General features: G+C 38.4%; 4 protein-coding genes, 1 long non-coding RNA gene and 1 pseudogene across 6 annotated transcripts; 2 read left to right on the top strand and 4 right to left on the bottom strand.

Annotated features, from left to right (window-relative positions):
- Positions 1-26,789: 26,789 nt before the first annotated feature.
- Positions 26,790-28,613, top strand: PSF1 (partner of SLD five 1). Of its 2 annotated transcripts, none has more exons than XM_078957212.1 (7): positions 26,790-27,007; positions 27,356-27,513; positions 27,596-27,663; positions 27,746-27,859; positions 27,954-28,116; positions 28,211-28,357; positions 28,459-28,613. In XM_078957212.1, exons 2-7 carry the CDS (start codon positions 27,439-27,441, stop codon positions 28,483-28,485), a joined length of 594 nt encoding a protein of 197 aa, XP_078813338.1. In that variant the 5' UTR covers positions 26,790-27,007; positions 27,356-27,438; the 3' UTR covers positions 28,486-28,613. The 2 variants fall into 2 exon arrangements, with proteins under 2 accessions (XP_078813338.1, XP_078813337.1); XM_078957211.1 differs by having other exon boundaries at positions 26,791-27,007; positions 27,404-27,513.
- A 16,509-nt stretch (positions 28,614-45,122) lies between these two features.
- Positions 45,123-46,057, bottom strand: LOC144998069 (uncharacterized). The gene is made up of 2 exons (XR_013660099.1): positions 45,890-46,057; positions 45,123-45,529 (listed from the first exon to the last, which is right to left on the bottom strand). It is a non-coding gene; the product is annotated as an uncharacterized LOC144998069 (long non-coding RNA).
- Positions 46,058-47,689: 1,632 nt separating this feature from the next.
- On the top strand, positions 47,690-49,169 carry LOC145046355 (cell division cycle 5-like protein pseudogene; annotated as a pseudogene).
- Positions 49,170-49,325: 156 nt separating this feature from the next.
- On the bottom strand, positions 49,326-49,790 carry LOC145046354 (uncharacterized). Its single transcript, XM_078994635.1, has 2 exons — positions 49,598-49,790; positions 49,326-49,516 (listed from the first exon to the last, which is right to left on the bottom strand). Exons 1-2 carry the CDS (start codon positions 49,788-49,790, stop codon positions 49,326-49,328), a joined length of 384 nt encoding a protein of 127 aa, XP_078850761.1.
- Positions 49,791-49,795: 5 nt separating this feature from the next.
- LOC145046353 (uncharacterized) lies at positions 49,796-50,611 on the bottom strand. Its single transcript, XM_078994634.1, has one exon. The coding sequence runs from the start codon at positions 50,609-50,611 to the stop codon at positions 49,796-49,798; it is 816 nt and encodes a 271-aa protein (XP_078850760.1).
- Positions 50,612-50,779: 168 nt separating this feature from the next.
- Positions 50,780-52,291, bottom strand: LOC145046352 (uncharacterized). Its single transcript, XM_078994633.1, has 2 exons — positions 52,283-52,291; positions 50,780-51,877 (listed from the first exon to the last, which is right to left on the bottom strand). The coding sequence occupies exons 1-2, from the start codon at positions 52,289-52,291 to the stop codon at positions 50,780-50,782; spliced, it is 1,107 nt and encodes a 368-aa protein (XP_078850759.1).
- Between the last annotated feature and the right edge of the window lie 19,798 nt (positions 52,292-72,089).

Genomic DNA, 72,089 nt, shown 5'->3' with positions numbered 1-72,089 from the left:
ATACCATCGGGGATCTATTCCCTCGACCACAGGTATAAAAAGGTCCCTTCTCCTCCAAGAGATCGAGAGAGAAAAAACCTCATATACACTTACCTAACACTTTTCACCTTCTCTCTGAAAAAACGAATTGAATTGATCGTCGGAGCTTCGTTCTGGGATCGCCTCCCGGACGATGACTGACGATCTTGTTTCCTATGTTATGATTTTTAGGCCCTTCATTTCCATCCCTCAAAGAGACGGAACTAAGTCGGAGACATATCACAACAATTGTTTATGTTATTAAAGAAAGAAATTTGATTGCAAAGTAAGCAAAATAAGAGAAAAGAAAGAAAGTAGATGAAACATGAAAACGTATTAGAATATAACTCACCATACCTATGGTCTAATGTAGTAGATATTTTCATGTTTTGCAGGTTTTGGTAGCAGCCATGATACGTGAGAAAACATGAGCACAAAGACCTAGAATAGAAGAATAATTTTATTTATTTATATTTTCATTTTTGCTAATTTTTATTGATAGATTTTATTGTAAACCCATGACTGACACTGGGATGTAAAGTGTTTTGGTTTTTATAGAATTCCACATTTGTAAGAAAACTCTAATATATTCGTGTAGATGCATGTGTAGAAAATCTAGGTCGTTACAATTGGTATTAGAGTCATAGTTTAAGTGAATTATGTTTGGTATGTCCACACCTAGACTTAAATCGGGGGAGATGAAAGAGAACCAGAAATTAAGAGCTAGTTTGGATAAACCATGCTATGAGATTTAGGTACACAGTTGTAGATATGCATAGATAAAGAAATCAAGAGTATGGATTTAGTATATTGACCAACCAAGACGGTTTTGTGTAACACCCGATCCCTGGTATGCTTTCTTTCAAGTATTTCTTATGTTTTTCTCTGGGACTCGACGAGTTGGTGGCCGAACTCGTCAAGTACAGTCATGATCCACAGGGAGTTTAAATGACCTACTCGACGAATTGGGAGACTGACTCGACGAGTAGGTGTTGTTTGGGTGAAACCTTAATTTTGAGGGTTTGTGCCCTATTTAAACAACTTATCTCATCCTCTATAATCCCTATTACTCCCATAAAGCATTATCTCAAAACCCTAGCCTTGTGTGAGTCTCCTAAGGCTATTTTGGTGCATTTTAGTGGATTGTGAAGCTTGAAAAGATGAAGGAAGCTTGAGAGTTCGAGTTGGGGCTTGGAGATCCAGAGAGTTTATTCCATTTCTAGCTAATTCAAGGTAAAATTCCCCTGTCTTGGTCTTCCATGTGTTTATTCATCCTTAGGGCTTGGATTTTGAGTATCTTTAAGGCTTTCTAATCCATTTTCGGATTTGTGAAGGGTTATATGGAGTTTTGACTTCATATATTGATCATTGGAGGGGTCTCATGGCATAAAGGTGCCAACTCTATGGCCATGAGAGGCCCATGCACTTTGTAGAACATCTTTTATGGCTTTTTGAGCCAAATACCCCTTGCATGTGCACCAAGATTGGAACTTTACATGCAAAATGGACACTAGGAAGACATATCTATGGGTTTAGTGTGTTAAGACCCATTTAAATTGACTGTATAATAATGATCAAGGATGGACTCGGTGAGTCATTCTTGGGACTCGACGATTCAGGGTGTAATGACCACCAAATCCTTTTCTGTCGATAGTCCAGATGATAGTGTGGAAGGTCCCTTGGTTGTTTAGTCTCATAAGGGACCTGAGAATCATGGGACTCGATGATTATTTGAGCAAACTCGGCGAGTCCAAGGAAATCTCCTAATCTTTGAAGATGAACTCGATGATTTGTTCATACAATTCGGCGAGTCATAGACTGGACGCATTCTTATGAGGAATATGAACTTGACGAGTTCAAGGTGGAACTCGACGAGTCGGATGAAGATGGTCCTGATGGTACGATTGAAGGAGAACCAGTCAAGTTCTTGCTAGGCTCGACGAGTTGAGTCGGGGATTGGTTTGGGTTAGAGGAGTATGCACTCGCCGAGTTGGTAGACCAACTCGGTGAGTCAGGTCAACTGGATGTTGACTTTGACCAATGTTGACTTGGACTGAATTGAGTTGACCATGGTTAGGGTTGCATATTCATATTGATAACTTAGATGGGTTGTCGTGTAGGGATTGAAGAGTATAGAAGAGTCGATTTGCACGCCGAGGACAGTTCAGACACTACACGACATCGAGGTGAGTTACCTTCCCGTAGAAGTGGGTCTAAGGCACCAAGGTCGGCCTACTAGTAGTTGAATGCAGTTGAGATGATTGTCTTTGTGATAATTTTCTGGTTTCTATCACTTAATATATTGTATGTGCCAGTATATTATGTTCTATGTGATAGTGGTAGTAGGAGAGAATAGTCCCCCGTTCGGTCGTTAGGACTGAAGGGTAGGTTGGACACCCCAGATATGTCTGACAATATGTTATGATATGTTATTTCGTGATAGAAGTAGGGGGTGAAATAGTCCCCGAGACCGGGTGGGATAGACCGGTAGGTAAGCAGGCACCCCATAATGGTCTGACATGGGTAGCCAACACCCAGAATGGCTTGACATGGGTAGTCAGCACCCCAAGAATGACTTGACATGGGTAGGTCGGGCACCCCAAAATTGCCCAACAGTATGTATGCTATATGATTGTATGGTATGTGGTATAATGGCGGAACTCACTAAGCTTCGTGCTTACAGTTTCAGTTTTGGTTTCAGGTACCTCTTCGTCCAAGGGGAAGGAGTCGGCGGTGTAGCAGCGCATCATACACTCACACCCACATATGGTTTCCGTATGGAGTTTTCTGGGATTGTACTCTGATTTTCATTACTTTTGATGATATGGTTTTCAAACACGTTATGGTTTTTATAAATTGATATGACATTGGCAATGTTTGGTAAACTATGTTATGAATCTCTTAATTAAAAATGAAATTTTTAGCCTCGAAATTTGGGATGTTACAGTTTGGGTCTAGTATGTTGAGAAGAAAGAAAGAAAGGTAAGTTTGTGAAATGACATAAGAATGAGCTCTCTAGTTAAAGAGATGTGACAAGGGACAATTATAAAAATAATAAGAATAGGCATAGACAAATGGGAAGATAGTGGACTCATGAGAAGAGTCTATGATTGGGTGTACAGTCCCAACAGAGAATGAGGTGACTAAGCATCATATAGAAATGAGAAGTTAAAAACATCAAGAATGTGTAACTTCACTATGTAAGAGATGAGTTACATATGAAAATACATCCTTTAGATGTATCAAAAATAAAGTAGGTAAAAAAAAGGAAGTCACATTATATGGTTTGCGAGCAGCCGACGACTAATGAAGATAAATACCTAATTTTTTTTTATTGAAACGTTAGGTTAAGAGAAAGGAGACAAAGTAGTTGAGAATCAAGTGATGAAATGGTTATATTGAATCCGGATAAGTATGATGTGCATGCAGTGTATAGGAGCTGTAGACACATGGTACTTATTATGGTTCAAGGGAGCCATTAAGTTATGTGAGGATCAAGTGGGTTGAGATGAGAAGTGCTGGTATGGTAGATTGAGAAAATTTTCCATGTAAGAAATGATACTTGTGAGTCAGGGAATAAGAAGGTGATATTGAATCTTGATAAGTATGATGTGCATGCAGTGTATGGTCACTGTAGACATATTGCACTTGTTGTGATTCAGTGGAACTATTAGGATACATGAGGATCGAGTCGTGGAACAAGAAAGATTAACATGGTAGCTATAAGAAACTATCACATTTAGATTGAGACTTGGATGTCTCGAAAACAGTAGAGAGATACATGTGAAGGTTAACGAACTAGAACAAGTAGATTGTTGAGAAAAAAGTAGGAGTTAGCTATAATATTTTAGAATGAGAGTGAAGTGGTTAGATGTAATGCTTCACTAAGAGTTAGAAAAGATTTAGAGAAGTGGTAAGAGCGCCTATAGGTTTAGAATGGCACAATGGAAGAGTAGTAGGTTAGTAACTTACGTAAGAGTATATGGTTAAGAAGTGTATCGGTTCACTTGTAAGAGAAAATAATGAAAAATGTAACTTTATAAATGTGACTTCCCCATTTTCAAATAATTCATTTTTATTACTTCAAAAAGAGTTACAATAGTTGACCTAGACTATTGCCTCATCTACTACTGCTTAGCCCCGAAACACGGGCGTTACAATTCTCTCCCCCTTAGGATAATTTCGTCCCGGAATCATGCATCAGCAAACAAATACGGATAGCAACTCATTGTGTCACTCTCTGTTTCCCAAGTGAGATTCGGCCCATTCGTATGTTTCCAGTGGACTAGCACTAAGTCGACCATCTTGCATCGTAACTTCTTAGTCTTACGGTCAACAATTGACTAAGGCTCTTCAATCAACCTCTTATTCTCATCCATTATTAACTATGAGATTGGAATTATGTCGGGAACTTCTCCCGTGAACTTCCTCAAATAACACATGTAAAAAGTGTTATGAATACCATCTAGTTCTTTGGGTAATTCGAGCTTGTAAGCTTGGTTCTCAATCCTCTGAAGAACTTTGAACGGTCCAATAAACCTTGGACTCAACTTCCCTCGTTTCCCAAATCTTATAATTCCCTTCCAAGGTGAGACTTTAATCAATACTAAATCCCTAAGTTCAAAGGTCATCGGTCGTCTTTTCTTGTCAGCATAGCTCTTTTGACGATCCTGAGCTGCTAACATTCTTTCCCTGATCACCTTCAATTTCTCAGCAGTCTCATGGACTATCTCGAGGCCCATGAACTGCTTTTCTCCAGCCTCAAGCCAACAAGACGGGGTACGACATTTCTGTCCGTACAATGCTTGATAGGGTGCCATCTTGACGCTCGAGTGGAAACTATTGTTGTAGGAAAACTCTACTAGAGGTAACTGCTCGTTTCAGTTCCCTTAGAACTCCAGGGTACATGCTCTCAGCATATCTTCAAGTGTTTGAATCGTTCTTTCGCTCTGGCCATCAGTCTGCGGATGGTAAGCTGTACTTAAACACAACTTCGTACCAAATTCCGCTTGTAGACTTCTCCAGAACCTTGACGTGAAACGACTATCACAATCTGATACAATCGTAAGAGGAACACCGTGAAATCTTACTATCTCCTTCACGTAAGCATTTGCGAGCTTATCCATGGACCACCTCTCGTTGGCTGCTATGAATTGTGCACTCTTAGTGAAACGATCCACGACCACCCAAATCATGTCGTGACCGTTCTTCATTATGGGCAGTTTAGTCACAAAATCTATGGTGATGTCTTCCCATTTACCCATGGGTACATGTAAGGGTTCTAAACTCCCATACGTTTTCTGATGTTGTGCCTTAACTCTCACACATATCACACACTCGGCCACATACTTCGCAACAAATAGCTTCATCGTCGGCCACTAGTAGTAGTGTAACACCCCAATTCTGGTATGATATTTATATTTTTATTTATTGTTATTTTTCTTCAAGTTTTAAGGGGAACTCGACGAGTCGGTAGCTGGACTCATCGAGTAGAGTTGCGATTTCGAGCACGTTTAAGTTGGCGACTCGACGAGTCTATATTCCGGACACGGCGAGTCCGCCAGTCCGGATAAAACCCTAATTTCAAGGGTTTGCACCCTATTTAAACAACTTTTGAGGCCACAAGTCATCCCCCATCACCCCTCAGAGCATCTTTCTCAAAACCCTAGAGCCCTCTTTGCATTTTGTGTGATTTTGGTGTGTTCTTTGAAGATCTTGAGAGATGAAGGAAGGTAGATCAAGAGGAGAAGAAGGAGATCCTAGATCCTTGAGGAATTTCAGAAGATAGTAAGGTATATCTTGGCCCTTTTCTGTTTCTATGCTTAAATCTCCTTTTTGAAGCCATTAAAGCTATTCTTGAACCATTTCTTGGCTTAGTAGTATCATAGAGGACTCATGGAGTTGATTAGCCTTCAGATCTAGCTAGGTTTGAATTCCATAAGCTTAGATCTAGCACCTTTATGGATTCATTTTTGCATGAAAGCTCTAGATCTACTATTATAGTGTGCTTTGAACCTTAAAACCTTCATTTGATGTTATTTACACGTAAAGTTGGAAACTTTACGTGTTAATCAAGTCCCAGGAACCCATATCTATTAATGGTATGGACTGGTTTCAAGCAGAATCGAGTATAAAATGCTTGCATGCATACGACTCTGCGAGTTGTTCTTCTGACTCGGCGAGTCAAGTCGCGAGTCCCCTGTTCTTCCTTTTTCGAGTTATGTCGAGTGGAACTAGTGAGTGGAAGATGGACACGGTGAGCTAGAGGGTTAGACTCATTCGTGGAAGAACTCTGCGAGTCAATGCCCTAACTCGGCGAGTCCAAGGCAATCTTCATACTTCAAGAACAGACTCGACGAGTTGTTCATACAACTCGGCGAGTCACAGCTAGAATGATCATCTGATGAAGGAGCACTCGATGAGTTGTTCATTCAACTCGGCGAGTCGGATGCAGAATGTCGGAGTGTTAGTAGCAAAGAGGAACTCGCCGAGTTTGCTCCAAAACTCGACGAGTAGTAGCGAGTAGAATCAAGAAAGTAAGAGTAAGGACTCGATGAGTTGGCGACCCAACTCGACGAGTCAGGTCAACTGAATGTTGACTTTGACAGTTAGGTTGACTTGGACCAGGGGTAGGAGAGTCATTTTACCCTCAGTATTATTATCAGTATTTGATTGATGGTGCTCATGGATTTTTTAGCCGGGGTGAAACCGGAGACGCAACAGACAGATTCCGGAGCAGTCCTTTCAGCAGCTAGGCTACGAGGTGAGTTTCCTTCCAGTAGTAACGGGTCTAAGGCCACAATGTCGGCTCGTTTAGTTAGTAGTAGTTCCGGACTTTGGTCTGATGCAGTTTTTAGTGTGTTTGATGCCTTCGTGGCTCAGACAGGATTTATATGTTATGTGTTATGGTCTACAGCCTGACATAGTATGTAGTATATGAGTTTATGATGATGTGTGTTATGCTAGTTGATATGTGTTTATGTTATGCTATGATCAGTTAGTTTCGGACTTCGGTCCGATGCAGCTAGTTCCGGACATCGGTCCGATGCAGGGGACAAGGTCCCAGTCAGTTCCGGACTACGGTCCGATGTAGTTTCCGGGCTTCGGTCCGATGTAGTGGGCAAGGCTCAGTATGTGCTTATATGTTATTGTATGGTATGTGGTAGTTTGGGGGAGCTCACTAAGCTTTGTGCTTACAGTTTCAGTTTTGGTTTCAGGTACTTCCGCAAGTAAGGGGAAGAGCTCGGGATGATGGCATCGCACACACCACAGCTTCAGTCTTTATCCTGGGAGTTTGTTTTGATTCATAGTTTGCTTTGATACAGTTGTTTCACGACATTTTATTATGAGTTGAGATATTTGACGTATGGTTTTTATGATATGACGATCAATATATGATTTTTATTACTTTTTAAACAAAAAAATTTGGGTCGTATTTTAGGATGTTACAAGTAGGGTTTTAGGTCCCTATACATTTTAGTGCTACCGGAATGAATTGAGTACATGGTCTTGTGCGCTTTTTCCATCAGAAGATCTGTTATTCCTCCCATCTTAGATACATAAATCTGATCTTGGAATACCTTCATTCCTTGATTGTTTGTACCGAAAACTAACGTTTTGCCCAAACATTATTCCTTTCGGTCATTCTTCTCTAAAGATTCTTCTTGCGCTTTCCTGATAATTTCCACAATCGTCGAGACAACTTCTATTCTCAACGCTCTTGGCCTTTTCATTTCAAGATTGACTTTCCGAGTCAGAGCATCAGCGACAACATTTGCTTTACCAGGGTAGTAAAATATCTCACAGTCGTAGTCCATGAGTAATTCAAACTAACGTCGTTGCCTCATTTTAATTCTTTCTGATTAAAGAGATACTAGAGACTCTTATGATTAGTGAAAAGTTTGCACTTCGTGTCGTAGAGGTAATGCTTCCATATCTTTAGAGCGAAAACTACCACTGCCAACTCCAAATCATGAGTGGGGTAGTTCTTATCATGCTGCTTCAACTGTCGAGATGCGTATGCTATCACCTTTTTCTCTTTGGGTCAGAACGCAACCCAACTTGACTCCAGATGCGTCACTACAGACCGCGAAGTCTTCAACCCCATCGGGTAGAGAAAGAATCGGTGCTTCACATAATTTCTTCTTTAGCTTCTCGAATGCTTCTTCGTGTTTCTCACTCCACGTATATGTAGCTCCTTTATGGGTCAAAGTTGTCAATGGAGCAGTTATCGAAGAAAAGCCTTGGATAAACCTTCAGTAATATCCAGATAATCCTAGAAAGCTTCGAATCTTCGTGGGACTTTTTGGTCATTCCTACTTCATCACTGATTTGATCTTTGTGGGGTCAACCATTATCCCTTCTTGGTTAACCACATGACCCAAAAATTGGACTTCTCGGATCCAAAAATTGCATTTGGATAACTTTGCATAAAACTTCTCCTTTTTCAAGACTTCCAACACTTCTCATAGATGTTGGCCATGCTCCTCTTGGCTTTTCGAGTAGATGAGAATGTCATCTATGAACACTATCACGAATTTGTAGAGGAATGGTTTACAAACCCTATTCATCAAATCCATGAACTTTGTTGGAGTATTGGTTAGTCCAAATGACATAACCAAGAACTCGTAGTGTCCATATCTAGTTCTGAATGCAGTCTTCTCAATATCCTGCTCTCTTACCTTTAGCTGATGGTATCCTGACCTAAGATCGATATTTGAGAAATAGTTCGAACCTCACAGCCGATCGAATAGGTCATCAATCCTGGGAAATGGATACTTGTTCTTCATCATTGCCTTGTTGATCAGCTCTCGGTAGTCTATACACATTCTCATGCTTTCGTCCTTCTTTTTCACGAATAACACCGGAGCTCCGCATGGTGATGAACTTGGTCGAATGAAACCGTTGTCCAACAACTCCTGAAGTTGTGTCAGGAGCTCCTCCATCTCCGTCGGTGCTAATCGATATGGTGCTTTTGCTATTGGTGTCGTTCCTGATAACAAGTCTATTCGGAACTCTACTTGTCTATCAGGTGGTAATTCGGGAAGATCTTCGGGAAAGACTTTTGGATAATCACACACGACTGGTATGTTCTGCACCTCTTTCTTTTACTTCTTAGCATCGATAACAAATGCCAAATATGATGCACATCCCTTGGACAAACATTTTCTGGCTTTCATCAGGGAGATGATTCCAGAATTTACTCTTCATTTGTCCCCGTACACCATGAATGACTCTTTTTCGGGTGGGTTTACTCTTACTATCTTCTTTCGACATAATACCTCAGCATCATTGGCACTGAGCCAATCCATTCCCATAATGATGTCGAAACCGTTCAATTCTATGGGTAACAGCTCTTCGTGGAATTTGTTTCCATTTAAGTCGATGACGATGTTCTTAATACGATCACGAACAGGTACGAACTTGCCACTGACAACTTACACAATTAGGGCATTATCAAGTTTTTCTACATGCAATGCTAATTTCCCACCAAATTTATGCGATTCAAAGGAGTAGTTTTCTCCATAATCAAACAATATATTGGAAGGCAAACCATTTACAAGAAAGGTACTTGAGGCGACGTCTACAGCCTCATTCGCAGCCTCGAGCATTATCTGGAAGGCTCTCGCCTTCGGCTTTGGTGGAATGTTGGGCCTTGCCACCTCTTTCTTCTTTGGGAAATCCCTTGCAATGTGCCCTTCCTCGCGACACTCGTAGCACACACTTTTGTTGGCGGTGCATTCATTGGCATAATGCCCCGTCTTCCCACACTTGTAGCAGGTCACTTCCTCGCTACATTTCCCTGAGTGCTTCTTTTTGCACTTCTCACACCACTTTGCTTCATTTCCTCCTCCGAACTTTCTTGAACCAGACTTGATTTTCTTATTGTTGGGCTTTGCAGACCCCTCGAACTTCCTCTTCTCGCCAACCCCAACCTTTCTGGCAACTCTTACCTTAATCATATCCTCCACTGACTTGGTAGCCCAGATAATTGCCTACAAAGTGGGTGCCTGATGTACTGGAACCGCGTATTCCCATGGAAGTCCCTTTACGTACTTGTCGATTTTCGTCATCTCATCTGGAACAAGATGCAAGGCGAACTCCATCTTCTCTATGAAGTTGTTGGTGTATTCATCAATCGACATGCTTCCTTTCTTCAAAGTCAGGAATTGGTTTTCTAGATCGAGTAGGTTTTGGGCCAAGCAATACTTGCGTTTGAACTGCACCAAAAACTTTGCCCACTTTAGTTGCAGGGGCTCATTGTGGCTTAAAGTCGGGTAAGGTATATTGTATGAACCTAAAATTTAGAGAGATTTGGCTTTTAGTCAACTATTTACCAAAAGAGGAAAATGGTCATTAATGAGAATCTAGTAAGATTATGACGTTGTGACTTCATGAAAATGGACGGGATGAGTTTAATTCACTTAGAAAAGGCTAGATGAGTAAGTTTAAGATAGAAGGCATGAGAAGATGCATTTTACCCAAAAGAGCAAAATGTGTAGTTTTAAGCTTTTTGAGCAAACTTGTGACTTAATAGATTAATAATTGTATTAAGTCATAAATGACTTAACAAATTTGTAGAGTATGTACCCACCTTCGCATAGATATAGATATGATAGAAAATAGTGTAACGCCCGTAGATAAGGGCTAGTCAATTTAGAGACGATAAGCGTAAAAAAAATGAATTTTTGATAGAAGATTATTTAGAATGAATAATATCAACTAAGTTGTAGTGTATGTTACAAGGATTCCGTACATATAAACAACGCCGAAATCCGAGTTATAACGAAGAAGTTATGACATGTCGAAGTTTCGCGACAAAACCAGCACGACGTTGAATGACATAAAATATGAATTTAAGTTAGAGCAATATCTAGACTTAGTGATCTAAACGAAAGTCGTAGAATATGTTAAACCGAGAGCGTGCATAAAAAGAACGCCCAAATCTGACTTCGTATGAGGAAGTTATGATTTTTCCGAAGTTTCGACTTAGCGGTATGCAGTCCGAATACTCGAATATGAGATCGAATGATTTTTAGCCAAAACAATCTAAACGATAATTGAAGATCTCGTCGATAGTAGTCCAACGGTGAAAAGACAGATGAAAACGGATGACAGATGAAGAAGTAATCAGTTCATAACAGAGCTTTTTTGTCCCGGCCTACTAAAAATAATATTTTAATAATATATTAAATATAAAGTCAAAATTAGACAACAGAGTCTAAACGAGAGTTGTAGATCATAACCTCAACTACGTGTGGATATAGAGAACATCGAAAACGGAGCTTGTATGCGAAAGTTATGAATTTCTGAAGTTTGGGGCGCGTACCCCAAAGCTGTGTCAGAGTTCACGACATGAAAACAGTGTTCACAATGTGAACTGACTTCTGACGCTTTCTGGAGCCTGACAGACGCAAGTTGCGATGACACACCTGATGACGACTGAACTCACAACGTGAATATTTGAGATTCATGACGTGAATCCAGAAAATCAGCCCTATAAATAAAAATCGAAGGGCATCCGATTTAGGTTGCTACTTTATCACTCTCTCACTCCTGATATATCACTCTCTCACTCCCGATACCCTCTCTAAGCCCTCTTTTAACCCCCTAAAGCCCCGGTATCATCCCGAGACCCGAAGCAAGTCCCGAAGCCTCGAAGATCCCGAGAAGAAAAGAGTTTCTGAGCCGAAGCTCTGCCCGCGAGAAGTCCGGTGTGTGAAGTGATCCCGGTTTCACCGATGAATACTACATTTAGAACCGTAGTGTTGTCCGATCATCGTATTATCAGGTGAGTGTATAGTCCCTTTCATAACACGATTTTAATACAAGTATTGTTTGAATGTATTAAGTATATGTTTTGTGTGAGTGTGTAGTCACTTTCTTCTAACACATAAATATGAAGTATTTGTTATGAAATACATGCTATGTGTTTATATATTGTTGTTTATTTGAGATGAGTGTGGAATTGATGTTTTATATATTTTTTAAATGAGTTAAACTGTATATGTATTTTATATCTACAAATATGTTGGGTAGAACATGGGTAGATGAGATAGTTGGTGTGTGATAAAATGATGAGTTGGATTATGAGATAAGAGGTGATATAGATCTTGAGATGAGGGTGACAAATGGAAAATGAGTGAAACCTTTACCCAAACGATGACCCCCCGTCATTTAGCAGAGTAGGGATGACAACCACGGACTATTCTAAACAGTCCAGTGGAACACTAGCAGCCTCGCAACTTGTAGGTGTTGTGAACTTGATGTTTACCGGTGTACTCTAAAAACCCATTGACACGTATTGCGAGAGGGGTATCGGAAATGATACTATCAATAAATGAGATAAACTTGTTATTAATTTGTAGGTTTGAAGACTTATATGATATTACCGTCTCACGATCACTCGAGATAAATTCCATGAAGTGATACAAGTGAGCGTGGGTTGAATCCACTACTCAGAACTTATGAGCACTCATAAGTGTTGTAGCCTCGCTTTGTCTAACATCTTAGACCTCTACAAGCCAACCCATGACAATCTTGATTCATATCTACTTCCAACATATGACCGACTGTGGAGAGTTTGAATAATATGATATAAACCATAACATAATTATTCTAGAAGTCAAAACATGCAAAAAGAAATAATAGTAAACGATTGACAAGAGATAGCAACACTTTACTCATAAATAACAGTTTTTATTTATCATCAAATGTCAATTACATTTTACAAATTTCAAGACTATCTAACTGCTAAAACTAATATCATCCTTCAGCCCTATGCTCCGAGCATGTCGGAGATGCTTAGCCTGAGTCAGTCCCTTCGTGAGGGGATCTGTTGGGTTCTCATCCAATATTCCAATGATACCCTCTTTGCCACGAGGATTCCTTCTTCTATTCGATGTCTGATGAACTGATATTTTATGTCAATGTGTCTGGATCCCCCATGATCTATTGGTTCCCTGGCTAAGGCAATCGCACTATTGTTGTCACAGAAAATCTTCATTGGCTCCTTTATATTTGGTACAACTCGAAGGTATCCGATGAAGTTCTTTAGCCATATAGCCTCCTTTGCTGCCTTGCTTGCTGCTATATACTCTGACTCACAAGTGGAATCAGCCACTGTCTCCTGCTTGGAACTTTTCCAAGTAATTGCCCCTCCGTTTAGGATAAAGACCCAGCCCGACTGAGAGCGGAAATTATCCATGTTAGTATGAAAGCTAGCATCACTGTACCCTACAACTCTCAAGTCATCACTACCACCGAGGGTAAGGACCTAGTCCTTAGTCCTTCGTAGGTACTTGAGGATATTCTTTACCACAGTCCAGTGTGTCTTACCAGGGTTCCCCTGATACCTGCTAACCATGCTCAAATCAAAGGCTACATCAGGTCGAGTACACGTCATAGCATACATGATCGATCCTACAGCTGAAGCATAAGGTATTCGACTCATTTATGCTATCTCAGCCTCAGTTCTAGGGCTTTGTGTCTTACTCAATCTGGCGTTACTCTGGATAGGTAACTCTCATTTCTTGGAGTTATGCATGTTAAACCTTTTCAACACTTTGTCCACATAGATGCTTTGACTAAGTCCAATTAGTCTTTTACTCCTGTTTCTCAAAATCCTTATCCCTCGGATATAGGCAGCTTTTCCAAGGTCCTTCATAGCGAAACACTTCCCTATCCAGGACTTTACTTCCTGCAGGGTTGGGATGTCATTTCCAATGAGTAGTATGTCATCCACATATAGTACCAAAAAGCTGATTATACTCCCACTAGCCTTGATATAGACACAAGATTCATCTTTACTCCTTGAAAAGCCAAATTCTTTGACTTTCTCATCAAAGCAAAGATTCCATCTGCGATGTGCCTGTTTCAATACATAAACGGATTCTCGAGCTTACACACTCTACTGGGGTACTCTGTCCTGACAAAACCCTCTGGTTGAACCATGTAAACATCTTCAGCCAACTTTCCATTGAGGAAATCGGTTTTGACATCCATTTTCCATATTTCATAATCATGAAATGCAACAATGGCTAACAGAACCCTAATATACTTAATCTTGGCCACTGGTGAAAAGGTTTCATCATAATCAACTCCTGGAGTTTGAGAATAACCCTTTGCTACCAGTTGTGCCTTATAAGTGTGTACATTACCATCCATGTCGGTTTTCTTCTTGAAGATCCATTTGCACCCAACTATCTTACGATCAGGTACATTGTCAACCAAGTTCCAAACTTGATTGTCACACATGGACTGTATCTCCCTATCGATAGCCTCTTTCCATTTAGCGGCCTCAGGGCCTGCCATGGCTTCCGTGTAGTTGTTAGGCTCATCCAAATTTACCAGTGTGTTATCACTGATAAGTGTCTCACTTTCTGTAGTAATATGAAAACCATAATAATGCTCAGGTGCATTCCTAACTCTGGTGGAACGCCTTAGAGGTATAGATTCTTCAGTCAACTCAACAAGAGTTTCCTCCTCAGGTTGAGGGCTAGTGTTTGAGGTTCCTTCACCACTTGACTCTTGAATTTCCTCAAGGTCAATTTTCCTCTCACTATTTCCTTGGCTCATGAATTATCTCTCTCGAAAGAATCCTCTTCTTGCTACAAAGATCACATTATCAATGGGTCTGTAGAAGATGTGACCAAATAATTTCTGTGGGTAGTCGATGAAAATACACCTTTCGCTTCGGTGTTCGAGCTTATCGTGAGTCTCACGTCTCAGGAAAGCCTCAAAACCCCAAATCTTGATGTGGTCTAGATTGGGAACTTTTCCAGTCCACACATCGTGAGCTGTTTTGGCAACCTTCTTTGTAGGGACTAGATTAAGGATATGGGCGGCAGTCTCTAAGGCATACCCCCAAAATGAGATTGGTAGCAAAGCTCGACTCATGATGGAATGAACCATGTCCAACAAGGTCCGATTGCGCCTCTCAGCTACACCATTCAACTGTGGTGTCCTAGGAGGTTTCAATTGTGAGACAATCCCACATTCCTTAAGATAGTCAAGGAACTCAGTACTAAGATACTCACCACCATGATCGGATCGAAGCATCTTAATGTTACTACCCAACTGATTCTCCACTTCTTGCTTAAAATCTTTGAATTTCTCAAAGGTTTCTGACTTATGCTTGATCAGGTAGACATATCCACATCTACTAAAATCATCAGTAAAAGTCACATAGAACCAATTAGCATCTCTTATGGCGGTTCTAAAGGGTCCACACACATCCATGTGTATGAGGTCCAACAAACCTTCACCCCTAGCACAAGTGCCAGTAAAAGGTGACTTTGTCATTTTACCAAGCAAACAAGATTCACAACTATCATCCGACTTTAGGTCAAATGACTCCAAGACTCCATCCTTTTGGAGTTGGCCTACGCGTTTCTTGCTTACATGTTCAAGATGACAATGCCATAAAGATGCTTTATCTAAGCTAGTGGAAGAGTCAATACAAAATACATTATTTCCTAGATTAACTACAACAAATACAGTTTCATACACTCCATCACAAAGTAATGCTTTAAAATAAAGAACATTATTAAAGAAAGCATCAATACTCCCATTATTATTATCAAAATAAAAGGTAAAACCTTGTTTATACAACGCATGAAAGGAAATAACATTTCTTGCCATTTCTAGCGAATAATAACATTTATTCAAATCTAATGTAAACCCACTATTCAGCACTAAGGAATAAACTCCTATCTTGGTGACAGGTGAAGCTTTCCTGTTTCCCATGATCAAGTTTATCTTTCACTGCTCCACATTCTCACTTCTTCTTAGTCCCTGTAAATCACAACATATGTGAATACCACAACCTGGATCAAGGACCCAAGACTTATGATGAGGTGATTTATTAAACAATATAGTGTATATACCTACATGGTTGGGTTTTACTTTCCCATCCTTCAAATCTTGCTGGTACTTTGGGCAGTTTCGCTTCCAATGCGACTTTTCATGGAAATAGAAGCATTCAGCCTCGTTAGGGTTAGTAGAATGAGTGACAAGACCTTTCTTGGTTTTGCTTGAATAGGAGCCTTCAAGGGTCTTACCCTTGGTACCCTTAGAAGGGTTATTTCTCTTCTTCCCTTTGCCATGCCCGATTGCCAAGACATTGGCCGCAGTTAGAGTAGGAGTAGGAACAGTAACAATCGACTTACCCTTTAGACCACTTTCGATAGTCTTTAAGAGTCCTTGAAGTTTGCTGAGGGTGAATTCTTCCTTGTTCATGTGATATGTCATGCGGAATTGATCATAACATGATGGCAAGGAGTGCAAAATGATATCCACTGCTAACTCCTCAGGGAAGTTCACATTCAGCTTCAGTAAACGGTCTACATACCTTTGCATTTTCTGCATGTGGCCCGTGATGGGTTCACCATCCTTCATTCGGGTTGTTATCATGGAGATGATTTTTTCATATCGCTCTTGACGAAAACTTTAATGGTAGCGGTCCATCAAGTCCTGGTGCATCTCAAAAGGATAATAGTCCTCATAGGACTTTTGGAGCTCGGCTGTCATGGTGGCCATCATGATGCATGCCACTTTCGTAGCATCTCTCTCATGTACCTCATATTCAACAAGCTCTTCAGGAGTAGTAGTTGGCTCGGGTACCTTTAGCTCCTTTTCAAGAACGTATTCTTTGTTCTCATACCGAGTGATCACCCTAATGTTTCTGATCCAATCTGAAAAGTTGGACCCATCAAAGATGACTCTCCCACAAAGATTCATGAGAGAGAAGGAGCTAGTAGGGTTTGATCCAGAAGCATTATTGTTGGAAGGCATCTGAAAAGAAGAAGGAATAGATTAGATTAGATATAGAGATAGTCCTTAATAAAACACCCAAATGTAATATTAAGGCTAGGACCCAACACAATATTTTATAACTTAAAAGAGGGATGCCGTAATTTAAGCTATAAGATATTTGAAGGTAGGTGAATGACGATTCACCAATTTCCACCATGAAAAACGAAATACTTAATTAGGTTTTAATTGGTTTAGAAACTCCTAGATTCTTTGAGATTCATTGAACTTTCTTCAATGGCATGTTTCAATCTCGAGTGTGCCCTTCAAGTTTTGTGACTGGGATGTCGAGGATCATAAAACAAGGTGTGAAGTAACCATGCAAATTACTTGGTACCCTTAATGTATTACCCCTCAATCGATGTGCCGGTTAACCACACATGCTCCATCGATACTATGATAAACATTAAGTCACCCATTACCTACCTTGTTAAGTTCAACTTAGTGTGTCGGTTAACCACACGCACTCCACTAACGACTTAAACAAAGTGTAAAGTGTAATTTCATGGATTAGCACCTTATTCACATTTTCCTAAAATAACTAAGATTGGGAATTTAATAAGGTTTAGTTACTTTAGTATTACCATTATACTTTTAATAAGAATTTATAAGTCCTTGTCCTACCCGTTTGGCTAACGACCCTTCATCGATCAAGGAAGCGGTGGGTGAGAGTGGAGACCCATTAAGTTGCCATTTTATAGGCAACAACCTTATAACCCCCTTATGGAACGACTTCGTGAATGAGGCGTACTAGCGGTAAGACGACTTGATCTTATACATATATATATATATATATATATATATATATATATATATATATATATATTATTAACTTATAATATTATAAACTATAAGGGTTGAATTTTTAACTTTTAAAATTTTGAGGGTTGGAACTAAAGTTTTAATCATGACTTTACTTGTTCCAAAACTTGAGGGTAAGTTTTGTAAACTTTCAAAACTTTTCATATTCATAACTTATGAGATATTAAAAATGAAGACTCTTCATTTTACAAATTATGTGTTCTTTTAATGGATTTTAACACATAGAGACTTTTGGTTATCCATAACTTGAGGATAAGTTATGGACACCATTAAACACATAAAGATCATGAATTAATCATATAAACAACTAACTCCTATGATCTATCAAGAACTCATAAGAACATGAATATTCATATCAATATTTCAAGAACATATACATATAATCATGAAAAATTGATATTAGCCATTGTAAATGGATTAGAACAATCATTACACCATCTAAAACAAGTTTTACAACACCAAAACAGTTTAGGGTAATGTTTATAGTCCATTTCCAGCAGCCAAACTCCTAAAACTGCTCACTGGGTGACAAACTCATCGAGTTCACCTGGGAACTCGTCGAGTTCATGCTATAACACACAAACTCGGCAGGTTTTTGGCAAGAACTCATTGAGTTTTCTTGTCTGGACAGTTTTTGGCTTTTGAAAAACAAGTTTGCATCAAATATTTAACAAACAAGTATCGGCTCTGATACCACTGATGAGTTTTGAGCATTCTAACACTCCTAAGGTGTACATGTAACCCTAGAAACCTTGGATCTATGTTTGACTAAGATACATGCAAACAATTAATTTTCCAAGGTTCTTATCCTATCTAGCATGGCATGGGGAACTTGAATCAAATAAAGCTAGTAGAATTACTTACCTTGTAGTTGTAGTTGATTGCTTGGAGTTTTAGAGCCTAGCACCAATAATGTGGATGCCTCAAATGGAAATCACAAATCACCACAGACTTTGGACCTTTGAGAGAATAGTAATCACCATCTTGAAATCGGCCCTCTTACTTTACTCACAACAACTAGTGTGATTTAAAGAACCAAAGCCTCCTTTATATAGTGTGGTGGATTTGGGTTACATCCATGTAAACCCTAATACCAATGTCTTTTCATTTCCATGAGATCCATGGGTTAAAGCTCCATGGAGTATCCATGGACTTTCCATGCAAGCCTAGCCCATTCCAAATAAGCATTAGCCCACACTATATAAATACAAGAGCCCATATTTAATTAGTAATACTTTTGATCTCTAAATTAATTCTAGATTAATTATAGATCAATACTAATTAAATAATATGATATTATATTAATATATTAGAACTTATAATATATTAATAAATCATAACTTAGACTATTCTCAAAAGATTATCCATAAATTGTTCGGGTGAAGTGCAACCCAAATGGACCATGTCGGGTCGGGTCAAGTACATACCAAATATAGTTATGGACTTAGACACTATATCCAACAAGAGTCTGGTTCGCCTTGAACCAGCTTCCCTTGGGAGCGAAGGATTGGTGGAAGTTTGTGACGACTAGTTTTACCCTTGCAGAGCATGTTGCGGTGACTTGGGAGCAGTTCACCAAGTTGTTTTGAGATGAGTATGTTCCCCAGGTGGAGAGGGAGCGTTTGACACATGAGTTTCTATCTCTCAAGCAGAAGACAGAGTCGTTGACTGAGATTTCGGATGTTCCATGAGAGGATGTTATTTTGCCATAAGCACATGCCTAATGAGCAGGCACGTGTGAGTCGCTATTTGAGCATACTAAGGAGGGATATACGGGAGTTCGTGGCGAACTCATCATACTGGAAATTGGTTGAGCTTCAGACCAATGCCCGATGCAGGGAGATTGAGCTTGAGTTACAAACGAGAGAGGAGGAGAAGTCTCGGGGGATGGATAGGAGAGCAGTACAGTCACAGCCGACGACGAAGCGGGCGAAGCCTACTAATACGAGGACTGGGGGCCAGAAGGGTTGCACTTGTGGTAAGTGCGGGAAGAGTCACAAGGGGTCATGTCTGCTTCCAGAGCGAGACGGAGTCTACAGCAAGGTTGTATGGGATTTTTGGTGTATGTGATGGATACGTGAGTTGCCATAGAGAGACCGAGTTCTGTTGCCGAGGTGCTGATAGTGTGTGAGTTTCCGAACATTTTTCCCGAGGAGTTGTCGGGTGTGCCTTTTGAGAGGCAGGTAAAGTTCTGAATTGATTTGGTTCAGGGAGCGACGCCTATCACCAAGGCACCTTATCGCATTGTGCCATCAGAGATGCATTGTCACACCCCCGAACCAGATGGCGGAAACGTCCGAGGGCTGTTGTGACTCAATTGAATACCATCACAGTGAATATACATGAAACATAACATCATTCATCACCATGCATTGGCATAGTACAACTGGTAGTGTTTACATTTAGTACATTGTTTCAAAACATTACATTCCCAAAAATAGATTGTTCGATACTAGTTAAACAAACAACAAGATATCACTAAGTACATTTTTCCCTTCGTTTTACCTGTTACCTGAGAATACAAGCATTTTGAAAAACGTCAACATATGAAATGTTGGTGAGTTCATAAGTAATGTTTGAAATATAATGTTTTGTATTGTTTTGAAAACCACCAGAAAATCCGATATTCTCTGTATTGTATAAAAAGTGTGAAGATCCGTAAGTATGCTTGTTTGTTTCTATAAATGTAAAAAGAATTGTTATACTTGGTATGCATCTCGTAGGTGTATGAATTGAAAATCCTAGGAAAACCCGATGTTTTACTAATACTTTGAATTACGCATTTTATATGGTTGTTATACCGTTGCGGCGTGTGTATTCGATAATTCCAGGTGACATCGGATTAATAATTTGTTATGAATTGTCATAAACACGCATTAATGAAAACGACTAGTTTACAACTATACAAACGATTCCTTAGGCGTCATCCGTACTATTCACTTAATCCAACCACCCTGACTTCTCATAGCCCCACAACTAAGGAGAAAAGAGGGTGCAAATCCCCCGATATTTCCATAAGTCGTTCAAGGCTATCGTGAATGCGAAGGGACCTTGGCCCGACTCGCATTTGTGAATTCTTGACTTTACTAGCAGTACCAAAGGACCCTTGGGGCCCAACAGCACAAAAGCCATTGAAAGTCCTTTTACACGGAATTAGGTCATATAAGACCTGACAACATGTAAGCGAGTTTCCTTCGGGCCTAAAGATCATGTCATTGGGCTAACTAGGCCCAACAAGCACGATTTGAAACCTTCGGGCCCAAAGATGGTGTATCGACGTCTAGTGTATTCCCACGTATGTATTGACTTCCCGAAATTTCCGTGTGTGTATTGAAGTATCATCGTGTTATTAATTTCGGATTCGTTGTTGATTCGAGACCAAATCAGTTCGTTTGGTAACGATTTTGGTGTTGAAGGTGTATTATATTTCGCCGGTAGTCGTGGTACTAGTATTTTATCATAACATATTTATTGTTTAAAAACACTAGAATTTTTCTTTTTGCAACCCCTTTCTTTTGGATAAATTACAATTTTGGCCCTTTGTATAATAGAATTTCCATTTTTGTCCTTAAACCATTTTTCTTGACACTTTAGTATCAAAACTTGTAGAAAAGGTATTTTTCAGCTCAAATTTATTTGAAAAACAGTTTTAGTCCCTCAAAATGAAGTTTTCTCGGCTGAAACCTCATTTTTTGCAATTTTTACACTTTTGGCCCACAATAGAAATATTTTGCATCTTTGGTCCTTTTTATATGTGAAAAGCATTTTTAACACTTGAAATGGACTTGGAGCACTAGTAGTCCCCTGTTTTACAGAAAAGTACAGTTTCAGCCCCTCTACTTTGAAAATCTCGCAAATCGGGCCTTATTGGGCCGAAATGTTCATTTTTGGCCCATGATGCTTAAAATTTCACCTTTTAATCCCTCAAAAGAGTATATTTCCAGAAAATACATTGTTGAAACTGTTTGCTCACTTCAACCATCAAAATTCGTATGTTGTCATTTTGGGCCCTTTAATTTTATATTTTTAACATTTTGAGTCCAAAAATGGGTTTTTAGCCCAAAGATGTTCACATTAACCAACTTGGTTATTTTTCTAGAAATGATTTGTATGTAATAATATAATTTATACTAGTTTCATACAACTTAATGTAATTCTCGGTTTTAAGGACTTTTTGACTAGATCCAACACCACAATCACATAAGAACATATACATACACATAGAAATCACACAAAGCATACATATACTCATAGATCTACACATTTGATTGTATTCCCCCCCCCCCCCCACACACACAAAACTTATAAAACCAAAAAATAGGAGGTATGAAGCTCACCTTGAGTTGTAGTTTCAATTTTGAAGAGAGAAAAGAAGAAAATTTCGATCCTAGCAAGTCTTCTTGGTAGATCTCGAGTTTAGGGAGGTTCTAGGAGAGTGATCAAGATTTTTATATGGATTAGGAGGAGATTTTGATAAAACAAAGTTCCTAAATCATAGATCCAAACTTGATCTTACCGTAGGTGAAGAATTTGTGGAGATATCCTCTTGAAAGCTTCTTAGATCTCGAATTTTTGGAGAAGAAATGAAAGAGTTTCTTGAGAGAAAATGAGTGAAATGTGTGTGTGTGCGCTTGAGTTCGGCCAAGAGCAAGAAGAGAGGGAGAGAAAAATAGTTAGCTAGTCATGGAAGTATGTGAGTGCATGGATGTTTGAGTCTCCTTGCATGGAAGTCCCTTGAGTAATGGTGAGGTGGCACTCACAAAGTCAACTCTCTTTCTCTTGGGCTTGGGCCGAGAATGGGGAGAGTGAGAGGAGGTTTTTGGGCTTTTTGCTCCTAAGCCCATATTATAGTTAGGTTGGATGATTGTTGATCCTATAAAAATATAAATGTGATTTTTATGCTTTATTAGGCTTGCTTAGGTTAATTATGGTCCAAAATAGTTCATAATATTTGATTTATTTCACTCTAGGCCCAATATGACCCAAAACAGTGAAATAATTGGAAGTGGGTCCAATTAGAGCCCATTTAAGGGTTCTAAGCCCAAGATAGTCAAATTGGAAGTTTATTGGTCCATTGGGCCCAATAAGGAAGTCCTAGTCCAAAATGGACCTAAACAAGAACTTCTAGGGTTTCCAATTGCTTGTTGACTATTTGTAGTGCTTGTATGAAGTGTTTGATTGAAAATTTGTTGTTATAGAGTAAATATCATGCATGCTTTCATGTCTTTGATTCATAATTCTTACTTAAGGGTTGTAGTTACAAGGCACAAAATTTATAGTTCTGACATGCATGAGTTATCCTCATAGCTCCAGGAGCTGTTGGATAAGGGTTTTATCAGGCCAAGTAGCTCGCTGTGGGGAGCGCCTATCCTTTTTGTGAATAAAAAGGACGGTTCACACCAAATATGCATTGATTATCGGGAGTTGAACAAGATGACGGTCAAGAACCGTTATCCACTTTCAAGGATCGACGATTTGTTCGATCAGTAGCAGGGGGCGTCTTGGTTTTCCAAGATCGATTTGAGGTCTGGATATCATTAGATGAGAGTCTGCGAGGAGGATATTCAAAAGACGACCTTTAGGACTCGTTATGGGCACTATGAGTTTGTGGTGATGCCTTTCGGGCTCACCAACGCACCGACAACGTTCATGGATCTCATGAACCGGGTGTGTAGGCCTATGTTGGACCGGTCAGTGATTGTGTTCATCAATTACATCTTGGTGTATTCGAGGTTCAGAGAGCAACATGAGGATCATCTGCGAGAGGGTATTGGGGTTTTGAGGTCGGAAAGGCTCTATGCCAAATTCTCCAATTGTGATTTCTGGTTAGGAGAGGTCAAATTCATGGGACACATCGTTAATCAGAATGGGATATTGGTCGATCTGACCAATATTGAGGAAGTTATGCTATGGGAGGTGTCGAGATCCCCATCCGAGATCAGGAGTTTTCTAGGATTGGCCAGCTACTATCGAAGATTTATCAAGGTTTTTTCCAAGATCGCGGTTCCTCTCACCAGATTGACCGGAAGGGTGTTACCTTTGCTTGGGGTCCCGAGCATCAAACCTCATTTGAGATTCTTCACTAGAGATTGTGCGAAGCTCCTGTGTTAGCCCTTCCCGAGGGAGTGGAGGACTTTGTGGTTTATTGTGATGCTTCGATATCTGGGATGGGCGTAATATTGATGCCGAGGGGGCACGTGATATCATATGTGTCGAGGCAGCTGAAGCCTCATGGGACGAGGTAGCCCACCCATGATTTGGAGTTGGGGGCGGCTGTGTTCGCCCTCAAGATTTGACGCCATTATCTTTATGGTGTCCGGTGTACCATATACACGGACCATAAGAGCCTGAAGTACCTGATGGATCAGCCCAACCTTAATATGGGCAGAAGAGATGGTTGGATGTAGGGAAGAACTACAACTATGAGATCTTATATCACCCCAACAAGGCTAATGTGGTAGCTGATGCCTTGAGTGGCAGAGCCGAGAGCGCTCCGATCCAAGATTTGTTTATGAGTATGAGGATGACGGTGATGACTCCGGTATTAGATACTATTCAAGAGGCCTAAGTAGAGGCTGTGAGGTCGAAGAACCGCAAGTGGGAGCGGGTGATTGGGCAGGTGTATGAGTTTGAGATGGATAGTCGTGTGCTTATAACTTTCTGAGGGTGGATTTGGGTGCCCTATACGGGTGGAACTCGACGTGTACTGATGGAGGAGGCACATAGATTGAGATTCTCGATCCATCCAGGGGTCACTAAGATGTATTTGGACATGAAGAGAGATTATTGGTGGCCATGTATGAAGAGGGATGTGGCATGGGTCGTTGGAGGTTCTTGACATGTCGTCGGGTTAAGGTGGAGCACCAACGTCCACATGGTCCGCTACAGCCTTTAGAGATTCCCCAGTGGAAATTGGAAGAGATCACGATGAATTTTATCACCAAGCTACCAACGATCGTACGTGTGGTTGATGCAATATGGGTGATTGTGGACCGACTGACGAAGAGTGCTCACTTCCTCACTATCAGTGAGAGCTCTTTTGCCAAGAGACTAGTCGATGTTTATGCGAGAGAGGTGGTAGCACGACATGGAGTGCCGACCTCGATAGTGTCTGATGGAGACGTGCATTTTACTTCCAGATCCAGGAAGAAATTTCATGATGAGTTGGGTACCCATTTGCATTTTAGTACCGCATACCACCCTCAGAAAGACGGGCATATCGAGTAGACGATTCAAACGTTGTACAACATGCTGCGTGCATGTGATATGGACTTCGGAGGAAGTTAGGACACCCATATGCCCTTGGCTGAGTTTTCTTACAACAACAACTATCATTCGAGTATTGGTATGCCTCCTTTTGAGCTTCTATATGGGAGGAGGTGTCAGAATCCCATATGTTGGAGTGAGGTAGGGCAGAGAGTGATGGGTGGCATTGAGATAGCGCTCAAGATGACCGAGTAGATTCAACAGGTCAGGCAGAGGATACTGACAACCCAGAGTCACCATAAGAGTTATGCAGATGGGCGACGATCCGAGCTAGAGTTCCAGGTGGGGGATTTTGTCCTCCTGAAGGTATCCCCATGGAAAGGAGTGATTCGTTTCAAGAAACGGGGCAAGTTGGGGCCTCGATACATCGATCCTTTTAGAGTGACCGCCAGAGTGGGTAAGGTAGTATACCGATTGGAGCTACCTGCAGAGTTGAGTCAGATTTATAACACCTTCCACGCGTCTCAGTTGAGGAAGTGTGTAGCCGATAAGACGGCAGTAGTGCCATTAGAGGACATTCTGGTGGATGCGAGCCTGAATTATATTGAGAGGCCGATTGCGATATTAGATCAGAAAGTGAAGGGTCTGGGGAACAAAGAGGTGCCCCTGGTTCAGGTCCAATGGCAACATCGAAAGGGGTCCGAGTTGACTTAGGAACCGGAGTCTGAGATGTGAGAGCAATATCCAGAGTTATTTTTGGAGCATGACTTCGAGGACGAAGTCTGATTCTAGTGGGGGAGAATTGTAACATCCGGGCTCCTAGGTATATTATCATTTTATTTATTTATTTTGATATCTATTGAGAAACTTGACGAGTTGGTGCCTCAACTCGTCAAGTAGAGACTGATTGACTACGTGGGTCTAAAAACCGACTCGACGAGTCAGAGATCCAACTCGCCGAGTAGGCGTTGCGAGATGAAACCTTAAATCCCCGGGTTTGGGTATTATTTAAGGAAACTTATGTCCTCATTTCCGCCTCACCAGATGCCTAACTCCCATGTGTGAAACCCTAATCGACCCTTGAGCTAAGAGAGAGTGTGTGAGCTATTATTGAGTGTTTTGGTGGATCTTTTGGAAGGAAATGAATGGGATTCGAGCAAGGAACAAGGAGAGGCTGTGGGATCTTGCATTCTTTCACTTGGAGCTTCTGTGGAATGTAAAATGCTTGCACCTTTCTCATCTTGTTAATTGGATCTCTTGAGTATGGAAATTAGGGCTTTTACCACCTTTTGTTGGGACAATGAGTGCATCGAGTCTATTAGGAGATCTAGACTTCAGATCTGGACCTTGTGAGGTCCAACGAGTCCAAAGGTTCCAATTTTATTCAACCATATATGAGTTATTGTGCTTAAACACCCTTGTTAGAGTTGTATTGGCATCTTGGAGCAAACTATGCCATGCATGAATGTAAAGATCGAAACTTTACGTGACAATCGAGCATTGAGAGCCTAGATCTAGGATTTGGTGGGTTGAAAACATTAACCCAACGCAACCTATATAACCCATATAAGTATATGTGTTTGTGGGTCGAACCCAATCCGTATAACCCATTTAATAAGTAGCAAGTTTTAAAATGAAATTAAAAAATACATTTAGAATGAAGTCATAAAGTCTTAAAGATTCAACATAAAATCATAAACATCAAAATAAAATTGAAAATCAACATATTCATGAAAAGTGTAATCGTTCGAACATATAAAAAAAAACGGAAAAAACAAATGCAATAGTTCGTTAATGTTACAATTCCCATTTCTTTCTCCAACATTGACTTTTCAAGATGAACTTCAAAAAGAAATAATATACAAAATTAAAGTTATGATTTTTGAAAGCTACATACATAATTATACAAAAAAAAACTCACCAGATGACAAATAAAGTATGATGGAATTTCCCTCCAAAATAAGTTCATTCCCTCCAATTTCCTGAAATCTCTCTCTCTCTCTCTCTCTCTCTCTCTCCAAATATCGAAACCGAAATCCTGTAACACTTTGGGGTCTCTCGTTCTGCCGATCTCGGATCCGCTGCTTCTACTAGTATCTCTGTCTGCGTGTTGCTTGCACCTCTTCAGGCTTCAACATCTAGCCTTCTGGTTAGGTCTTACGTCTCTGATAATATTTTGTTAGTTGAAATTCTACATGCTAAGTTCAAGTATTTTAGTGGGTTTTTGAAACTTGAAATGTCTCTTGGTAGTTCACATTTTGTTAGATTTGAGTTTGTTTGAACTTGAAAATCGATGTGTTTAGGGTAAAAAATGTTAATTTTTTAGGGGTAGTCGAAATGCTTGTAATAACAATTTAGCAGTCTTAAATACCTTGTTAGGGTTTAAGTTATGTTTGTCGAAATGATTTTAGTAATCTGTTTGTTACATTACAATTGACATTCGTATGATCAAATTTCCCTCATTCACTGAATAATTGGTGAACGTGGTCATTGTTAGATCTTGTAGTCAAGGTGTTCGATGAAATGCTTATGTGGTTTGTTGCAGTTGCATAAGGATCTAAAACCAACTAAAACATCAAAATGTATGGTCGCAAGGCTTATCAACTCGTTAAAGAATTCACAAACAGCGAATCCGGGCAGCTCACAGGCTTTAATGTAAATCTTCTTCTTCTCTCACTACTCCCAAAATATAAGTATTCACACATAAACTTCTTTCATTGGTTTTATTTTGATCTAGGATGATCTATTTGCTCAAGTCATCGAGGATTGTAAAGAACATGTTCTTAAACTTCAATCCCTTTTGAGGTAATCAGTCCACCTTTCATTTAATCATTTTTTTCTTTTGTACTTTTTATATTCTTACATTTATATCCCGATGTTAAAACAGGAAAATGCAAGAAGAAGGATCAGACAATCAAACAACAAAAAATGCTGATCATTTCGGGGCACTTATGCATCACCTTGCATTGGTTCGCAACAAACGTTGTCTCATGGCTTACATGTAATCATCAATTAACAATCTATTTATTATTATTATTATTATTATTATTAATAAGTAATAAGACTTTAATTTTCATGTTTAAATATTTTGATAGGTATAATCGAGCAGAAGTTGTTCAAAATTTAGGGTGGACAGTTGATCTTGTGCTCCCTGTTGAAATTGAAGAGAAACTTAGCGTCTCAGAAAAAGAATATTTCAAAAGCCATTCTAAAACTTTAAAATCGTACATGTCAGATTTGGATATTGATTTGGCTGTGGTATGATGCTACTGTTTAATTTCCAATACTTGTGAAATATAGTAAATTAAATATTAATATTATAGTAGTTTAATCTGATCAATGTGTTATTTAGGACATGGTCCCACCGAAAGATCCGTACATTAAAGTGAGGGTACTTGAGGAAATTGGTAATGTTGTGTTGAGTGATCAGTCAGCTAACCTTACAAGGTTTGCAATTCTGTTTCTTAGACGAACAGATGCAGAACAATACATTTCTCAGGTAGTTTTTTATTTTTTTATTTTTTATTTTTTAAATATATTCCAAACTTTAGTTACTTTTCTTTTTTGTTTAATAATTCTAGCTTTTGATTTTTTCAACAGGGTAAAATGGAAGAGCTAACAGGTTGACCTCTACCTTTGGTCAAAGATAATTGATTGTATTTTTGCTTTCTCTTTCTTCTTTATGTTTGAAATATTCAACTTAAATTCATTTTGGAAAAATCCTAGTTGTTTCAGTTATTTGATGTCATTTTGCATCTTCTTTTTCACCTCCCATAGTTTCGTCTCATTCTTCATGTTTTTTAGCATATGAATTCTCATTTGGATATTCATGTAAGAACTTGTTCACACATTGGAAGCTCTATTAATAAGCATCATGAAAATGCGTTATAAAACTCTATTATACAATAAAGCTATACAATAAAATAAGCATATTTTAACTGATACAGTATAAGGTTACTCTCCAACTTCCAATCTATTTGATACGCTTTATTTTTTGCAAGTTTTTTAAATTATACATTTGACGTGTTGAGGATAAAAATAACTAAACCAACCTATTTTTAGGTAAATTGTTGGACATTGTCAACTTTATGTAATGAAAAAGGGGAAATTGTATAATTGCTAAATAGAATAGTTACAAAATCACCAAGGGTTTTAAAGAATGTGTAAATGCTATGATTAAATTTTTCTTGAACATGGTGTTATGAACTAGACTTATAAGAACATATTCAATTACATAAAAAAGCAATCAATATTGATTGATAACCTTAAATATACCCAAAAGATCACAATAATAAGTGATAGGACAGCCAATTCGAGATAGCTATTCTGCCAAAAAATAAATTTTAGATTTCACAAAAAGATAGACGCTTCACTCCCCATTCTCACTACCTCTTATACTATTTGACCTAACAAACTAAATAATATAAAATACTTAAATTGCCCCTGAACTAATGAGATTTTCCTTATTTATTGAATTTCCTATATTGCCATTATCTAGCCTATGTGACATAAGTTGATGCATAACAATACCCCACCCCAAAAGAACCACCTTGTCCTCAAGGTGGATAGAAATGGTGTATAGCATCCAAACTCTCCCTTGTGAGTGGTGACCTTGTTGTCTTGCCCTTTGCCTTACTATGATTAATGTGATAACCCGATATTTCAAATCAATGTAATGACCTAAAAAGTCAAGAATTGTAACCCCTTTTCATACAATGAAATTATTGTCGAAAATAAAATGTTCAAAAGTCATCTACTGGATTTCATAAATGATGGTTATCATGTCAAGGTTTTCAGAAATATAAAGAACAATAAAATCTGATTTATAACGAAACAGTTATGGCTAACCTAAGATTCACAACAAAACCGTCAATACGATTAAACGTAAAACGCGAAGTTTTAATGAAATACTTTTTAACCTTACGTATCTAAATGAAAATTGTAGATATCATTAAACCGTGAACATACATAAAAAGAACGCCCAAATCCGACTTCGTATTTGGAAGTTATGATTTTTCGAAGTTTCAGATGTAGCAGTAGACAACTAAAAACTCGAAATAGAGATCGAGAGATTTTTGACCGTAACAATCTAAATGAGAATCGGAGACCTCAACAATGGTAGTACAACGGTAAAAAGTCTGTCGAAAACAGACATCGAATAAAGAAGTTACGCATTTTTAACGGACCTTTTGTGTCGCGGCCTGTTAAAAATAATATAACTAAAATAAAGTCAAAATTAGCCGACAGAATCTAAATAAAAGTTGTAGAGTACATTCTCACCTACGCGTGGATATAAAGAACGCGAAAAACGGAGCTCGTACGCAAAAGTTATGCAAGTTAGACGTTGGAAAAATCCATTTACGCCCCGTGTAAAGGATTACGCCCCGCGTACCAGAGGATAGGAGCCTCGTCCCATCGGCCACAAGCTCTCCCATCGGACAAAAGCCCTCCCATCCGAAGTGTGTAAGAAACGACGTCCCATTAAGCCCCGCGTAACCTCGTATGCCCAGCGTACCAAGGCGGTTTAGCCCCCTTATAAAAGGGATGCAAGGGTTCTTTTACATACATAAATCTTCTATTCTAGGCATGAAAAACACCATTACATAATAATCTTTGGATCTTTTTAACTAACTTACACTTATGGAAAAATATTGGAAATTTTAGAAACAACATTCCAAACAGTCGGGTCTTAGTAGAAGACTACTTTTATACTAGTAGGAAATATGAGATTTTCTAGGAGTTTTCAAACATCTACAAACAAATTCATTTAAATTTATACAAACATTGACTTTAAATACTTATGAACTCACCAGCTTAAATGTTGATCCACTCTTTCAAATGTACTTGTATTTCTCAGGGATTTAGTAATACAGGTAAACTTTAGCTTTTGGTGAAGTGATGCTATAGCGTTAGTTTTAAACTCATTTTTTTCATCATATTGTATTTTTTTTTTGAAAAAAGTATTATTCAACAATGTACCTCTTAAATTATATATATGATGGTTGTGTTTACTTTCTTTACTATGTATTCAACTGTTACGATACTACGTGAAGTCATCCACCCTCAAACGATTCTGCCGTTCTGGTTTGGGGGTGTGACAATCAACAATCCCTACATATGTCCCACTCACTTGCTCCATTGGATCTGATGTGAGGGACGTCTCACCCACATTTGATACTACTCCAAATAAGATATCACCATCTTCATGAGATAAGTAACATCAACCTCCATTAATTCCTCATACTTGTCTGAATTAAATTTTTTCCAAATCTTGACCTTGTTATCTTTCTCAGCTGACAAAATCAAGTGACAGTGCTTCAGAGAGAACCAAATTGCAGAAACACCCTTTGTATGCCCATTTCCAGTGAGTTGTATGTAATTCACAACAGATGAATGGTCACCACCACTTGCAATCAAATCAAAATTCCTGTTTACATAAACAAATTCTATTGTTCCAACACCTCTCCTTGAAGGAGGAAAATAGTAGCTTTCTAAATCCTCAGTAACCACAATTAGTCTATCCATTATATTCTTCACACGATTTAGAACATGAGGACTTGAACCAACCCAAATACACTCAATAAATGAAGCGTTTTTATCTCCAATCTCCACAAGTGTTGCATGTATTTCCTGGCTGGTTGTGAGCTTTTCTTTGAGTTTTGCATGTATTTCAGCTTTAAAATTTTTAGCTATGCATCAAATACAATAGAAAAACGACCTAGGCTCAGATACCACTGATGGGTTTTGAGCAAAACAACATTCCTATGGAGCACATGCAAATCCTAAAGCTTTGGATCTAGGTTTATTTAATTGTACATGAATTAATCATCAAAAGCTTGTAAACCCTAAATCTATCATATAAAAATCGAATTCAACATAATATAACACGTAAGAATGTTACCTTTCAATTGTAGCGTTAAGATCCTTGCCTTTGAGAGCTTAGTATCATAAGTGTAATACTTCTAATCGATCACAAACACCAAAAGCAATTGGAAAATGTTAGAGAGAAAGAGAGAAAGAGAGATAGAGGAGGGGGAGGAGGCTCAAAATCGGTTGGTGATCCTTCTAGGGTTTCAAGTGGCCGATTTTGGGATGCCATGGGGTTCCTTATATATCTGAAGATTTCGGGTTTCACTCAAATACCTAATCTGGTTGCTTAAGCTCTAGGCAGCCCATATGAATCTTCCAGAATCCTTATCATGGACAAAATCTAGTGGGCTTCCACAAGGATTTCGTCCACCCCTATCCTTAGGGTTCCTCAGCCCATATTGCAATTATCTTATAATTACAATATCAATCCCCTTAATTCATTTAACCTCGTTTGACCACAAAATTAATTCTAAATGAATTCTTGACCAATATTAATTAAATAAAATGATTTCTCTTTTAATATATTATTCACATAATATATTAATAAATCACATTTATCCTCTTTCTCCATTATTCATCCAGTCAATTTGCTTTGGTGAAGGTAACCCAAAAGGACCATGCTACTATCGGGTCAAGTACATACCAATTATAGTTATGGTCTTAGACACCTAATCCAACAGTTACCACGTAAAGTTGCCAATTTTACGTGAATGCAAGGCTTCAAGAGACTAAAATGCTAAAACCAAAATTGATAATAGGTTTAGGGCATTAAGAAGAGCTAAAGTTTGATAAAGTCGATAATTTTATGACTATGGGGGCCTAGAGGAGTTCAGATCTGAAGTTACAACTTCAATTCATGCCTCATTTCCAAAAATGGGTCCACAGTGGGCTAAGAATGCCCTAATCTCTTGAATGGAGAGATCTAACAAGAGAAAGATCAAGGTAATAGCTTTTTACCTTCAAAAGGTTGCTACAACAAAGTAGATGCTGGATATATGAGTTCCTTTTCGTTCCAAGCTCTTTAACTTTGAGTTCTCCAAGAAATGTACCAAGCACACACTCTTTAGCCTTACACACACCCAATATGGAGGGTTAGTTCGATTACAGTTTGCTTCTGGAATGTGAAGAAGATGAAGGAGGACATAAATGACCCATAAGCTCATTATATAGGGTGCAAAACCCAGAAAATTATGGTTTTCCTTTCCAATGCCTACTCGTTAAGTTGGGGCTCCTAACTCGTTGAGTAGAGTCCTTAACCACGTCCAAAAAAATCTCTACACGACGAGTTGGAGCTCCCCAACTCTTCGAGTCCCAGTCCAAAACCCTAAAAAAACTTTGAAAAATAAATATTACCTGGAGTTGGACAAGTTAACGATGAAGAACCGTCATCCCCTTCAACAGATTGAAGATTTTTTTGATAAGCTTCAGGGAACATCTTGGTTCTCTAATATAGATATGAGATCTGAGTATCATCAGGTTAGGGTGAGAGAGGAGGACATGGAGAGAACCGTGTTCCGAACTCGTTATGGGTATTAAGAGTTTGTGGTGATGCCATTTGGGCTCACCATTGCGCCTGCGGTATTTATATATTTGATAAACCATCACAAGGAAGTGGTGCCACACGAGCTCTCCTTTATGATTATACTCCGACACCATGTCAAGGAATGATTATGACACCGATGCAAGGAAAGAAATATATGATTATGATGGAGGCCGTAAATTAGGCGAGGCAAAAGGTGGGTTTCCAGCAAGGTACTTGTAAAGAAATTAAGTTGTTCACTATCCACTTAATAGTTGTTTTGATTATCAATATCCTGGTTACAAGTTTTGCACATTTAATACCTAATGAAATGCTTGTTATAAAAAATATATTAAAATTGTATATATTGGTAATGGGGTTAAAATATAGGTATATATTGTTATTATCGACAAGAATATAACAAACTTTTGTTATGTATAATGTTTACTCTTATGTAAATACAAATGGCTATAGTTCTGTTTGTTTTCTTGTTATAGCCACATACTTTTGTTTTATGATTACAACAATGAACTTTCAATAAAACTTCTTATTGGAACATTCTAGTTTGAAAAGCACCTAATTATAATATTAACAAGTAATGTGTATGTCATTGACATTGATATAACTTGGTAGATTTTTCAAGTACACTTTTAAATAAACAAGTGGATGAACGTAGGTTGCAATTTCTTGCATTTAACCCAATAAAAGTATATCAACTATAATCTTAATTTTGATCATTTATGGTTACAAATAGTTCAAAATATTGAATTTGATATTTTTGTGGTAAATATGGGTAAATTTTGTGAGTTTCATTGCTTTTAATGCTGGAAAAGGTTTGGAATTTTTCTTTGCTATAGTTTTGGTGGTAAAATAGGTCGATATGGATTGTTTTTATTGGCAAAAACGTTAAGAATGTTGACTTTAGCATATCTTTTATACAAAATGTTTTATATTAATTTGCCATATTTTCCAAAATTAAAGTGGCAAAATCTATAAGTTCATGGGTATTTGACTAATATGTTTAGAAGGTAACACATGATTTATCATTCTTCCTCACAACTTGCAACACAATAACAAGCTTAACGAAGAAATGAGATGCACCTCTAATGCTAGTATATTCCAATTTCTCCAACCCTCACCTTCTGGGAAATCTCTTTTAATGAAATGATTAAATTCCACAGCGAACCATAATGTGTATATCCCTTTTTATAGACCTTTTCATTTGCAATCATTAATCAACAGTATAACTAGACTTACAATTAAACATATTTGCTTTATGATCAAATGTTAGAAATATGGTTTAGTGGCACTTGGAAATTTGAGAATCGTGATAATCTCTTTCAAATCGAAGTATTTGGGTGGTACTCCCAAATCCTCAATTGGATAAGACTCAGATAAAATCAGAGAGAAAAGAAAGAGAGAATGAGATGGTGTAATTTCGTGAGTACCAGAAAAGTGACTAAAATTGGTTATAAATCTTCCTCATCTAAAAAACAGTAAAAACTGTCATATAACAGTTTTTCTCAACAGTAAAAATAGTCATAAATCCGGGTTTTGTATAAGGATTAATTCAAAATCAAAATCGGGTCGAATATTCAAAATTTGGATTTTCTGATACATTTTTAATACAGCTCTGCCCCTTGGACCCCGCCAGGGGCTGCCGCCCCTTGGACCCCGCTCCCAGGAGCGCTGCCCCCGGACCCCGTTCGTTCAGAGGCTTCGCCCCTAAATGACAGTATACTTTAATACTTGATCAAACTTAAACAAGTGTGTACTCCGCATCTTCCTTACTTGTTTAATATTTATCAAGATTATTTTTAGTCAACAAAGTAATCCTTATTACACTTAAATAACATTGATGATAACAAATCACCAACATCAAACAAAGTACAAAATTAAATATTTATGGTACCTACTCCTCCGCATGCAACAAGAACTTAATGGTCTGATCAGGAACCATCAACAAAATCAGTATTTCTTCATTGCAAAATATATAATGGCTATCAAGCTGCAAGTGTCAAAAAGTATAAAATGTTCAAAGTCATTAGATGATAATGAACTTATATAATCGGGGAAACTTTTAGATTGTCAGAAAATTAGGTCGATGTTATAAGCCGACCTAATCAGGTTTCCAAAGGGAGAGATGGTTTGATGGCATGGCAAATAACATATATAAAATTAATTACTATTCAAAAATGGTCAACAACCGATCATGAATAGAGGAAAATTATTAACATAGTATCACATTTACGACGTCCACGATAGAAGTAAGAGTTTTAGTTGGTCTCTTGCTTTGCATGTTTTGCGGTCATCTTGCATTTATGAACATGCTAGCGGTTGTTAATGGATATGAATTATGATAAATGTCCGAGTCATGTATTAGTATGATATATTATTTTATTTTTGACTTAATATACTTAATGCATATAGGACTTAGTCTTGGTAATATAGTTTATATACAAGTTTTTTTGTTTTTTTTTTTTGTTTGTTTTTTTTTTCTTAATAGAGAAAGTCACGAAAATGAGGTTTTTAATTTTTTACCATTACTTTGTAATTTTCAAAAAAAGGATAAAATTCAATTATTAAATGAAAGAATAGTAATGAATTTATACTAATATGTTTATTATAGCATCATGTTTTCACTTTTTTATTTTATTTTTTATTATAGTATAATAAAAAACATAATGAATATAGTCGTACTTGAAAATATCATGTCTACCATTGTATTTTAAAAACTCCACTAATTATAGTATCATATTATTCATTTTTTAATGTGACAATTTAATTTGAAATTTTTTCCTAAGTATTTCATTTTATTTGCAACTTTTTTTTTCTTATTATGACATTATACGTTAGAAAATCAAATATAGAATTGTACCTTCAACAATTTTCTTATTGGAACACGAACTTCTAATAATTCTTATTAGGACATTGTATTTTAAAAAAGAGAAGAAATTATAGCAATGAAAACATTTTTATATTTAGAATGGATTTCTCAACTTACTATGTTGAAAATCATATAAAGCCAAACTCTTTCAATTTTTAGAAAGAGAGTTTGATTTTTAGAAATATATTTTCAATTATGAGAAACTAAAAATAAAGACCCTCCAGAAATAGGATGTTGACTTAATAACCCGTTCCAAGTCCAAATGAATATCATTGGTCACTAAAATTTAAGAATTTCTACCAAATTATAAACTAAATAAACTATTGTCAACTAAAGACGATAACTAATAATGCTATGTTATCGTCAATATCAAAGGAACTACAAAATCTGAACATTTTTTATCCCAATTCGACTAAACTAAGATTTTATAAAAAAAGTATAAAAATTATGATTGTCATACTTTTTTTTTATCACAATTCGACTAAACAAGTGTAGTTGTGTGATCTCCTTTTCCATCTATTATTGAAGTCAATCATTAATATTTCGTGTCCATGAAAAAAAAACTAACATTGTTTAATAAAATGAATTCTCACAAAATATGAAATTTCATTTAATTTACATGCATTAAAATAGCTGGAAGTTGATGAGAAGAACTTGTTTTTGCTTCTCAAGAGAAGTTTATATGTCAATCAGGACTAATAAAAATGCATAATTTCTATGAAACTCAACAATAAATTGTCAAAATGATCAACTAACACAACTAAATGAATTATAAAACAATTAGCATGTTGTAAAAATTCTTACTAAACCAGAATGGACTTTTTGTATGCACTGTTGCGTTCTAGGATGACACAAAAATACCTATATATACATGGACATACTTATCTCGTTCGTGTGGACATCTAGGGCACAATTGTAGATAATAGTTGGCCAAAGCTAAATGTGAAAAATCCAAGGACACATCAAAACATATCATGTCGTTTCACACAATAAACACATTAACATTGCTCACATTAACTATGATTATGTAGTCCTTTAACAAAACTAAACTTCAGTTCCACCACCAAAGTACTCATTCATTTTATTATAATCATCATTTGAAGAGATTCTATGAATAGCTTCATTTTAATTGTCTTTGACGTGTTCATGCAATATCACTATAACCAACTTTCACGTGCTCATGCACATCTTACCCTATAAACCCACACTCTAATGAATATAGTAGGTAGAAACACTCCATATCCTCTTCTAGAAAGTTTCTGAAACGACATGGCTTAAATAGTTCCCGAGGATCTCTAACTGTCATGATATCCTTAGCATTTATTTTTTTGTATACCGGTCTCCTAAACTTAGAGACTCATGCATTATCTTCGACTGGATAGTTGACCCAATCTCATCTCAATCCGGTCATTAAAAAAATAGGATTAAGCATGACTAGTAGTTCATGACGATATACCTAAATAAGAAATTACAGTTGATAAATAGTGGGTAACAGCGGATCTCGTCGTTGATGGCATTATGAAGAAGAGGTGGCACCCGGGAAGTGGTGTGTAGATCGAGCCAAGTGTCGAAACATGTTTGCTGCCTAAACATCTTTTCTTGTACAATATCCAACCTTCTCTTTATAGTTGAGTTAAACTCAAATGACCATTGTATAATGGCCGGTGTTGTAAAATTACACAAAAGTTTGGAATTTAGATGATTTCACACAATACAAGTTAAATTTCACCGAATTCAATTGTACATAAGAAAGCCCCCATATCTATTGGTTTCTAAACACAATAACAAGGAACTAAATAATGAAGAAACACACAGTGGTCACACAAGTTTCTGCTGAACGTATCTTCTATTTCATGTGCTCAACAAAAGAAGGGAAATACACAAAATAACTAACTACCCACTACATAGTCAAAGCAGAAAAACAGCAGAAAAATAGCCACAAAGGCAACTAACTAAAACATGGAAATCACAACCTTCAACGTGCAAATATTACCAGGTCAAATTGACCTGATGATGTGGACTCCATGATGTTGCTAACCAACAAACTCCCTCTCAACATCATGCTTCTTCATTCCTAGCTGAGTAACAAACTCACTGAGAGCAGGCTTTGACAATCCCTTAGTTAGCATGTCTGCAATTTGAGATTTAGTGTGTACATAAACTAAATCAATTTCTCCCAAAAGAACCTTCTCCCGGATATAATGATACTGAATTTCAATATGTTTCGTGCGCGCGTGGAAAGTAGGATTGCTTGCTAGTTGAATTGCTGATTTGTTGTCGCAATGTAACAGTATCCTGTCCTCAAATTCTAACTTCAAGTCAGTCAGCAGTTGCTTCAACCAGGTACCTTCTTGTGCAGCCACCGCAACGGACTTGTATTCGGCTTCTGTAGTTGACAGGGAAACTGAGGGTTGTAATTTAGTGCACCAAGAGACAGCTCCTTGACCGAGCATAAACATGTAGCCAGTGGTTGAACGACGGGTGTTTGGATCTCCACCATAATCGGCATCGCAGAACCCCATTAGCTTCAAACTTTTCCCCTTCTTGAATGAGATTCCAAAATCCATGGTAGCTTTAACATATCTGAGTACCCTTCTAACAGCATGTAAGTGTGGCCTCCTAGGCTCCTGCATAAACCTGCTCAACACTCCAACTGAGTATGCAAGATCAGGTCGTGTTAGCGTTAGATAAATCAAGCTACCAACGGCCTTTCGATACATGGTGGCATCTTCTAGCAGTGAACCTTCATGCTGATACAGTTTGGAGTTCGGATCTATAGGAGTAACAGCAGGTTTGGCGTCCAACATTCCAAGCTTATCTAGTAAATCAGTTGCATACCTATGCTGATGCAGAACAAATCCATCTTTTTCATACTTAATTTCCAAACCAAGAAACCTTTTGAGCCTCCCAAGATCCTTCATTCGAAATCTAACACACAAGTTGGACTTTAGTTGCTGAATTTCATCCTCATAATCCCCGGTAATTATAAGGTCGTCCACATAGACCAAAACAATAGCAACTTTTGGGCCATAGCTCTTCACAAACAAGCTAGCATCTGAATTACAACTAGAGAAACCATTATGAACCATAAATTCGGAGATCTTACCAAACCATGATCTTGGGGACTACTTTAGGCCATAAATGGCTTTATTTAACTTGCAAACATAATCTGGATGCCTCGAATTCTCAAAGCCCAAAGGTTGATTCATGTATATAACATGATCTAAAGTACCGTATAGGAATGCATTGTTGACATCCATTTGATGCAACAACCACCCTTTGTGAGCAGCAACTGCAAGGAGTACACGAACTGAGGTAAGTTTTGCTACCGGACTAAATGTTTCCTCGTAATCCAATCTATGTTGTTGAGTGAAACCGCGAGCTACTAAACGAGCTTTACACCGTTCAACGGAACCGTCAGATTTAAACTTGACCTTGTACACCCATTTGCAGGAAATTGGGTCTGCCTCAACCGGTTTGGGAACTAGATCCCAAGTTTCATTTTGTTTCAATGCTTGGATTTCTTCTACCATGGCCATTTTCCATTCTTTCTTTGTGTTGGCCTCTTCAAAACTAGAAGGTTCTTTAATTTCATCCACAACGGTGGCAATATGAGCATACTTAGGATTAGGCCTCCTAATTCTTGTTGATCTGCGTGGTTCCTTAACATCCCGGAATATCAAGAGTAGAGTTGAAGGGCTAAAAGTGTAAGTTTCGGAGGGTGACTCGGTGAGTCCATGGATAGACTCGGCGAGTCAGGTCGCGACTATGGTCGCGTATCAAGTGGCCTACTCGGCGAGTCCAAAGATGGACTCGGCGAGTAGGTGCTGTATGGAGAAAACCCTAATTTTCGGGGTTGAGCCCTATATAAAGAGCATTATGCCCCTCCACAGCCTCCCTTATTCCCCCCTTGAGTCCCAGAAACCCTAAATTCGTGGAGAGTCCCATTATTGAGCAAATTAGAGCTTGGAGAGGTGTTGGTTGAAGAAATCTTGAAGGAGAAGTGGCTTGGATCAAAGGGCTTTGCTTGGATTCGAGTTCCATTGCTGTTGAGGCATCTTTTGGAGGTAATACTTTCGTTCTTGGGCTGTGTTGTCCTAGTTTCTCATTTTGGGGTTGTGTGGGGAGCTTGGTTGTGTGGCATCTTGATGATTGGAGGATGGATCTGAGGTTGCAACCTCAGATCTGGAGTGGAGAAGATCTTAAGAGCATTAAAGCCCCTGTTCTTGTGTTGTTAATGGAGCTACCATGTCCCAAACCTTGGTTCTAAGGTGAATAAGGCCTAGATCTCTTTAGATTCACGTAAAGTTTGCCACTTTACGTGATGGATGGATTGTAGGAGGTTGGATCTATGTTTTGGATCAATTGCATGGCCTGAGATGCTTCTGTATGGATTCAGACCAGTGATACTCGACGAGTCACATGGGTGGACTCGACGAGTTGCTTGTAGATGGCCTGGAACTCGACGAGTTGGAAGAACAACTCGGCGAGTAGGTTGAAGATAGCATTAGACTCGACGAGTCCATTTGGACTCGGCGAGTCTTGTCGAGGAAGTCCCAATATTTTTGGTTGAGTCGATGAATCGGTGAGTCAAGGGATGACTCGGTGAGTTGGGTGCGAGTGGACTCAGAGTTGTTGGACTCGACGAGTCTTGGGGCGACCCGGCGAGTTGGGTCGTTGATTGAAGGAAGTTCTTAGCATAAGGACTCGACGAGTCATCGGGTTGACTTGACGAGTAGGGTCAGTCAGGGGTTGACTTTGACTTGTCCAAGGTTGACTAGTTGTCTTCAGGGGTATTTTGGTAATTAAGGGTATTTATTGAGTTGTATGTTTTGATGTTCAGTGGAGGAGTTTGTGTCAGAGTTCGGAGCAGCGGGATCTTATTCTTTCATCCGGCAGTTTCGAGGTGAGTTATCCTCACTATATCAACAGGGTTTAAGGCACCAAGGACGGCCCTTTATTGGATTGAGATTCGGATATGGTTATTATGTTATTGTTTGTTGTGTCTGCATCTTGGTAGCTAGGATGGTACATGCTAGGAGACCTTGTTAAGGTCAGTTTCCTGATATACAGAGTGATGCTATGCTAGTGACCGGTTAGATCGGTAACCTGGTTAGGGTAATGATATGCTATGTGATCTGCTTGCTCGGTTTGTTGACTATGACTGTTATATGATTGTATGTTATGTGCACATGGTTGTTTGGACTGGAGATGGGTTGAGGCGGGTCCTGCTTTGTGCTGTAGGCCAAGATACCCAGGGCGGACCGGTTATTCCGAAGGCCCAGCGAGCGGTTCGGATAGGCTGTAGGCCCCACGAGGGCGGACCAGACGTGCCGAGGCTCGGAGAGTGGACTAGGCCGACTGAAGGCCCGGTGCGGGCGGACCAGTCACACTGTAGACTCAGAGAGTGGACCAGGTGGGTTGAAGGCCCAATGCGGGCGGACCAACCCTACTGTAGACTCGAAGGACTTGACTAGACCTGGAGGATGGATCCGGTGGACTGAAGGCCCGATACGGCGGACCAGTCACACAGTAGACCCGATATGTATGGCTGTTCTATGTTCTGATATATTATGTATGTTTTATATGTTATGGGCCGGAAGGAAATATGTTTTGGACCGGAAGGTCGCAGCCTGGAAGGGCGTATACGTGGTTGGTATTTTGGGGTATCTCACTAAGCTTTCGGGCTTACAGTTGTGGTTTAATGTTTTTCAGGTTCTTCAGGAGACTGTGGCAAGGCGAAGGCGCGATCGTACCGCTCCTCATGATTTTGTAGCAATGTGATTCTGGGAATACTCTAAATGATTTGTATTGAAAACCTTTTAGTAAACAATTTAATGAAAATCGGGTTATTTTGAAAAATTTAAATTGGTTGTATTTTTCGGATGTTACATGTGACTCGGTTACTCTTGTATTCCAAGGATTCCCGCCTCCGTTCTCTACTGGACTTTCTTGCTGATGTGATTGTTCATCATCTTGTATTACATCCTCATCTGTTGATTCACACATGCCAAAGAACGGTAAATTTACTTGATCGGTTGAGGGCTCTTCTTTTTTGGTACTGGTCGAATTTGACCACCATGAGGAAGCTTCATCAAAAACAACATTTCGAGACACTGTGCATTTTCCTGTGGTTGGATCATAGCACCTCCATCCTTTCTTATCATTATCATACCCGGCAAAGATACTCTTAGTTGCTTTCCTCTCGAGTTTATGACGTTGTGAGTTAGGTACAAAAACAAAACAGACACATCCGAACACATGAAGGAAAATGACATTAGGTTTTTGATTTAGAAGCTTTTCGTGTGGTGATACGTACCCCAAACTCCTTTGTGGAAGACGATTGATGACATAGGCTGAGGTATGCATTGCCTCTGCCCAGAACTTTCCCGGGACGTTCTTTGAGTGCATGATGCTTCCACAAACTTCTGCTAAATGTCTATTCTTTCTCTCCAAGACTCCATTTTGGTGCGGTGTCTTGGCACATGTCAGTTGTCTTCTGATTTTGCATTCATCTAGGTGCTTCGTGAATTCCTGAGACAAGTACTCACCACCATTGTCAGTCCTAAGCACTTTAATCTTCCTTCCAGTCAGTTTCTCAGCCTCAATTTGGAAGGCTTTAAACTTCACCAAAGCTTCACTTTTCTCCTTCATGAATGCTACCCACAGAAACCGTGAAACGTCATCGATAAACGTGATCATAAATCTCATACCTCCAATAGACGAGCACCTTACTGGTCCAAATACGTCACTATGCACTAATTCCAGGGGTTCTTTTGATCTGTAGTTGGACTGATGAAATTTTTGTTGGTGAGCTTTACCGAATTGACACCCCGAGCACACTGCTTCCTGTTGAACTTTTTATAGGGGTAACCCTGCAACCAACTGTTTGTTCATCATCATATTGAGTTTGGAATAACTCACGTGGCCTAGTCGAGAGTGCCACAGATCAACACTATGGGTATTCTTGGTTTTCTCTATGTAGGCACCTTCCGCGGAAAGAACATAAACAGAGTCTCGTCGATGGCCACTCAATATGGGGATCGACGGGGTTTCGAAATCATCAAACACGCATACCTGATTGGGTCCAAATAGGATGTATTTTCCTGTAGCAGTTATCTGCGGGACTGAAAAGAGATTCTTCCCCATACCAGGTACATGAAACACATTGTCTAGCTTTACATCTTTCTGATCTGTACTCATGGGAAACATAACATCTCCAACGTGAGCGATTTTGTGACGTGAGTTGTCGGCAATCACCACTACTTGATTTCCACCATATGGAACTGGACTTAGGAGTCGGCTTTTATCCCATGTCATATGATTTTTACAGCCAGAGTCTACAATCCAGTCGTCTAACATGTTTATTTGACTCCCAGTTGATGTGGCTAGGGCAAAACGTGGTTGCACATGAGTTGGACTTATTTTTCCATGTTGGGCTTCAACTCCTTGGGTCAGATCACTATTCACAACTTTGGCCATTAGGGCTTCAGTTTCCCAACCTGCTTCATGATTCTCAGCTATCGCCACATTGCCTTCATCTTTAGGAGATCGACAATGCTTTGCCACATGTCCTCTTCTTCCACAGTTGTGACATTTGTAGGGAAATCTCTTACCATGATTTCTTGGTTTCTTTTCACCGGACCCTTCACCTTTCTCGTACGTTCGGTTCATCTTCTCACCTTCAAATTGCTTAGCACGTTCATGATTTCGGTTCGATGACTGAGATGTGTTATGCCTGGAACTAGACTTAGCCTTGTTTACATACATGGCTGTTTCCTCAGGCTTTAGTTGTACACCAGAAAATTGTTTCGTGAGAGATTCTTGACTAGACAGTAGATTTTCGAACTCAGTGATTGAAGGTTGAGTCGGACACCCTTGAATAGCTGCTACAAAGGATCGATATTCAGGCTTCAGGCCATGAATAATGATCCTCTTCATGCGAGATTCACCAATATTGCCCTCTGGATCCAGTTCTCCTATTTCACGGCACAAGCTCTTAACTTTGTGAAAGTATTGCGGGATCGTTAAATCCCGTTGGGCCACAGACATCAACTCGTTTTCCAACAATTGCAGTTTCGTGTTATTCTTTTTGGAGAAAAGTGCCTTCAAAGCATCCACACTTCCTTGGGTGTGTTGAAGTCTCGAATGTGTTCGAGAAGTTCTTCTTCAATTGTTGTTTTGATGACGAACAGTGCTTTGCCCGTCTTCACTTTCCATTTTTGTATCGCTCCGTTGGTATCAATCCGTGGTTCGGTGGTGTTTGTTCCTCCTACAACGTCCCACAAGTCTTGTCCCAATAGATAGGAACTCATGCAGGTCGACCAGGTATTGTAATTGGTTTTACCCAGCTTCTTGACACCTCCGATTGATTGGAACTCGGACATTTTTCTGCTGCAACGGTGATACCACTTGTTGGTTTCTAAACACAATAAGAAGGAACTAAATAATGAAGAAACACACAATGGTCACACAAGTTTCTGCTCGTATCTTCTATTTCATGTGCTCAACAAAAGAAGGGAAATACAAAGTATTAAAGGAAACAAATTAACTAACTACCCACTACATAGTCAAAGCAGAAAATATAGCAGAAAAATAGCCACAAAGGCAACTAACTAAAACATGGAAATAACAACCTTCAACGTGCAAATATTACGAGATCAAATTGACCTGATGATGTGGACTCCATGATGTTGCTAACCAACAATATCATCTTCAAACTCGGTATTTTCAAACATATGTTTTTTTTAAATAGTTCATAGATTCACAAATTGGTTTGGAAGCCCAGGACCGGTCCATAGGTTTTCAATGCTAAAGGCAAAAAAAACTTAACAATGCCCCAATACCTTTATTATATATATATATATATATATATATATATATATATATATATATATATATATATATATATATATATCATAATTAACTTTTGTATTTTCAACAAGTTCATTAGAATTACTTCATTAGAATTACCCCTAATGTAATCAATTTAAAAAAAAAAGAGCCTAACAAAATTATTAACATGAAGCGTTTCAGGAAAATTAAAGAAACATGTCACTGTGTTCATCAATTTGTAACATAATCTCAAAACTAAAACAAACTCTTCAAATCTTCTATCAATCTCAAAACTAAAACAAACTCTTCAAATATTCTATCAAAATTGGGTATAAGGAATCTGTCAGCAACAAAACATTGTTAGAACTACAGTACCACCCAATTAAGGTAAACTCAAAGGGCATAATCGTCCAACCAATATATCCCTTTAATATTCTTTGAATCCAAACTCCCGGTCACTTTAAGTTGACAACTCTAACTAAATACACCTCTATGAGTGGGTTATAGCATCAAGGGCAGAATCGTCCAAACTAAACGTTGCAAACAACATCACACCACACCTGGTTAAAATTCCAAAACAAAGAAAAAAAAACGTAACATTAGATAAAAAAATGACATCTAGAAAAGCTAAACAACAAATTGAAAACCATGTAATTTCGTAGAAAAGGGGCACGATCATCCATAATAAGAACCATACAGGAGAATAATTCCATTCCAAATGTGATCATCGCAAAGAAGAAAAACACCAGCGAGTCATGGAAATCATAGCAGGAAGGAGTATAAAAAAATGAAAAACAAAATTTTCTTGTGTTCTTGGCAGAAATCGAGAGACAAGATTGGAGAGTTTAGAGAAATAGAGAGACTAGATAGGATAGTTTAGAGAAATCGAGAGAGAAGATAGGATAGTTTATAGAAATTACATTTCTTATGATCTTGACAGAAATCGTTTTGCGTATCCGAATAACAGCCCCTGACCAATCAATGATTGAGAAAACCAATCGACTCCTCGTCTTCTACATTTCGACTTTCTAGGTAACGATTGGGATAGATGGAAACGAGTAAGCGACGGTGTATACTATCAGAGTCTGGAGAGTTGTACTCATTTGGGCCAAATACCTACAATAATAACACGATGAACTAAATTTAGGCCCTTTTGTTTATTGCTGCCCCGGGCCTCCGCCCATACCGCCCAGGTATTGGGCCGGCCTTGTTGAAGCGTACGCATCATTTTCAAAGAGAAAAAACATCATATTTTGTTTTTATGACTAATGGACTAATGTCAAATCTATTCAAGGGAACCCATCCAAAAACCCTACTTAAATATTTTTGAAGACAAAGAACATGTTTGAAATACTTTCGAATGATTCTCGAACATGTCCTTTGTCTTCTAAAACTGTTTTTATTGCAGAGCAACTATTTAAAACGGTTTGAAATTTCTTTTTTATATTAAGAAAAAGTAGAAACTTGTTGTCTTTCTGTGTTTCACGATCCGAAAAAATCAATTATAAAAGTTGTCGTTTTTGGAGTCTTCAAAACGGATTTTCGGGTAAAAGGGATACAAATAATATTTTGCCATTTTTATGTACCGGAGACACATAATATATTTTAAATATTAGAAAAACAAAAATTATCCAAAATTGTTGTTATTTTTTGAAAATTTAAAGAGAAGGATAATGACCTAAAATTTACTCCAAAAGAAAAAACTTTGGAATATCCTTAAAATATTTTTTTGGTGAATAGTTTTAGTAGAAAGGAATATAAAGAAAATGGCCACAAGACAAATAGCTTTAATGAATATCAAGTAAAAAAGGAAACAGGCTTGAGTTCTTTTTGCAATATCACTATAACCTCCTTTCACGTGCTCATGCACATCTTACCCCATAAACCCACACTCTAGTGAATATAGTAGGTAGAAACACTCTATATCCTTGTCAAGAAAGTTTTTGAAACGATTTGGCTTAAGAAGGTCCCTAGGATCTCTAATTGTCATAATATCCATAACATTTATTTATTTGAATACCCGTCTTCTAAACTTAGAGACACGTGCATTATCGTCGACGGGTAGTCGACCCAATCCCAATTCAGTCATTAAAATTTTGAAAAAGCATGACTAGTAGTTCATCCCGTTCTACCTAAATAAGAAAAATATTATATTAAGAAAAGTAGAAACTTGTTTTCTTTGTATGTTTCAAGACCAAAGCCGATTGCAGAAGGCATCGTTTTAGGAGAGTTTCAAAAAATATTCTCGGGTAAAAGAGGTATAAATAATATTTTTGCTGTTTTTATGTACTCTGGACACATAATATATTTTAAATATTAGAAAAAAAAATTATCAAAAATTGCGGGTTTTTTTTTTTTTTGAAAATTTGAAGAGAAGGATAACAACCTAAAATTTATTCAGAAAAAGAAAAATTGGAATATCCTTAAAATATTATTTTGGTGAATAGTTTTAGTATAGAGACGAATATTACAAAGAAAATGGCCACCAAACAGATAGATTTAATGCCTTTATATGTCCCACTCCCACATCGGTTCATTTATTAAAGCTAAAAAAGGAAATAACCCTATATATATATAAAGATGGGAACGGCTCTTATACGTAAAATCTTAGAGCCTCCTTTTGTTTCTATAAGGTATATTTTTATTCAGAAACGAGTTTTAGGTAGTAAGAAAGGGTTCGACATACACATCTAGAGCAGTGTTTTATTAGTTCGAGGAAGATGAGGATTTCGATTAAAGGAGGTGTTTGGACAAACACAGAGGATGAGATCCTCAAGTCTGCTGTGATGAAATACGGGACGAACGAATGGGGTCGTACGTCTTCCTTACTTGTGCGCAAATCCGCTAAGCAGTGTAAAGCTCGTTGGTACCAGTGGCTCGATTCTTCCATCAAAAAGGTACGCATCATATTCTCAAGAATTGCTACTTTACATATTGATTTTAATCTATCGAGGTGTCAATTTCTGACTAATGTTTTTTTTATCTTTAAGCAATAACGTTAATTAAGTGGTATATATGTTTCATATATACACACAAACAAGTTTTTCAAATTCTGACATGGGATATACGTTTTGGTTTACCACATACAACAAAATTAAAATTTATATGGTGATGATGTCTGTAACTTGATGATTCTTTTCTCGGGTAATGTCATTGCAAGGGTAAGTTGCATGAACTTGTTAGGAGAAAGCTTGTATATTGTTAGGTAGAGACAAAGAGATAGGAGAAACCCTTGAATAAAGAATTACCACTAAACTCTAGCTGTTGATAAAATCATTAATATTCTTGGCATCAATTTTGTAATAATCGATATCCTGAGTGTTTTTCTCTTTAAATTTACAGACTGAGTGGACCAGAGAGGAGGATGAGAAGCTGCTTCATCTTGCTAAGCTCCTGCCGAGTCAATGGAGAACAGTCGCTCCCATGGTCGGCCGCACTTCCTGTGAATGCATTGACCGCTACGAAAAGCTTCTGGATGCAGCTTGTGTAAGTGATGAAAAATATGATGATCCAAGGAAATTACGACCCGGAGAGATCGACCCAAACCCGGAAGCAAAGCCTGCTCGACCCGATTCAGTTGACATGGACGACGATGAAAAAGAAATGCTTTCAGAAGCAAGGGCTCGATTATCCAATACAAGGGGAAAAAAGGCAAAAAGGAAGGCCCGGGAGAAGCAGATTGAAGAAGCCGGTCGTCTTGCTTCTTTACTAAAGAAGAGAGAATTGAAGGCGGCCGGAATTGATGATTATAGGAAAAGGAAGAATTTCGACTGCAATGCTGAGATCAGGCCGCCAATTGGCTTTTATGATGTCGCTGATGAAAGTTCAATAGTTGAGCAACCTAAATTCCCAACCACCATCGAGGAAATGGAAGGTGAAAGAAGAGAGGCCCGTTTGAGAAAGCAGGACATTGCGAAGAACAAAATAGCATGGAGACAAGATGCTCAAAAAACCGATAGAAAAAGGCCGAAGATGGACCTCCCGACACCACAGATTCCAGATTATGAGTTACGACACATCACAAAAATGGGTCTTCAAGCTTTCAAAGATCAATTGTCACAAGGAAGTAGTGTCACACGTGCTCTCCTTCCTGATTATACATGTCAAGGAATGATTAAGACGCCGCTGCAAGGAAAGAAAGAGATGATTATGATGGAGGCCGCAAATCAGGCAAGGCACAGGGGCGGACGCAAGAATTAGTAATAGGGGTTGCACAAATTTTTTTTTCCCGTCACACATAATATAAAACATTAAAAAAAATAAATAAATTCCGGTCAAACATAATATAAAACATTTATTCATCTAATACAATTTTTTTTTCTGGTTAAACATAATATAACAACGATATACTAGAATTTAAAATTGTCCTCTTCGTGCAGACATCTTTTGAAACCGCTCCATTACTTTTTCATTCTCAACTTTTGCAAGTGCTTCGGTCTCGACATTACACAACAATGCGTCGTTCAAAAATTCATCGCCAATTTTGTTACGCAAGTCGGTCTTCAAGAAGTTCATATTTGAAAAACATCTTTCTACACTTGCGGTCGCTACAGGTAATATCAAAGCCAACTTCAATAGCTTATAAACCAAAGGATAAGATCGATGCTTCCCCGTATTAACCATCTAACGAGAAAGGTCGGAAATTCCTTTCAAACTAGCGAAGCGCTCATCTTTGATGCAAGAGTGATAAAATATCTCAAGTTGTCCTTCAAGGTCTATCATATCTGAATCATCAAAGTCATACTTGTATAACTTACCCAACTTCAATAACTTTGATTTGTCAAATTGTGCAAATGAATCACAAGGGCTCAAATCACCCATGTATTCTAGTAATTGGGTGCTTGTTTCACTAAACGATCCCGATATTCTATAAGTTGCATATCTACCACCGTGTTGAAGATTTCAACCTCAAAATGAAACCTATTAGTCTTTGTAGTCCTACGCTTTTTCGCACCAATATACAACTCTTCCATATCCAAAGTATCAATTTCGTGTGTTTCACAAAAAGATGATACTTTTGGCAAAATGCTAGCAAACCCTATGTTTTTAAAAGATTGCAATGCCTCCATTGTCCCTCTAACCATCAAAGCCGCTTCTAAAATGTCTAAATCTTTTCTTTGAAGTTGCTTTGACAATGTACCCGTGAGGTGTAAAATGTCATACATCATATGTAAGTAAAACACGAACTCATATGATTTAAAATATGCTAAGATTCCAGATGCTTGTTGATGGTTTGCCAATGACCCTCCCTCCTCTTTCACAAAATCTAAAACTACAAGAACATCCGCAAATAACTTCATCAAACTTGTGAGTGTGTTGAAATGTGAACCCCATCTTGTTTCTCCCGCTCGAACAAGTGTAGTCTCTTGATTTAACCCTCTTCCGGTTTCAAGTTCACCACTACACAAGCCTTTTTGCACCCTTTCTCTTGCTTGCTCTCGTAGTAAGTCTTTTCTTTTACACGATGCACAAACTACATTAACCACCAACGAAATTTGCTCAAAAAAGTCACTAACACCATCATGCTTCTTTGCTACAGCCACAACTACTAATTGAAGTTGGTGTGCAAAGCAATGTACATAAAAAGCCGTGTCATTCTCTTGTAATATCAAAGCTTTCAAACCATTGAATTCCCCTCGCATATTGCTAGCCCCATCATAACCTTGTCCTCTTATCTATTAAAAGTTAAAACAATTAATATATATATATATATATATATATATATATATATATATATATATATATATATATATATATATATATATATATAAATTAAATTGAAATAACAAAAAAACTAAAGAATAAATTACCTAACTAAAACTCAACTTATTACTTCTAAGTACTTCATTTATGGCGTTTTTGAGTGTCAAAGAAGACGTATCCTTCACGTGCACTAGACCTATGAATCTTTCTTTCACAAAGCCAAGAGTATCGACATAACGCAAAACAATAGTCATTTGTTCCTTTTTTGAAACATCACTAGATTCATCAACTAGTAAAGCAAAAACATCTTGACCAATCTCTTCACAAATACTTAAAAGTACTTCTTGTGCAAAACATTGCACAAGTTCTTTTTGAATTTTAGGGGAAATTAGTTGATTGTTTTTTGGAGCATTTTCTAAAGTATTGTTGAAAATATCTTCACTAGTCTCTCGAATGGCTTTTAACACTTCAATGTATAGCCCTCTATTTTCCGAGTTAACTGACTCGTCATGACCACGAAACGATAAATCGGTTTTCAATAAAAGTCTAACAACAATAATAGAAACACGTAATCGAGCTTTATATTTATGATCCTCTGCTTCGGTTTGCCTCCTAAAGACTACATTGATAGCTTGTTTTTCCCTCATTAAAAACTCACACTTTTCTTTTGCTTTGTTGTGAAAACTATCAATACCACCCATATGAGTCTGAAATGCATCTTTTTTATTCCAAGTATCAAAACCTTGAGAAACAAATGCATCTCTCCCTCCTTTTTGTCCCATGAGGTCCCCACACAAATAACAATATAAACAATATGCACTATCCTTTTTCACACTATATTCCAACCAATCAAAGTCATCAAACCATGAAGGAACGAATACTTGACACGGTCCTTGAAGCAAATATGCTCTTCTTACATCATCTCTTATATTTGGTTTGTAACTTGTAATCAATGGCCTATCCGCCGGGTCCTTTGGAAGATCCTTCAAGTCAACATTATCATTAGGTTGGTTAGAGCATTGTGTTTGTGGAGTTGCATTAGAAACCGAAGGGATTGATTGATTGGTGATTGGTGTTTGTGGAGTTGCATTAGGATTAGAAACGGAAGGCATTGATTGATTGGTGATTGGTATTTGGGAACATTCTTCACCACTTTCATTAGGATTAGGTCTTTGTCTTTTGGTAAAAAAACCAGTTAGTTTAACCTATAAAAACATAACAATGACTTCAATAAAACAACTTGCTTTCACCTAATCAAACAATAAATTCAATAAAAACATAACAATTACACCTAATCAAACAATGACTTCAATAAAACAAGTTGGTTTCACCTAATCAAACAATAAATTAAATAAAACATATCAGTTTCACCTAATCAAACAATCAATTCAATAAAACAAGTTGCTTTCACCTAATCAAACAATAAATTCAATAAAACATATCAATTTCACATAATCAAACAATCAATTCAATAAAAAACATAGCAATATAACCTAAGCAAACAATATAACTTCAACAAAACAAATCAATTTCACCCAAATCAATCATTAACTTCAAAAACACATATCAATTTCAAATATCTTAATGAATTGATAATTGGTAAAACTTACTTGCTTCATTGTGAAATCGATCAAGACATCAAGTATTGTGAATTTTGATCCATCAAACCATTGAAATCGATCAAGCCTCAGCCCTCAAGGTCGATTGATCGATTGAATTTTGGGGCCAAAAGTCGATAGTCGTGGACGTCGTGCCTACTGCTTCGTGCGTCGCTTCTAAGTCTTCGATCGTTTTTTTTTTTTTTTTTTTTTTTTTTTTTTTTTTTTCCTTTCAACCAATGGTTTAATTAAAATTTCACAATTAGGATTATTGGGCTATCTTTTTTACAAGCAATTAGCCCAATTGCTAATTTATCAAATTAAGTTTCATTTGGGTTTTAGGGCTTTAGACAATTGGACTAACTACAATTGAATAAAACATTTGGCCCGTTATTATTTTTTTTTTTCGTTCGGTAACTCCCGAAAGAGTGACTATATTTTTTTATGTACTTGCACAATTTTTTTGGTAGGTGCACGATTTTTTTTACGTAGTGGCACAATAGGTAAAAATTAAAAAAAAAAAAAATTCTACTTCGTACGCGGAAGCTAGGTGTTGCCGGTACCACACCGGGCACCTAGCTAGGACCGCCCATGGCGAGGCAGAAGGTGAGATTGCCAGATGGTAAAACTTCTTATTAGGACATTCAAGTTTGAAAAGCACCTAAATATTGTAGTAACAAGTAATGCGTATGTCAATGACATTGATATAACATGGTAAAAATTTCAACTACACTTTTAAATAAACAAATAAACCAACCGTAACTTGCAATTTATTGCATTTAACCCAATAAAAGTCTATCAACTCTAATTGTAATTATGATCATTTTTATTTACAAATATTTTAAATTATTGAATTTGATATTTTTGTGGTAAACATGGGTGAATTTTCTAAGTTTCGTTGCTTTTAGTGCTGAAAAAAATTTGGAATGTTGCCTTTGCTCTAGTTTTAGTGGTAAAATTGGTTGATCTTGATTGCTATTATTGGCAAAAAGGCTAAGAATGTCGACTTTACCATATTGTTTTAAATTAAGTTGCCGTATTTTCCAAAATTAAATAGGCAAAATAAATAAGTTCATGGGTATTTGACTCATATGTTTAAAAGGTAACACATGATTTTAACATTTTTCCCGACAACTTGCAACACTATAATGAGCTTAAGGAAGAAATGAGAGGCACCTCCAATGCCAGGATATTGCAATTACTCCCACCCTCAATTTCTGGGAAATCTCCTTAAATGCAATGATTGAATCCCACAGCCAACCATCCCAATTTTGTATATCCCTTTTTATATACCTATTCAGTTGCCATCATTGACCTGCAATATGACTAGATTTACAATCAATTTTTTTTTTTAATAATTAAACAAAGTACAAAGTTAAATATTTATGGTACCTACACCTTCTCCACAAGCAACAAGAACTTAAAGGTCTTATCAGGAACCATCAACAAAATCAAGTTTTCGTCGGTGTCAAAAAGTATAAAATGTTCAAAGTCATCAAATGATAACAAACTTATATAATCAGAGAAAATTTTCATATTATCATAAAGTTGGGTTGCTGTCTTATACGCCGACCTAATCATGTTTCCACCGGGAGAGATGGTTTGATACATGGCAAATAACATATTTAAAATTAAATACTACGAAAAAATGGTCCAAAACTGAACATGAATAGAGGAAAATTATTAACACAATATCACATTTACGTCATCCACGATAAAAGTTAGAGTTTTAGCTGAACCCCTCGCTTTGAGCGTTCAACGGTCATCTTGCATTTGTGAACATGCTTGCGGTTGTTAATGGATCAAGATAAATGTCCCAATCATGTATTAGTATGATATATTCTTTTATTTTTTTTACTTAATGTCCTTAATGCATATAGGACTTAGTCTGGTAAGATAATTTATATATGAGTTGTTTTTACTTAATAGAGATAGTCATGGATACATGGGAACATGAGCACGAAAAATAGAGGGGCCGATATCAAAATTTTAAAACGAACCATTTAAAGATAGACATTTTTATTAGAAACGACAAATAACATTTTAAAGATAGATTGATTTTCATAATGATATCCGCTACATAAAAATTAGCAAATAACTACATTTACATAATAATCCAACATAACGAAGGCCAATATCTACTAAGAAACAACTATATATTCTAACAAACAATAATTTTAACAAAAATACTAATTGATGTAACAATATAAAATAAAATTTGGTTATTAATAGATACATTATAAAATTCGAACCATACTATGGAATATCTCTACTTTGTTTGTTTTATATTTTACATACTACTTACCATACGATTGTAATTATTCGTATTATGTTTTACATATATAAATCTTAGTGACTGTGTTAATTCTTTTTCATTTACATTTCAGTGAAATAACAAATAAGTTATAAGAAGTAAGAAGTAAGAAATAAATGTGTTTATTCAATAAAGTAAATACTGGTTTTTTTGCAGCTTTTAGACTTACGTCTTTTCATATCTTTTAGATAGATATACACAATCTGTTTTGACATAGTAACTAATGACATGAAGAAATAGAGAAAAACATTAAGAGAATACCATATACACTCACCTTATTTGTTACTCGGCGGTGGTGAGGAAAAAAGAGTGAAAAGCGGCAGCCAACAGTCACCTGACCGACAAAGAGTGTTAGAGTTTAAGTGTTAGTTGTTGCAATTCATCTTCTTCATAAGTTCTTTACTCAAATCATCATCAATGGCGACAACTTCATCACCAACTACAGACGAAATAATCAGTGTTCTGATTCTAAAGATCCAGGGTTCCAACTATCAAGTCGAATCGGATTTGTCAAAGTATCCAGAGGAACTTCACATGCTGGGGGTTGCTTTACAGAATTCAGTTCCGTCTAAAGCAATGTTTGATTCATTTGCTGCTCCGATGTCCTGGTTGTCAAAGGCGGGTTCTACTTCATCATACAACAAGGAGACAGGTTGTGTGGAATTCACAATGGTTAATAATACGAGAATTAGGATCTCCAAGCGGTTATTTTGCAAGATTTTAGGAATTCCGAATTCTGGTCCTTATGATGAACTTTCTTCTTCACAAGTGGTGTTCATGTTCAACGAGATGGGTCATCAACCTCCATTGAAGCGAATCAGTGATTTCAAGAAGTCGGGGTTACCAACAATCTGGAATTTTTTATTTGGCATCTTTCTTTGATGTCTTACTGGAAGAACTGTGGGGCTTGATAAAGGAAGGATGGAGGTGCATGCAATGATAGCTGGGTTGTACTATGATTTGCAAGTAGATTACTCTGAACAATTATGGACAAAGTTCTTAACAAGCATTTTGAAGACAAGTGCTAAGCAGGGGATTTCTTGTGCACGATATTGGAGTATGATAGTCCAATATGTCTATCAGAAGGAAAAAATTGAAGTTCCGAAATATGAAGACAAAGCAGTTTTCCACATGTATGGTAGTCCGAAGGAGGTGCATGATGATCCGGCTATCTTTACCACAGTTGCTCGCATTCCGGATGCGATGCTCAAGAAGGTGGATCCCACGAATAATGTGTTGGTGTCATATTTGCAATCTATTGACACAACCGTTGTTATTGGGATGTTACAACAAGAAGAGAAGAAGAAGTCGAAGAAATCAAAGAAGACAGAGGGTGAGTCTTCGGAAAAAGGGGTGAAAGCAGAACAAAAGAATCAAGAGTTAATAGTTAAATCTAGAACTATCGAAGAGGTGTCTCCTGTTTTAACTTCAGTGGTTGATACACCAGTTATCGAAGCCTCTCCATCAAAAGAAACGATTCCTTCGAAGACGGGGGTTTTTCGAAGAATAAAAATCAAGAGAAAATCTCAATTGGTGAAGAAAACACAGGTTACTCATCAAGGGGTTACTGTTCGAGAAATTCCAGCTCCGGTGTCTCCATCTTCTAAGAAACGAAGGGCTGCAGATATGGCAAAATTTAAAAAAAAAACCCAACGTATAGAAGAAGTGGAACAAGTTCCTGAGACTCCTGAAGATGAAATTCCTAAAGAAGTAGAGACTCTTCAGTCTACTGAAATTTCAAAGCGTGATGATATAAAGCTCATTGAATCAACATCTTTACCTCAGGTTACTTCCACAACTGATTCTCCAACATTCCAATCTATTATGGATCAACCTTTCACCACTATATTCTCAACACAATCAACCGATCCACCAATTTCATCATCACCTGTTGCTGAAACCATGGCTGTTGATGAAGAAACTGATAACGAAGGATTTGGAGGAACATTCGAAGCTCTTTCCTTTGATAAAGCTGAAGAAGATTTCCCTGACCATATGCTGATGACGATGAAGCAGTTCAAGATATTGAATTCAAAATTAAATTCTATCTTGCAATCTTAAGCGGACGTGGGAAGTGCTGGAATCACTATCATGGAAGTTGATTCCATAATGAAGGAAATGGAAAGCAGGATGATTTCGAAGGCATCGGGGTTAATACGTGATTCTGAAAGCCGCATTCTTGAGAAAACTGATCAGAATGATAGTTCTACAAAGAATAGAATCAATTCTCTGAGATCTGATTTTCTGAAGGAAGTGAAGGATTTGAAGACTGTTACGAAGGAGCGTCATGTGCTCTTCGTACAGGAAGTTAAGAAGGTTAGAGAAGACGTTAATATGCAAATTCGTGAACTTTGTGAAACAATGATGAAGGAGGTTCAACATATTTAACAAGGGTATGAATCAGCACATCAGAAGATCGACATTATTTGTGATGCGGTTGTTCAGTGTGTTCAGATGTTCGAACAAGTCAATCCTCAGATGATCTCTCTTTCAACCATAGAAGAACAACATTTTGGAGAGTTAGTGAAACTGTTGAAAGAACTCCAAGATATATTTTCGAAAGTTTCTTCACCAATTATTTTTCAAGAATTTCTTTCTCAGAAATTCATTTGTTTCGAAGCCATTCTACAAAAACACCTTGCTCCATTGCTTCGAATTTCAAGCCTTTTGCCACACGTATCAGATGCCCCACCTGCTATCACAAGGGTGCAAGGGGGAGAAAAGGTTGGTCAAGCAAAGGCTGGGGAACATGAGAAGAAAACTGAAGATATGAAGGTGGTAGGAAAGGTTTATCCTTCGAAAGGTTTTGTTAAGCTAACAATTGTTTCAGCTGCTCCAGTTATTTCAACTGTGACTACAACTGTTCCAATTTCAAGACCTATTGCAAAAGGGATTGTAATTCTGAATCAAAGTGATGTCTCTTCGTCAAAGAATGTAGCTCCTTTGAATGATAAAGACAAGGGAAAAGGAGTTTTGGTTGAGAAGTCTAACAAAGAGAAGAAAGCTGAGGTGGCAGCTGAAATTGAAAGAATGAGGCAAGTTCAAAGTATAATGCGACAAAGAGCTCTCGAAGGTTCAAATGTTGATAAGGGGGATCCTTTAAAAATGTACAATTACGAAACAATAGAATCCAGGGTGATGTTCGATCACATGTATTCTTTTGAAAAGATTCTGAAGAAGAGCTTTGTGGTGACAAATACTGATTTTTGTCAACTTGATTTTCCAATCAACGAAATGATGTTCGTTATGCCACAGTTCAAAGCTGAGACAAAGTCTATGGATACCGAAGAGGGAAAGAAGATGAAGATACGTTTTCATGCAGTATTAGCAAAGGCTCAAGAAGAAGTTTGGTTCTTGGAGAAAATTAAGAAGGTGATATCTATAAAAATGGATGTCATTTTCGAAGAGAAGTTTCAAAATGTAAAATATGTTGTGGCAAGGGCGAGTGGAAAGATACAAGAGTTTACTGTGGCGGACTTTCCATTGATGAACACTTATGATCTTATCAATGTTTCCCTGATACTAATTGCAGAATAATAACATATAATAATGTTTTTATGTTCTCACACTATTAACTGTTTTTATTTGAACTATCCCATAAATATATATATATATATATATATATATATATATATATATATATATATATATAAAACAAGACTACAAAATACAAATGTAATTGTTGTAGTGGTGTGCTTTGTCCAAAACACTGTTGGAAGTTGATCTCCGAGTTCCCAAAGCTATTGAAAAACTATAGAAAGTGTCTTCTGAACTACAAAAGCGCATTTAATTATATTCAATGACAACTAAGATGATGATGGTGGTGGTGTTAAACATGAAGGTTGTAGAGAAGATCGACTAAGGGGAGAGTATGATATAGACACATCAGTTGACTTGATTCTCTGCCTATTCCTCCGTGATGGGGCATGATAAGGAAGGTTGTATGTCCACTACTAGGATTCCTCCTTCTCTCTAGTTCTAGGTGTGACTATGTTTGGTTGCAAGCCTTATCAAATAATCTCTTAGAAATGCATTTAAATAACCAATTACCTAATTTAATACTTATCATTGGCACTTTTTGGCATATAATATAACCTCTAGTAGGTCGATGCATTTATTATTATTATTATTATTATTATTATTACTATTATTATTATTATTATTATTATTATTATTATTATTATTATTATTAAATAATAGATAATATTTAAAAATATTTCATCATACATTGAAAACATATGACAATCAGAATGAGATTCTGGTTTGCCTTGAGGTTGAGAATCGTTGATTGTGCCATCAGTTCAATGTTTGAAGGAGTTTCAGAAGAAGCCGCAATGGATGCTCGGAGAAGAAGATGAATGGTAGAGAGAATTTTCTCTGGGAGAATTTTGTTACTTTTGAAAGTGGTAATGACAACAGAATCATCAAAATCCTTTTGTATTGTATGATAAGAGAGAGAAAAATCTGACGATTAATGATCCCAAATCCCTTAAAAAGGGTCTAAAAAGGCGTGACTGACGCCACCAAACAAATAGATTTAATGCATTTATATGTCCCACTCCCACATCGGTTCATTTATTAAAGGTAAAAAAGGAAATAACCCTATATATATATATATATATATATATATATATATATATATATATATATATATATATATATATATATAAGATGGGAACGGCTCTTATACGTAAAATCTTAGAGCCTCGTTTTCTTTCTCTTTGGTATATTTTTATTCAGAAACGAGTTTTAGGTAGTAAGAAAGGGTTCGACATACACATCTAGAGCAGTGTTTTATTAGTTCGAGGAAGATGAGGATTTCGATTAAAGGAGGTGTTTGGACAAACACAGAGGATGAGATCCTCAAGTCTGCTGTGATGAAATACGGGAAGAACGAATGGGGTCGTACGTCTTCCTTACTTGTGCGCAAATCCGCTAAGCAGTGTAAAGCTCGTTGGTACCAGTGGCTCGATTCTTCCATCAAAAAGGTACGCATCATATTCTCAAGAATTGCTACTTTACATATTGATTTTAATCTATCGAGGTGTCAATTTCTGACTAATGTTTTTTTTATCTTTAAGCAATAACGTTAATTAAGTGGTATATATGTTTCATATATACACACAAACAAGTTTTTCAAATTCTGACATGGGATATACGTTTTGGTTTACCACATACAACAAAATTAAAATTTATATGTTGATGATGTCTGTATCTTGATGATTCTTTTCTCGGGTAATGTCATTGCAAGGGTAAGTTGCATGAACTTGTTAGGAGAAAGCTTGTATATTGTTAGGTAGAGACAAAGAGATAGGAGAGACCCTTGAATAAAGAATTACCACTAAACTCTAGCTCTTGATAAAATCATTAATATTCTTGGCATCAATTTTGTAATAATCGATATCCTGAGTGTTTTTCTCTTTAAATTTACAGACTGAGTGGACCAGAGAGGAAAGGATAAAGCTGGAAGAGCTAAAAGATTTTTGTTTCAAACTTCTGAAGTGGAGAGATATACAAATTCACAATATACGAACTTAATTGTTCGTATGAATCACTGCAAGAAGAACTCAGAAGGAGACAAGAAGGAGATAAAGAAATTTATTTCCTGGTATGTGGAAATCCGAAGAGTGTTGATGTATGCCGTTCAACTACTAACTTCATGAAGGCTTCGACCTTTATTCCAAAGGGGGAGATTGTTAGAGTTTAAATGTTGTAATATGTCGAAGTGTTAGTTGTTACGAAGGATCTTTAGTCTTCGTAAGAAGAGTCTTCGGAAGTAATGTTATTTTTACTAAGGCATTTTAATGAATTGTCTTAATGTCTAATCCTTAGTATTTTTATTATGCTTTTTGTATTCCTATAAATAGGGGTCTGTACTAAGTGAGTAGAAACTTTTCACGGAGACTTTACAGAATATTCTTTGTACTATGTAAAATCAAGAGCATAATATGAGCTGAACCAAGATTATATTTACTCTCGTGTTCATCGTTTTTCTTCTTTCTGAATTCTTACATGAATTGATCTTAAACTCGATTACAAATCTCTTCAAAGAGCAGAGAGATCATACGGAAGCGGCGAGTAGTCCGACGGCCAACATAGAGAGAGTATGTGTGTGTACTGGAATAGCGAGCAATTCGATGACCGGTGAGGAGGCTCGAGGTGGAGGTGACGTTTTCGGCAGATTTGAGATTTTTTTCCGTGATTTATCGTTTTCTTAAACGCAAAACTTATTAGATTATAGATTGGTGGGTTTTTATAGAGTTTTAAGAGTAGTTTTTTGATTGATTTGGTTTCCTCAACAAACAAGGTTAGATTTGATTTTTTGCAGTGATTTTCGGAATTTCAGTTCATTGTTTATATAGTCTCATAGTTATATGTAAAACTGTTTAAAACAAGGGGGCCTAATTAGTCTTTTTGGTGATATTTCGTAACTGATATACATGTATACATGTATTATGAACATCAAAACCAGAGGGGCCATGGCCCCTCCTGGCCCCTAATGAGGTTTTTATTTTTCACCATTACATTGTAATTTTCGAAAACGTGATAAAATTCCATTATTAAACAAAAGAAATAGAAATGAATTTATACTAATATGGTTATTATTACATCAAGGTTTCACCTGTTTTATCTATTGCGGTATAATAAAAAAAAACCTGTTACCGCTTCTCAAGAGAAGTTTATATGTCAACCAAGCCTCATAATAATGCCATTTTTCTATAAAATTCAACTATAAATTTACAAAATGACCAATTAACACAACCAAATGTATTATACAACAATTAACATACTGTAAAAGTTCTTACTTAACCAAAACAGATTTTTTGTATGCATTGATGCATTCTAGTATGACACACAAAAAGACCTATATACGCATCTAGTATGACACACAAAAATACCTATGTACGCATGGACATACTGACCTTGTTCGTGTGGACATCCAGGGCACGGGCACAATTGCAGTTAAATGTTGGCCAAAACTAATGGTGAAAAATCCAAGGACACATCAAAACATATCATGCTCTTTCACAAAATAAACACATTAGCATTGCTCACATTAACTATGATTGTTTAGACCTTTAACTAAACTAAACTTCAATTCCACCACAAAAGTACGCATTCATTTCATTATAATAATCATTTGAAGAGCTTGAATTGATTGATTTTAACTTTGTCTTTGACGTGTTCTTTACGATCTTCGTAATAATCATCTTCATTATTCAATGATAACCTACCGTAAAAAAATTAAATAATTCAAACTTATAACCAACTTACCCTTGTCTTTTGTTTCACTGGTTTCCTTGGTATATATTTCAATTTAGAAGGTTAAATCATTAAAAATATATGATAAGACATACACCGTGTAGTATGGATAGGACCACACACACATATATATATATATATATATATATATATATATATATATATATATATATATATATATATATATATATATATATATATATATATATATATATATATATATATATATATAAAAGTAAGTTCAAATAAAAATAAAAAATAGTGTGAGAACGTAAAAACACTATGTTTATATTATTATTCTGTAATGAATATTGTATATGTGTATTTTTGAAGTAATTATAATATAAATCTTAAGGTTTGATTATTCATATATTTATTAGAATCTTATTATTCTATTATAAATTTATGTATGTGTATTTTTATAGTAAATTTTAATTTTAAATTTTTAACCTATGATTATTCATTTATTCATTGCTGATTAATAACACAAAGTTGTGGATATAAAACTCATTGCAGAATAATAACATAGAATAGTGTTTTTACGTTCTGACACTATTAACTGTTTTTATTTGAACTATCCCATAATATATATATATATATATATATATATATATATATATATATATATATATATATATATATATATATATATATATATATATATATATATAACAAGACTACAAAATACAAATGTAATTGTTGTAGTGGATACAAAACTCATTACAGAATAATAACATAGAATAATGTTTTTATGTTGTCACACTATTAACTGTTTTTATTTGAACTATCCCATAAATATATGTGTGTGTGTGTGTGTATATATATATATATATGCAACGCCCCAAAATTAGAGACTAAAAATTTCTTTTAATAAAACATTACTTAAAGCAAAATCATCAATCCAAAACATAAACAGAGTATTAATTTCCAAAACACATGTTCATTATCAGAGTCAAACATTCCCAGGCTAACTGACTATGGTGTGTGCACTGCAATCTCCCCGAGCTCCTCTTTTGAAAACTGAGTACCTGAAACCAAAACTGAAAACCGTAAGCACGAAGCTTAGTGAGCTCCCCCAATCTAACACATACCATACAACAACATATAAAGCACATACTGGGCCTTGCCCACTGCATCGGACCAATGTCCGGACTAACTGGGGCCTTGCCCCTTCATCGGACCGAAGTCCGGAAACTGACTGGGACCTTGTCCCCTGCATCGGACCGAAGTCCGGACTAACTAGGGCCTTGCCCCCTGCATCGGACCGAAGTCCGGAAACTGACTAGGACCTTGTCCCCTGCATCGGACCGAAGTCCGGGCTAACTGACTGAACATAGCATAGCATAACATATCAACTAGCATGAACACATATACTGCATACTACATCGGGCCGTAGCCCGGAACACATAACACATAACACATAAAACATAGCACGTAAATCCTGTCTGAGCCACGAAGGCATCAAACATACTAACTACTGCATCGGACCGAAGTCCGGAAACTACTGCTAACTGAACGGGCCGGCATTGTGGCCTTAGACCCGTCCCTACTGGAAGGAAACTCACCTGAGACTGCTGAACTGATGCTGCTAATCCTCTTGACTGCTACTTGACCTCTGACTCCGAACTGCTGCTCCACTAACTCTTCGAGCTTCAAAAGCCAATAAAACACCCAACTGACCTCCAAAGGTCACTAGGTCAACTCTGGTCAAGGTCAAAATCCTAGTCAATGTCAACCTTCCAGGTCAACCCTACTCGCCGAGTTTACCTACTGACTCGCCGAGTTCCTACGCTCAGGGTCTTTCTTATTCGCGACTCGACTCGCCGAGTCAGTCTATGACTCGCCGAATCCAACTAGTTCCAAGTCCTGTCCTGTCCAACTCGCTGAGTCACCACCGACTCACTGATTCGAGTCTCAACTCGAAGGGTTTAGGGTTTCGTGATCTGACTCGCCGAGTCCAAGAACAGACTCGCCGAGTCCTAGACAATCTTCAACCAACTCGTCGAGTTGTTCATCCAACTCGCCGACACCATGCCTAACTTCATCCGACTCGACGAGCTGCTCATCCTACTCATCGAGTTCCTCCTCATCTTCAAGCTACTCGCTGAGTCCACTCGAAGGACTCGCTGAGTCTATCCAGCCCTCAATCCATGCAGTGGCTTTTCGAGCCAAACAGAACTTCCAATTAATAGATCCATACTTCTAGGGCCTATTCCCCACGTAAAGTGGCAAACTTTACGTGTAGATTGAGAGATCTATGCTCAAAACATACTAAATTAGGGTTTATGGCAACCATGCTTCTTCAACATACCAAGGGCTGATACTTTAGGGGATTCAAGACCAAAACTAACATGGATCTGAGGTAGCAACCTCAGATCTAAACCTCCAACTCGAATTGGTTACATAACAAACCAACAATGACCAAAACTCACACATAATAATAGATCTAGATGCAAAGGGAGTCCAAGCAACAGCTTATTACCTCCAATTGTTCTGAAATGACTCCACAATCCCAGATCTACAGTCCCTTGTTGCACCTCCAAGGTCTTTCTTCCTCCTCCAAGCTTTAGTGCACTCTTCAAGGCAAGATCTAGCTCAAAAACGAATATGGCGGCTAGGGTTTGGTGTTCTGGGGTAGAGAGGCAGTAAAGGAACCCTAGGAAGGAGAATGAGACGCTTAAATAGGCTCCAAGTTCCCGGATTTAGGGTTTTCGTCGTTCAGACCCAACTCGTCGAGTCTCCTTGGCCGACTCGCCGAGTCGGTCGCTTTCACCACAACCCGGATCCCGCTCGGACTCGCCGAGTCCCTCCATGGACTCGCCGAGTCTCCCCTACACTTGAGGTTTTCTTTCTTTTCTTGGCTTTCCAAACTTTGGGGTGTTACAAATCTCCCCCACTTAAATTAAACTTCGTCCTTGAAGTTTGCTATGATCAACTGCCTGCGAACTGCCTCCAACTCTCTATCTGGGAAATCTAACACCCTTTTGTCCAAATCTCCAGCCACTCACCATGCCGATCATTACCGTTGGTACATACTGAATCCTTCTCCTTTCCATAATTTTCCTAGCGTTACTTCCTCTGACTGGCAATTTTGTACCCCTCATCCGCCTACTGGATGCACTGAGACCACTTTGGTCCAACTAATCTACCGATATCCGAGTTACCGGACTCCCACCGGTCACTATACTCCATCGCAATCTCCTAGTCGCTTCCAGCGACTCCTGAAAATACTTCGACTATCTATAACTGTTCTATCCATTCTTCCGCTCATACTGAAACGATGTTGCTGGAAATAGCTTGCTTATATCCCATCTAATTACTCAACTCCTACTAACTCGAGCCTTCCATCCTGAAAGAAAAGCTACCTACCTAGCTATCTTTACATATCACTATACTCGGCCGAAGGCTCAGCTGATCCTACGGAGAGAGACTTGCCATTTCCAAATCAACCAACTATACTGTCAACACTTGCATTCCAACGCAAATACAATACTGACCCAAAACCCTGAAACCTTCCAAACACTGAATTGCCTGCAATACTGAACCTGCCTGAAACACTAAACTGCCTGAAACGCTGATCTGGCTGAAACACTGAGCTGCCTGAAACACTGAACTGGCTGAAACACTGAGCTGCCTGAAACACTAAACTGGCTGAAACACTGAGCTGCCTGAAACACTAAACCCAATTGTGGAGTCAAGGGACCCGCACTTAGTCGCTTCCACGACTTCTGAATGAAATCTTCCTCTAGGACTAGTTTCCACTAGTTATCCTGTCACTGTGGCTCTAATAACCTTCCGATCCAACCGATCGGGTCCATACATCACATCCTGACATCATCCATTCCATGGCTAACAACATGATGGTTCCCAGACTGACGGTAGCCCTTAACATACCCGAACCCCAATGGTCCACTGCTACTCTGATCTCATAACTGATGTGACGATCTATAGCCCAAATTGCTGACTTAGCCATAACTGAACCATTTGGGAAATCCGAAATCTAACCCGTGGATTCCCATATTCCCACTGCTGCACCCGAACGGGTGGGAATTACTACGTTCCCGCGTTCAACAACGCGCTCATGCTGCTACCAATCTGATAAAAGCCACGGCTACATCCGCGGATTCACAACTTTCAAATACTATCTGGCTGCTAATGAACGCTACGGCTACCCCCCCCCCCCCCCGCAGACTTACAACACTACTACTACTACCTGACTACTAGTGAATGCTACGGCTACCCCCGCAGACTTACAACACTCTACTACTATCTGACTACTAGTGAATGTTACGGCTACCCCCGCAGACTTACAACACTCTACTACTATCTGACTACTAGTGAATGCTACGGCTACCCCCGCAGACTTACAACACTCTACTACTATCTGACTGCTAGTGAATGCTACGGCTACCCCCGCAGGCTTACAACACTACTACTACTATCCCGAGGACATCCTGACTATCCCTAGTCCCGCTCGTGAATCCTCATCCTGATTTCTCAAAACCAGCTCTCAATCCTTGAATTACTGCATCATCCTCGACATCCTATATCCTTGAATGCTCAGCGCTTCGTCGAGGAATTCTCCGGCTTGGTTCCCAAACCAACCGTCTACTAATCCGGATACAAGAAGCTATTGTTGGGAAGTTTCCAACCTCCCAACTCCTGAATCCACACAATCTTGCATGCTGGCTCTGCCACTGGCTACTAATACGAAGACATCTCCTGCTAACCGTTCCTCCGGATCCTCATTCCAACTCACTTGAGCCTTTACAGGTGGTCCTCAAATCCTGGATTCCCAGCCAGCTTCTAACCATCTCCATTACATGAACCCACTGCTGGGAAAAGTTCTCGAACTCTCAATTCTGAACTTCTCAATCCATCCATCACTGTGCTACTACCACTTCTTCTCAGAGGCCGCGCACTCATTCTGAGTGACTCTTATCCATGTATACCCGGAGGGTTCTCCCCCACTTCGATCCTGCTTACCCCTTGCTGCTTCACATTCAAAAGAGATCCTGACCTTTACTATCATTCCAAAACTTCTACTGGGGAACCCAAGCCCGCCAGGTAGGAATTTAACCAATCCTTCCCAAACACTAACCACTCCGAACTAGCGAAACGAACCAAATCTCTCCCAACCATGCTACCGTTACTGCATCCCCCGAAACCTTCTCCTTAAGAGCACATTCCCTAACTACCAACCAATTATCCGAGGTATGCAAATGGCATATGACATAATCACAAGCAAGCCACTCCATAACACAACACTTATACCACAATTGATGCAGAAACCATAACAACATAATCATAACATAAGCTGACAAAAACAAAGTTACATACCTCCATTACTCAGTGCTGCTCGAATCCCTGCTGAAAGTTACTGGAGAAACTCAGCTCCGAGCCGTAGGCACCCTTGCCCGGCCTTGACAACCACTGACGGTACTTGAAGTTCCAAGGGTAGGAGCTGGCGCCTGCCCTGCTGAATACAAACTCGGACAGTGGGCCTTCTTGTGGCCCCTCTGACTGCAATGGAAACACAACAGATCAAGTCCTTGGGCGATGGTAACAACACAGTCTCTGCTAAAATAACCAATCTGGCCGCACTTGAAACACCCAGCATCGCCACCACTTCTACGCCTACACACACCCATGTACGTCCTTCCGCAATTCCCGCATCGACTGCGGCTCTGATAGTTCCTCGTCCTCAAATCTGAACTCTTGGGCCTCTTACTCGAACCTGTGGCAACCTGAGTCTCATCCATTTTCCTCTTCCCTTCCAACTCCCTGCCCGACTCTCGCTCCTGCGTTACCCTAACGGCAACGTCTGCTGACTGAACAACAGATGTCTGATCCTGAAGCCTCGCTATCAATCTATCAGTGATCCTCACGACCATGTCTGGCAGACCCTCGCGAATGGCTCACGAAACTTCCTCAACTATCCAATCCAATCATGCAATGGTTTCTCTTGGAGACAGAATGCCCCACACACCCCTGCCCCCTGATAGCAGAAACTAGAAATGGGATCTCCCTCCCTGATGGATCCCTAAACTCCATAAGATTCGGGACCTAGACGAGCCCCAATCTGTCCTAAAACTAACCCGGCCCTAAAGGCCTCAAGATGACTGTCCATGAGCTCCACAATAGCCTCTCTAACTGAACCGAAAATCACTGGAGTCTGATCGATGATGTTGCGCATAATCTCTGCGGAAATGAAATCCCTCATCTGATCATCAAGCTGCCCGGCTCTAAAGCCCGAGCCAGACCCCTCCCCTGCACCTGAACTGCCAACTGATATCTCGCGCAACGTCACCATGCTGAAAATATAACAATCCCTGACCAATTACATACTACAGCTGAGGGATCTCTCACATACTCTACTAGTTCCTTGGTTTCGCCTCGGCCCCTCTTGAATCGAGTACGGATCCTCTGCTTTCAGTAGTATGGGCCCCTACTACCTTCCACATTTATCCGTACTTTCCTCAAGAGTTACCACAACTCCACCAAGTCCCCTTTACTCTTCTACTGATCTCTGCTACTCTCATCCTAGGCTTGCCCTAGGGAACCTCTGACTCTACCTAAACAGTCCTCAGCTGCTGAAGGCCTCCTTGTAATGCCAATTAGCCACCACCTGAATACCATCACATGTGATGAGGCTCGGATAATCCTTCGAGTAAAAGTTTCGTCCCTACAACGGTTGGACTCAGACAAGAGCTGCGCAGTAGGGCCAAATCTAGCACTCTTAGATTATCCAACCCTAATCACATGTGATGTGACGTATTCACCTAATGGCTAACTCCCATCACTCAGAGTCCCACAAAGCACAAAGCAAGCAGCATTCGGATAAAGGAAACATAATTAGGCAAAACAATTCTCATAACAAGAAACTGCACTAGCATACAATGCTAAGCTCATGCTATCATGCATAACCTACACAGGCTATCCTACTACTGTCTACTCAATACTAGCATGCAATTCTTATCAGCTGAAACACATAAAACAGGCACATAAGGCATCATCCTAGATCCTTAGTCTTATTCTAGCATGTTGTTCTACTGAAGCTGAAACTGAGACTGAAACTGATAATGATGATCATAACATAACTTGTATGGGTAAATTGGGAGTACTTACTTGAGCTCGGCTGATCGCATGCACACACCTCTATCTCGTTAAAAATTTCTTTCTTTCTAAGTGCTTTCAAAATTCTTTTTAGAAGACGTTTTCTTTTTAAAAAAATCTTTTTATTTCCCCTTAGTTTGAGTTCAGATACACCCGGAAGTGTATCCGAATCCCTCAAACCAGGGCTCTGATACCAACTTGCAACGCCCCAAAATTAGAGACTAAAAATTTCTTTTAATAAAACATTACTTAAAGCAAAATCATCAATCCAAAACATAAACATAGTATTAATTTCCAAAACACATGTTCATTATTAGAGTCAAACATTCCCAGGCTAACTGACTATGGTGTGTGCACTGCAATCTCCCCGAGCTCCTCTTTTGAAAACTGAGTACCTGAAACCAAAACTGAAAACCGTAAGCACGAAGCTTAGTGAGCTCCCCCAATCTAACACATACCATACAACAACATATAAAGAACATACTGGGCCTTGCCCACTGCATCGGACCAATGTCCGGACTAACTGGGGCCTTGCCCCTACATCGGACCGAAGTCCGGAAACTGACTGGGACCTTGTCCCCTGCATCGGACCGAAGTCCGGACTAACTAGGGCCTTGCCCCCTGCATCGGACTGAAGTCCGAAAACTGACTGGGACCTTGTCCCCTGCATCGGACCGAAGTCCAGGCTAACTGGGGCCTTGCCCCCTGCATCGGACCGAAGTCCGGAAATTGAGTGGGACCTTGTCCCCTGCATCGGACCGAAGTCCGGGCTAACTGACTGAACATAGCATAGCATAACATATCAACTAGCATGAACACATATACTGCATACTACATCGGGCCGTAGCCCGGAAAACATAACACATAACACATAAAACATAGCACATAAATCCTGTCTGAGCCACGAAGGCATCAAACATACTAACTACTGCATCAGACCGAAGTCCGGAAACTACTGCTAACTGAACGGGCCGGCATTGTGGCCTTAGACCCGTCCCTACTGGAAGGAAACTCACCTGAGACTGCTGAACTGATGTTGCTAATCCTCTTGACTGCTACTTGACCTCTGACTCCGAACTGCTGCTCCACTAACTCTTCGAGCTTCAAAAGCCAATAAAACACCCAACTGACCTCCAAAGGTCACTAGGTCAACTCTGGTCAAGGTCAAAATCCTAGTCAATGTCAACCTTCCAGGTCAACCCTACTCGCCAAGTTTACCTACTGACTCACCGAGTTCCTACGCTCAGGGTCTTTCTTATTCGCGACTCGACTCGCCGAGTCAGTCTATGACTCGCCGAGTCCAACTAGTTCCAAGTCCTGTCCTGTCCAACTCGCTGAGTCACCACCCGACTCACTGATTCGAGTCTCAACTTGAAGGGTTTAGGGTTTCGCAATCTGACTCGCCGAGTCCAAGAACAGACTCGCCGAGTCCTAGACAATCTTCAACCAACTCGTCGAGTTGTTCATCCAACTCGCCGACGCCATGCCTAACTTCATCCGACTCGACGAGCTGCTCATCCTACTCGTCGAGTTCCTCCTCATCTTCAAGCTGCTCGCCGAGTCCACTCGAAGGACTCGCCGAGTCTATCCAGTCCTCAATCCATGCAGTGGCTTTTCGAGCCAAACAGAACTTTCAACTCATAGATCCATACTTCTAGGGCCTATTCCCCACGTAAAGTGGCAAACTTTATGTGTAGATTGAGAGATCTATGCTCAAAACATACTAAATTAGGGTTTATGGCAACCATGCTTCTTCAACATACCAAGGGCTGATACTTTAGGGGATTCAAGACCAAAACCAACATGGATCTGAGGTAGCAACCTCAGATCTGAACCTCCAACTCGAATTGGTTACATAACAAACCAACAATAACCAAAACTCACACATAAGAATAGATCTAGATGCAAAGGGAGTCCAAGCAACAGCTTATTACCTCCAATTGTTCTGAAATGACTCCATAATCCCAGATCTACAGTCCCTTCTTGCACCTCCAAGGTCTTTCTTCCTCCTCCAAGCTTTAGTGCACTCTTCAAGGCAAGATCTAGCTCAAAAACGAATATGGCGGCTAGGGTTTGGTGTTCTGGGGTAGAGAGGCAGTAAAGGAACCCTAGGAAGGAGAATGAGATGCTTAAATAGGCTCCAAGTTCCCGAATTTAGGGTTTTCCTCGTTCAGACCCAACTCGTCGAGTCTCCTTGGCCGACTCGCCGAGTCGGTCGCTTTCACCACAACCCGGATCCCGCTCGGACTCGCCGAGTCCCTCCATGGACTCGCCGAGTCTCCCCTACACTTGAGGTTTTCTTTCTTTTCTTGGCTTTCCAAACTTTGGGGTGTTACAATATATATATATATATATATATATATATATATATATATATATATATATATATATAACAAGACTACAAAATACAAATGTAATTGTTGGAGTGGTGTGCTTTGTCCAAAACACTGTTGGAAGTTGATCTCCGAGTTCCCAAAGCTATTGAAAAACTATAGAAAGTGTCTTCTCAACTACAAAAGCACATTTAATTATATTCTATGACAACTCAGATGATGATGGTGGTGGTGTTAAACATGAAGGTTGTAGAGAAGATCGACTAAGGGGAGAGTATGATATAGACACATCAGTTGACTTGATTCTCTGCCTATTCCTCCGTGATGGGGCATGATAAGGAAGGTTGTATGTCCACTATTAGGATTCCTCCTTCTCTCTGGTTCTAGGTGTGACTATGTTTGGTTGCAAGCCTTAGAAATGCATTTAAATAACCAATTACCTAATTTAATACTTATCATTGGCACTTTTTGGTATATAATATAACCTCTACTAGGTCGATGCATTTATTATTATTATTATTATTATTATTATTATTATTATTATTATTAAATAATAGATAATATTTAAAAATATTTCATCATACATTGAAAACATATGACAATCAGAATGAGATTCTGGTTTGCCTTGAGGTTGAGAATCGTTGATTGTGCCATCAGTTCAGTTCAGTGTTTGAAGGAGTTTCAGAAGAAGCCGCAATGGATGCTCGGAGAAGAAGATGAATGGTAGAGAGAATTTTCTCTGGGAGAATTTTGATTACTTTTGAAAGTGGTAATGACAACAGAATCATCAAAA

This window comes from Lactuca saligna, chromosome 5 (genome assembly GCF_052625555.1).
Source record: "Lactuca saligna cultivar CGN05327 chromosome 5, ASM5262555v1, whole genome shotgun sequence".
In the NCBI taxonomy this organism is placed as follows: domain Eukaryota; kingdom Viridiplantae; phylum Streptophyta; class Magnoliopsida; order Asterales; family Asteraceae; genus Lactuca; species Lactuca saligna.
Note: the sequence above shows the minus strand (reverse complement) of the source record. Positions and strands in the feature narration are given on the sequence as shown.

What these genes read in the sequence shown, in the direction of transcription:
- LOC145046353 (XM_078994634.1), bottom strand. Translation starts at nt 50,611, where the DNA reads ATGCGAGGGGAATTCAATGGTTTGAAAGCTTTGATATTACAAGAGAAT.
- LOC145046354 (XM_078994635.1), bottom strand. Translation starts at nt 49,790, where the DNA reads ATGGGTGATTTGAGCCCTTGTGATTCATTTGCACAATTTGACAAATCA. An exon ending in AGGAATTTCCGACCTTTCTC is followed by an intron (nt 49,517 to 49,597) that starts GTTAGATGGTTA and finishes TATTACCTGTAG; the next exon opens with CGACCGCAAGTGTAGAAAGA.
- PSF1 (XM_078957212.1), top strand. Translation starts at nt 27,439, where the DNA reads ATGTATGGTCGCAAGGCTTATCAACTCGTTAAAGAATTCACAAACAGC. An exon ending in AAACTTCAATCCCTTTTGAG is followed by an intron (nt 27,664 to 27,745) that starts GTAATCAGTCCA and finishes ATGTTAAAACAG; the next exon opens with GAAAATGCAAGAAGAAGGAT. An exon ending in TGGATATTGATTTGGCTGTG is followed by an intron (nt 28,117 to 28,210) that starts GTATGATGCTAC and finishes TGTGTTATTTAG; the next exon opens with GACATGGTCCCACCGAAAGA.